Here is a 72,089-nt window from a genome sequence, read left to right as displayed (position 1 = left end):
CGGTGTTGTGACCCGACAACCGGGAAGTGCCATGTATCGAGACATGTGGTGTTCGATGAGAATTCTTCTTGGTGGTCGAATGAAAAGGAAAGTTTACCCGACTCAAAACAACTCCTTGAAGATATCGAGACTACAAAAGTGCAGTTGGGTTTTGATGAGGAAAAGGAACCAGAAACTGAGGTTGAACCACAAACGAACACAAATCAAACGCCGTGGCAGACCGGAATTCACCAACCGGAACCGAATAATAATGTTGAACAAAGAAGATCTACACGAGATAGAAGGCCGAATCCAAAGTATGCTGCAAACGTTGCAATTGTTGAAGACAATAACTTAGAACCAGACACGTATGAGGAAGCAAAGGTCGGTTGTTTTAGTTCCTTTAAAACAGAGAATTTGATCGAAGGTATGTCCAAGTTCCGATCGCGGTAAGTTTCCGATCAAAGGTGTGTCCATGTTCAGAACGCAGTAGGTGTGTCCGGGTTTTCGAATCGATCGCGGTGAGTTTTGAAACCAATTGAAGGAAGGAGTGTCCAGGTTTCAATCGCCTTAAGTTTTGAAGATCGAACGAAGGTGTGTTCGGTTCTGGTCGCCGTACGATCAAACAAAGGCGTGTCCAGGCTTCGAGTGCAGTACGTTTCTGATCGAAAGTGTTTGTGTTCCGTCAGAGTATGAATTCGATTGAATGCATAAATAAGATGGTGATAAACTAATAATCAAGATTTAATGATTTGGTGAATTGTTTCTAACTAGTGAACATGGGGTTGCATGGTAAATATGGGTTTTAAAGTGGTTAAACCTTTTCAATGACAGGTTGGTAATTGTTGTGAAGAATTATTTTGTTTGGCAAATAATATCCAGTTCCTTTTTGTTATTTCCTGAGTCGAAGTTATCAAAAGGAGACAATGAGTATATGTTTTTATTTTCAAACCAAACTTATGCAAGTGAGATTAGTTCCTTGAAGCCAAAGTTACAATTTAGGAATTCTTGTTCGTACAGAAGAGGCAGATCCAATGAGACTCTTGTTCTTGTTTGTGTTGTCATTATCACTTGTGATAGCGGCTAACCAGTGAAGGTGAGGGTTGTCTACGGGTGTTAATAGTGGTTACAAGCTGGTTCGGGTCTGGCGGTATAACGAAGTGCAACGAGGTTGTGTGTCAACTTTGTTTTGGTGTTCATCGAGTTAAAAGGTATTAGTGATGATGCACCATCACCGTGTGTCGGGATGGATAAGTCTCCGTGTGTCGAGCAATGATGTTATGCCATGATCGTGTGTCGATATGGTTAAGTATCCGTGTGTCGGGATAATAAACTCTCCGTGTGTCGAGGTAGTTTAGTAGGCTGAATTGATGACCCAAAAGTCCCTAGTGGTAGCGTTTATGGGCTGTCTAAAGCGGACAACACCAGATGTTTAAAGTCGGGTTTCGGACCAAACCATGGCGTACGGAGCTGCAATGACTCAAGACATGTTGATATGTTCAGCAGGTTTGCAATTATGTTGGTGGAGATTGCTTGGAGCCAAAGCAATCTATTTGTTCGACCAAGAAGAAGAAGAAACAATCTGGTGTGATTGTGTAGAGTTACTATTTTGGATGTGAGTTAAATATGTCTTAGATCTTGTGTAGATTAAGGAGTAACCAATCGAGACGCAACTTCGTGTGAAGGCTGTAACAAGTCCAAGAATCAAGTCCAAAGAGATACGAGTGTTGCGGGACCGAGAAAGACCTTAAAGAAACAAGTTTGGATCTAGAGGGAGTGTTGGAATTTAACACTTGAGTCGAAGCCGGAAGATGTGACCTGTTGTGCTGGGTCGCGGGATGTTTCGAGTTGAGGCGCTTTGTGTGTGTCACGGTTAGATGAAGTTTGGTGTTGAGAGGGAGTGTTAAATGTGTCTAACACCAAACCAGATTGAAGGCTCCTAAAATCTTGGAGAATAATTAATTATTAAATTAGTTTATTATTATAAGATAAGTTAGTCTTATTTTATGTAATCCTATTTGTTTTGGATTTAAATTATGTATTTGAGTTAGTATAGGATTAGGAACCTTGGGTTTATATATACCATAGGTTCAATGTGTTAGTAAATTATTAAGTTTTTCTCGTTTGTTGTTTTCTTAATAAAAGAGTCGATCGTGTGTTGATCAAATCTCGTGTTCGTGTTCTTGATTCGCCTGCCTAAAGTTTAACACAAAATTGGTCCGACGAATCAGCCATCTACTTATGTTAGCACGTTGGTGAAAGGTACGTTTGGGTATCTGGATCCAGATTACTTTCAAACAAGTAGGCTGACTCGAAAGTCTGACGTGTATGCCTTTGGCGTGGTACTGTTTGAAGTCTTATGTGGGAAACAAGCAGTCGATAGAAGTATTGATGAAGAGCAATGGGGTTTGGCAGCATGGGCTCAGGACTCCATTAAAGAAGGAAGGCTAGAGCAAATTGTTGATTCTAATATTAGGGAGAGAATATTCACTAAATGTTTAAAGGAGTTTGCACTACTTGCTGATAGGTGTTTGCACAGCCGTCCCAAGCAACGTCCTACAATGGCCGAGGTTGTGGCGGGTCTAGAGTCTATCCTAGCCTTACAGGAAAAAACCGACAATGCGTTGCTAATCAAACTTTATGGTAGAAAAGTACCAACATCTATCTCTCCACCCCGTCCAGAAAACTTCGGTATCATGTTCTCTTTAGATTTATGTGTTCATCGATCTTATCATTTGTTATTTTAATACAAAAGAAATTCATATACGTAGATGGAAGGAAGATTGTACTTTTACATACATGAACAGTACATTGGGATTTTCATGTCATGCATTTAATTGTTATGAAAAAACTAGGATATTGACGGTTGGGTGACTTGGGTTTGGTTGGGTAATAGTTCAACATCGAGTTGGGTTGTGTTGACCCAAGATTTTGTTCATATTTAACATATAGTTTTGCTACCAACAGTTATATATCTACATTGGTAGATTAAAACGTTAGGGATTGTCATTTCCTGCATCTTTTAAATGATCTCTTTTCTTTCATCCATCATATTCATTTCTAGCTTAACAATTATTTATTTTTGCAACTTGCAGCTGGAGGTACAAGTTCAAAATCCTTGGATCTATACCTCTACATTGTTGGAGGTGAAGACCGAATAGTACATCGATTTGATTTTAATACTATTCTTTATGCAACTGAAAACTTCTCTGAAGCTAATAGGATTCCGTGTGGTGGATATAGGTCTATGTATAAGGTATCGATTTTCATGGTTTAAAAGTTTTAACTGTTATTTGCTAGAAAGACCTACTTAATTCGTTTATGTATTAATTAGGCTATGCAAGTAAATTGCCATTTGTTGATCCTTATTATTCTATATCTTTTATAGTTTTTACCAGTTAGCCTAAAGCTCCAATTCTTGATTTCTATTATACTTTTCAGGGAAGGCTACAAAATGGACAAGATATAACAATCTCTCAATATTCCCATGCGAAAGTATACAAATATTGCATAAATGAAGCATCAATACTTTCAAAGCTTGAACATGAAAATGTAATTCAATTGCTTGGATATTGCATTGGTGGAACCACGGTATACCTCCTCTATGACTTTGCACCTTATGCAACTCTCGGTAGCTTGATTTTTGGTACTTTTTTCCATTTGACATACATTCCTTTTAATTTAGGTTATTATTTGCTTGGTTCAACAGAAAGCACATTGGTGTTGGTAACCCGATTTTATCTATATATTTTACCTACAAACGTCTTATCTGATTTTATCTATATATTTTACCTACAAACGTCTTATCTGTAATCTGCATTTATAGATCCTACATGTAACCTTTTGGACTGGAATAAACGGTGCAAAATAATCCTTGGTGTAGCTAGGGCACTTGAATACCTTCACCATCATGCTCCCATTAGAATCATTTATCGTTATGTGAAACCTTTAAATATTCTTTTAGATGAAAATTTTCACCCCAAGCTGTTAGATTTTGGGTTGGCAGTGGCAGTCGACCACAAGACTGACGGCATTGAAGATTGTTCTGTTAGTGGCTTTCAGTAAGTAATTAATATTCACTTTAAGTACTGTCATTATTCTTGTTAAAATTTTATGCATTTGCAATGCATCCGTTGTAACCGATGAAAGAGTCTCTTACGGGAAATTTACAAGTGCATTTGATACCACATTTAATTAGTGAATCAAAGTTGTATCCCGGATTAGAGTTTACCATCTACATGCATTTTCTGCTCCTATATTTCCTTTTGAGACTGATAATTTGTATTGTTGACCCATGGCTGACACCTGCAAATGTGACAGCGGTATCATAGCACCTGAATATTTGTCAAGATGTTGGCTTTCAGCCAAGGCAGATGTCTATAATTTTGGTATAATCGTTCTGGAAACCATAACTGGACAACGAGCAATGGGTTTTTTGCTCCTAGAAAATGGTGAGGAGACCGGGTTTATTGATTATGTAAGTATTGTCAAGCTCTATGATGGTACAGTTGTGCTTGTATAATCTGTATAATATTCTAAAAAGTAAATGTGTTCCTACTTCTTTAATCAAACGCGTCACTTCCTAAGCATATGAATTTTAATATCTACATATAAACTAACTTCTTTTCAACTTACAATATACATTTGACTTGTCGGCTTCAGAAAAAAAATGTTAAGTTGATGAACATGCATTTTATTATTCTAGCTATATAATTTTGTTTTGTATGTCAAATAGTTATATACATGTTAAATTTTCACATGTATAATTGTTGCAGGTCATGAAAAATTGGTTGGAAGGAACATTGTCAGATATAATTGATCCTAGACTTGATGTCGATTCAGTTTTGATGACAAACTTTATTGAGATCGGGTTGTTGTGTGTTCAAACGGATAATGTTGTCAGGCCAACAGTGGAGGAAGTTGTCGACATTTTGCTTGACACTTCGGCTCTAGCCCTCCCTGTGTTGGAAATGCGAGCAAGGATGAATAAGCCTCCAAAGTTGGGTTGGCCTGTCAATGATGACTACGATACTAGTGCTGTTGAAGCGTTTGTATCAGAGCTATGCCCCCGATAGTTATACTGGTGAAGAATTTATATTAGAGTTATGCCCAAGATAATGACTGCAACAGTGAAAGGTTATGTGAAATAGTTTTTTCGTCCTTACACTGGGCGAAAAATCAACAATGCACGTGATGCTAAATCAACACGATCCCAGTCAACATTAGAATAGCCGAATACGCACTAAGGTTGGTAGTCGATGAAGCATGGAGTTGAACACCATGATCAAGCATGAGGTGAATAACAAGCTAGGATACCTTACAAGTTGAAAATGTAACTTGGATTACAATTGAAAAGAACATCTTGTGTATTTGATTGTTGCCTAAAGGTTTTTTTTACCTAGTGGTAACTCAAGCCCATTTATAATAAAATAAATCACAATTACTATTGTATTATATTTACTTTATTATTTTTTGTATGACTTATCTAAGTCAAACTTATTTTTTACTTAAAGCTCAAATTCTTTTTACGATTTTCAGGAACGATCATGTATTTGATATAATGATTGTTTGCTACTATATTACTGAGACGCATTAACTTTTATGAAATTAACATTAACACATAAATCAATAAAACGGAGAAAAACAAGTTAACTTGTTGAGTCACGACCGAACTAGAGTCGGAGGCAAACAGAGTCCAAGTACCAACAAAGACTGGATGCATTCATTGGCAAAAGGTCACCCACGTTTGTGATCGTTGACAAAGCTTCTATGATGGTACACTTGTGCTACTATACATTTTAAAAAGTAGATGTATTCCTACTTCTTAAATCTAGCTCATCACTTCCAAAGCATATGGCTTTTAATATCAACATATAAGTGACCTCCTTTTAACTTCAACATACTTTTTGATGTGATTTGTCAGCTTTTGAAAAGTGTTTGATTAATGGAAATCTATCATTTTTAGTTATGTAAGTCATCATCAATTATTAACATGTTTACCTGTTACATGCATAATTGTTGTAGGTTGGGAATTGGTTGGAATGAAACTTTGTCAGATATAATTGATCCAAGAGTTGATGCTGATCAAATGTTGATGACAAGACTCGTGGAGATTGGGTTGTTGTGTGTGCAAAGAGATGCTGGGGATAGGCCAACAATGGAAGAAGCTGTGCACGCGTTGCTTGACACCTCGGCTCTAACTCTTCATGTGTCAAAAATGCGAGTAAGGATGAATCTTGAAGAGCTTCATTTATGGACTAAGGATTGGGATAAAGTAAGCTGCGTGGCTAGTTACGGTAGTGAAGATGATAAGTATTTATCAGAAGAGTCAATGACGGAACTTGAACATGTCGAAAATATTAAAACTTAAAATTACAATATATACTTAAAGATACAACAATTATTCAAAGTTCTAACTGGTGGCGGAACTAGATTTTTGTTTTCTTATACAATAGAACGTCGATTACCTTATGTTAAAAATTATAAACGTGCTTTAAATGTCTTGAATTTAATTCTTTATGATTTGTGGGGAACGTCTCTTCCACTGATGGCTACTTATACTATGTCGTACTTATTGATGACTTCTCTTGCTTCACGTAAGCTAAATCAGATTTTTATGATGTTTTAGCTACATTTTAACCTTCGTTCACACACAACTTTCATGCAAAGTTAAAATATTTCAAAGCAATGGGGTATCAAATTTACAAACAATCGGGTCCAATAATTATTTCAACAACACAGTATTCATAACCATATTTTGTGCCCTTACACGTCTCCATAAACGGACATGCTTAATGTAAGCATAGACATATCAACGAAACGTGTCTTGAAATGTTGTTTAATTTGTGTGCTCCGATGTCATTATCGGTCGATGCATTTAGTTCTGCCACATACATTATCAACCGTTTACCGACACCCGTCCTCAACAAGAAATCTCCTTTCGAGCTTCTTTATGACCAAGTTCCATCATATGAAAATCTTCAGGTATTTGGATATCGATTTTTTCTTATCATAGAGACTACCACCCGACTCGATTCAAGTTAAGAATTGTTTTAAGTGGTGTTTGGAAACAAACTGGTGGAGTTAATAGAGATGAAGACAATGAAAGAAGCAATGTTTTGGTGAGATTAAAACCTCAGATCGGAAAAGGAGACAAAACACTTTTTTGGATTGATTGTTGCGCAGGAGAACTTCCTTTAAAAAATCTTTTTCTTCACCTTTTGCTTGAGAAAAACAAAAGGATGTGCTAGTTATTGATTGTTATGATCGAAGTGATAACGGTTTTACTTGGAAATGGAGTTGGAGAAGAAGGCCCAATTCTGCTTAACTACAGTTGGAATATCATATTTTTTATAATCTTATCTCGTCCGGTGTTGTGTCTTTAAATCCAGATTATTAGTTATGGCAAGGGCCGGATGGCTAGTATTCGAACTTTTTGGTGAGTTCGCTTCGTTGGGAACTTGACAATGTGGATTATTAGGTCAAAAACTTTACTTTTTGGCTCAAGTGGATTCCCATTAAGATAAACTGTTTTGTATGGAGATTGTTGTTAGACGTATTGCGACTAGAGATGCGTTATCTTTGATCAGAGACATAGTTTTTGGTGATTTGAATTGTGTATTTTGTGGTAACAGTATTGAAACGTCCAAGCATTTGGTTGTGAATTGCAAGGTTATTAAGGTGATATGGTCAATATTACATGATTGGGTAAAATTACCTATTCGGGTTCATTTCGATTCGGTGGAAGAAATCCTTGAATATCCAAGTCAGAACATAAAGAACAAAGAGTTGTGTCTTGCGGTGCAATCTATATCAGCGATAACTTGTTGGATGATATGGCTATCTAGAAACGATTGTTTTTTTTAATAATATTCCATTTTGTATTATCAAAGTTGATGAACGACATCAAATCGGCATTCTTCATATGGGTGAAGCAAAGAAGCTAATAAACGTGCTTAGAGTGGAAAAAATGGAACCGGCTCAACTTCGTGAATTTTCCAGTTTAATAAGATATATGTTTTGATTTTGTTTCTTGTTTTTGCTTTACTTTTGTATGTTTTTAGGTTACTTTTATCTTGTAAGTGGTCATTTTTTGGTTTAAATAAAATTGGTCTTTCAAAAGAAAAAAGTTAAACAAACGAACATGAACAAAGCCCCCGTTTGTTCATTAGTTAGTTTGTGTTCTTGAGTGTTCGGGATTGTGTTCATGAACATCCGTTCATGTTCGTTTGTATATTTTGTTCATAAAAGTTTTTCGTGCATTTATATAGATATTGTCTAATCATTTTATATTATTTACTGCTAACATAAAATAGGAAACCACATTCTCACATTGTTTTTCTGTTGTTCCCATTTGTTTTCTCATTACTCACATTTATGAATACACCAATCTCAATCTCTAGGCTCCATAGATTTTACTAATGTTCTTTTGTGTTCATGAACACGATCATTTCCTTAATGAACGAACACGAAAATAAAATCTCGTTCCGTAATTAATGTTCGTGAACCGTTCATAAACACAATATTTTAGTAATAAAAGAACATCAACAAACCTTCACTCATGTTCATTCAGTTCGTTTGCAGTCGTACCGGAAACAATAAATAATAAACTCACTTAAAATGCATATATATTTTACTATTTTTCAAACAAATAACTAAACCATAACGAATTGTTGTACTTCCATGCATGTTTAGATAACTTTTGACTGCATTGAAGGCGGTGAAATATTATCCAATAGCCGACAAGAAAGGAACAAAACAAAATATGTTTATGATGATTGATAAATCTAGGAGATAAGTTGTGTCCAGAAACCAAACCACCGTCTAAATTAATGCTGATTCATGCCTCCCTTTACCTCGTATCACTCCACGTCATGATCTTGTAAGATATTCGGTGTCACTCTCACTGATTTTATTTTTTTAACAAGCAGCAGCTTAAAACTAGTTCGCATATAAAGATATGCATTACCTACCGACCAATAGCTAGCTGACTCAGTACTCGTGTCCTCTCCCACGTCCCTCCACGTCACCTCATTAAAACCGACATCTGCCTTATTTAAATCCTCACTCACATTTACACATAAAATCAGTCATCCAAACAAAAGTATTTGAATCTACAAGCACACTATCAAAATATTCCACACACGTATATATTATTATTATTACTATCACCAAACCAAGCATGTCTTCAGAGCAGCTAATGAGAAGAGAGAACAAGAGTAATCAAGAAGAGAGGAATATTAATATTCATGTCGCTCCACAAGTGGGCTCATTACGAATCACTAACCGTCATGGATTCCGGTGCCCAACCCGCTCCGGGTACTGCGGCTGTAGTGCACCGTGTTGTTGAAACCATTCATGGCACAGCAGCTGGTGGAATACATGATGATCAAAGTAGAATAATACATGGACAGCAGCAGCAAAATATGAATTACGGAGTCACTCAAAAAGATAACGTAGTTCAAGATAGAAGACAGTATGCTCAAGAGTATCGTCCTGGTCAAACAACGGTCAAAGGCACGGGTCCCGGATTCATCGATGCGGCAGTGGATGTGGGGGAAAAAGGAGCAGTTGCTGGAAAAAATGTTGCGGTGGAAACCGGAAAGACCGCGGGTGAGTTCGCTAGCAAGGCGGCAGGTGTCGCCAAGGATGCCGCCTTGGTAGCTGGATATGGCGCGACCGAGTTAGCTGGTGAGGCGACAACGGGCGTGGCGGAGTCGATGGAGAATTTAAACTATGGAGTTTCGGGGATTATTGAGGGTACCGCCAACGCAGTGGAAGCGATGGTGGGCGCGGGTAAAAGAGGGGTCGGAACGGGTAAAGATATTGCTGTGGGAACTGGAAAGACTACGGCTAAGACGGCTGTCGAGTTGGGTGGCAAGGCGGCAGGGGTGGCAAAAGATGCCGCGGGGTGGGGTGCGGCCGAGTTGGCAATCGAGACACAAGAAGGTTTGAAAGAGACGATGGAAGGTGTTAATACCGGAGTTGGCAGAGTTATTGAGAGTGCTGCCATGGGGGCAGAAATAGTGGTAGAAAAGGCACTTGGAGCAACAGGTACAGTGATGGATGTGGGCAAGAAGGGGGCAAGTTACATTGGCGGAACCGGAAAAACGACAGCGGGTATTGTGAAAGAAGCTACAATGGCAGCTGGGCGAGGGGCAGCCGAGTTGGCTAGTGAGACACAAGAAGGTGTAAAGGTGTCCGTTGAAGGCGGGCGTTGGTGGACTTATCGAAACTGCGGCTGTTGGGGCCGAAATAGTTGGAGGAAAGGTACTCGGAGCAGCTGAGGCAGTGGTTGGTCTTGGAAAGAAAGGGGTAGGTTATATTGGGAAGGCAGCGGCGGGTAAGGATGTTACTGGTGAGTTTGTCGGTAAGACTGCGGGTGTGGCAAAAGATGCGACTTTGGCCGCGGGGTGGGGTGCGGCTGAGTTAGCTAGTGATACAGCTGCGGGTGTGACGGAGTCAATGGAAACTCTTAATGAGGGAGTTGGAATGTTAGTAGAGGGTACGGCTTTGGCATCCGAAAATGTTGGAAAGAAGACGTTTGATACCGTGGTGGATGTTGGCAAGAAAGGGGTAGTTGCTAGTGGAAAAGCTACCACCAAGGGGGTGGGAGTGGTGAAAGATGCCGCTTTAGCAGCTGGGCGGGGTGCGGCCGGATTAGCTAGGGGGACAACAGAGGGCTTCACCGAGTCAATGGAAACCTTGAACGAAGGTGTTGGGGTAGTGATCGAGGGTACGGCTCGCGCAACGGAAGCTGTTGCGCACAAAACATATGGTACAGCGGTGGATGTGGCTGTTACAGGTAAAGACATAGCATTGGAAACCGGAAAAGCGGCCATGGGTGCAGCATTGGCTGCTGGAAGTGGTGCGGCGGACCTTGCTGTAGGCCCAACAAAAGCAACTGCAGGAGCTGTTGGCATGGCAGCAGAAGCTGCTTTTGCAGCTGGGCGTGGGGCAGCTGAACTTGCTGTCAACACGACAAAAGCAACTGCTGGGGCTGCTGGTATGGTGGCGGGTGCAGCTACAGACGCTGCTTTGGCTGCCGGGCGTGGGGCCGCTGAGTTTGCTGTGGACACGACAAAAGCTACAGCTGGGGCTGCCGGCATGGTGGCGGGTGCAGCTACAGACGCGGCTTTGGCTGCTGGACGTGGTGCGGCTGACCTTGCTGTAGGCACAACAAAAGCAACTGCAGGGGCTGTTGGCATGGCAGCAGAAGCTGCTTTTGCAGCCGGGCGTGGGGCGGCTGAGCTTGCTGTGGACACGACAAAAGCTACAGCTGGGGCTGCCGGCATGGTGGCGGGTGCAGCTGCAGACGCGGCTTTGGCTACTGGGCGCGGCGCAGCTGAACTTGCTGCCGGCACAGCAAAAACAGCTGGTGTGGCAGGACGTGGTGCGGCTGAGTTTGCTAGTGAAGAGGGACGTGGCGCGGCCCACTTTGCTAGTGATGGAGCAGGAGCAGGATATGGTGTTCGGACCAATGTTGTTGGAGGTAATGTCGGGCCGGACATTGTGGTAGAACGAGAGACGGTTACAGTGGATTTCAAGAATCAAGGTGCCAAGGAAACCAAGAAAGCATACAAAGAACAGACCGGTTATTATCGAGTATGAAGCTAAGGAAAGATGCAAGGGAAACAGCAAAGCAAAGATATTAAGCTAAGCTATGAATAAATAATATGGACCTAGTTAGGTGGTTAAATAAGTTGTTAGTATACTGCGTTACGTTGTATTGTTAATGTTGTGATGTGAGTGAGATATTGTGTTTTGATGTTCTGTTTTTGTAATGTATGTAAAATGTTGCTTCCTTTTTTCTTTCAAATAAGGGATGTTTGTTTGTTTATAAATGGTTCCTCATCTGCCACACTTTAGGCTTTAGCTTTGGTCACCTTTTGCATCGTAGTTCATTACGGGATGTGTTATAGGGTGTATATAGGGTTTAAATGTGTGTTAAAAGGGAATAATTATTGCCTTATTACTGATATGGCCTCAAATTTTTTTATTTTTATTTTTTAAATTGTTGATGCGTTAAATATGATTACGAAAACGTTAAATATGATTACGAAAACGATGTAATGATTTGTCTGGTTTGTTTTTTAAACACTGGAAAAAGAAGAGTTGGTACAAGCTTTGTCAACTGAGTCATCACTAAGTTCCAAGTTGAAGGTAATTTATGATCCATACATCATCAAAATGATATCATAATTACCATCCATAAAATATTAATTTATGTGTATTTTATTCATAACGAAGGATTTGAACAAGGACACAGAAACTAGAAGTTCAAACACAAAGATTAGAGCTGTTGACTTCACAAAGTATGGTGAGTGATAGCATTCCGTCAAGAAAACAGGGTCCCGTTACCATGGTTGATAATACTCCTTGCGCCGATGAAGGTGACGAGGTACAAATACGTATATAATTGTTACATCTTACATTAAACCACTTTTGTTTTTTTTTAATTATTTATATACTTTTTTTATTAAATTTGGGTAGGTTGTGGAAACAGTATTAGGATGGACAATGAAGCTATTTCCTGTTGGGCCATCGAGGCGGCAAACTAAGCATCTGTGAGTTTTAACAAGTCGATAGTTGTTTAACATGTTGTCAAATGTCAAGATCTTAATTCACTTACCATTAGATCATCTCGGGAAATTTTGTGCAAACGGTGTTTCCATGTTTATTTATGGATGTGTGAATGCAAATAGAATATAGAGTTGAAGAACAGTTCAAGTATATAGTTTACTTTTAAGAAACTGTGTGAAGTCTTAAAAAAATTGGTATTTATCACTAACATGCAATAAAAATCTGTTAAATACATGTGATCTAGCGCTGCAGCTTCCAACTACAGGTCCTAAAAATTGGTATTTATCACTAACAGGCATTCAAAATCTGTTTTAAGAACATTTGATCTAGCGCTGCAGCTTCCAACTACATGTCTAGGGGCCAATGAGACGGTAAGCGTACATTTGAGCGCTGAATTGAGGGAGAATGTTCATGATGTATTCCTTTCCCAGCTGCTTATCTTGGAGCTACAACAAGAATCTTAGGTCCCCTTCTTCGGTCTACATTGCTTTCACCTAATAAAATACAGTCATCAAATTTCATGTGTAAGTTTAAGAAAGATTAACAAAAAAAATGTTAAATACTCAAATGGCCGAATGTGTAAGTCGAAATTCGTCCAAAGTGACAGATAAAGGGATTAGGACCTTGGGGATGTCGCTTCAAGTATGAGCGGGTGTGCTCCCCAAAAGCCATCTTCAATTATATTCGGGTGTTCAACAACAACCTTCTTGTGAGACTTTGCTACAACCCCGTTATCCGTCACCATCATCTCCTGCGCATACAAAACTCTTAAAACCACCTTTTATTAATAATAACTATCTTAAAATACATTTGTTTGTGTGTCGGTGAGAGATATATATATATATATATGTAACCTTGTCCCAGAATACAAAAGAGCCATTACGAAATATTAAGGGCAACGTGTTGTAATCAATACCGAATAACTGAGAGAGCATCTGATTCTTTTCCTGTGTTTGAATACCCTGTATGCCAAACATTCTGAAAAGATTCACAAGACTTTGAAAGCATTAATTTAGATACAAATATTACTTGATTTGATAATTTTATGATTCCAAATCATATGAAATTACAAGAGAAGTACAAACCTTTAATAAACTTTGAGCTTCCCTTGTGGTTTTACCAGACTTGACTAGCATCCAAAAGCAAGTGTTATATTGATTGTTTATATGACCTAACATGTGAGCATTCTTTAATTATAATGATCAAATAATAATAATAATAATAATTTATAATTTAAGGATAAAAGAAGACATAATTCACTCACAGTCAACTTGTCTCCAAGTTAAATAATCTCTAATAATCTCATATGACGGATAACAGACCGCCCTTCCATCAAAATTCGGCGGGTACTTTAACTCTTTTTTTGGGAAAAACTCTTTCCACTTTATAACATATGTAGACGAGAAAAACGAGACGACTGCAGATACTATTTCACTGCAAATATTAAAACAATAGGTTCAATAATGAATCATAACTATTAAAATAAGCAAAAACTTAATTCCAACAATTCCCAAATTAAAGTTACAAACCGAACCTGGAGTGTCTTTGATAGAGCTGAGTATTTCTTTTCAATACAAAGCTGAAAGTCAGAAAAATCAGACCGTAAGTACACATAGCATTAATATAACAAATTTAATTAATAAACAATTTGATGTAATAACTTTACCTGTATTCATCACTAACTCCGTATGCAAATACAATGTCGTTAAACTCCTCTAATACAGCAACTGCACATGCGTTCATAAGTTTCAACGCCTGCTCGTCATTAGGCTTCTCAAATTCTTGAACCTCAGAAAATCTGGTATAAAGTCCACTATATTAATACACAATTGTTAAATCAAAATATAACCTTTCTGACATAATAAGGTTATATTTATACCTGTGAAAATGAGAGCCATCTATTCTTATCACAATCCAAGTAAATGGAAGCAACTTATTCTCAGACTGAAACAATTTCAGAAACTCGTGTTTTATATTATTCACATTCTGATCGAAACATCCTAGCTCTTTGCAAAGATAGGAATAATCATTCCAGAAGCTTCTAGAAGCTATATTTTCTGAATGGACAATATTAACGGTCTTCTTCAATCTTTTCACAGGGGTATCATTGTCAGGGATCTTTACGGTTTCATCAACCTCTGTTTTGAGAATGCAAGAACCCTGGCGGTACATGCTTGGAAGATTCTTGTAGTTGATACCAAATTGTTGGAATAAAATCTCGTTTTTTTCTTGCTTTTGAGTGCCCTGTATATAAACCATATGCAATATTAGAAGCCACATTGGATATGCAACATATTAAATAAATCATGTATAATACGCTTACACACCTTCAAGATGTCATGTGCTTCTGTTTCAGATTTGCCACTTTTAATCAACATCCAGAAGCAAGTATTATATTGATTATTACTGTGACCTGAAAGAAGTATGCAAGAAAATAAGAAGTTTAAACTCAGATGCTTGAATTAAAAACTGGAAAATGTTTAATAATTAAATACTCGCATTCTCTCTGTCTCCATGCAAGATACGCCTGAAGAACCTCAATTGATGGACAACATATGATTCTTGATTTAAACGAAGGAGTAAATCTCATTTCCTCATTGGGAAAAAACTCCTTCCATTTTACCACATACAAAGATGTAAAGTACGAGACAATAAGCGAGAGGATCTTGCTGCAATTTCAATGTTAAACACTTAAACCAACACAAGAAATAACATTTCTTCAATATTATAACAAAGTTTCTAATAAAAAGCAATACCCTGCACGCCTTTGATGGAATTTTGTTTACTTTTTGAAAATGAAACTGCATGGGAAATCAGTAAATGGTAAATAAAAACTATATACAGTTTTTAAATTTTAAATCTTTTTAAGTAATTTTTGGATAAAACATGGTCTCATCACCTGTACTCGTCACTGAAGCCATAAGCCAAGATTATATCCGGGTACTTCTCCAGCACCGATTTTGCACAAGAGTTCATCAAATTTAAAGCTCTTTCGTCATTCGGTTTTACAAACTCGTTAACTTCAGAAAATCTGTCAAATTTAGAATACTGAAAGTTCTATAATATATTATCTAATACACACCAATCAATGTATATAAGTGTATAAATGTGCCATTCTGCATTTCTAATACAATGCAAAACTTAACAAGAAATCAAAAGTGAATTATGATTACATATGCAGGTTTACCTTGCAAAACTGCGACCGTCAATTCGAACTACAACCAAGTTCGGATACATCACTTCGTCTTCGCTTTCAAACGATTTTACATACTCATACTTGCTATTCGCCATGTCAGCCTATATGCAACTGCACCTATAAACTAAATCAGAAAAAAAAATGGAAAAACTTTAAATTCTGATCACCGGTGTGACGGAAGACATAATTTGACATCCTTGTTACTTCCCGAGTAAAGACCGGTACCAAACGAATACAATCGACACCGGTACTTTTATTCCTTTTTTCATGCTTCCCGTATCGGTACCATTCGATTTCGGTATTTACAATGGTACCAGTACCGAATCGAAAAAATCGGTACAGCATTCAGTATAAAGGTTTTCCTCATTTTGGTATCAGTATTTTTGGGTACGTTACCTATCTCATCCCTAAGCAATAGGGGCAACTAACAAGCACTAGCAATGCATAAAGCAGTTGTAACAAGCAGCCATTTTTAAGCATTATTGAATTGATTCTAATTGACCATTACTTTTGTCATAAACTGATAAAGCATCAATCTTTAATAGAAGGTTAACTTACTTAATTCAAATAAGATCAGTTTTAAGTATACTAAAGAAAGATTTCATTGGGGACTTTTATCAAACACTTGGTGTGCATAAGTCATAACAATACAATTCTAGTTGTTCAGAGACAATAAAACAAGTGACAGTAATAAGAAGATGTGGGGTTTATAAAGAAGCTTACGATTGCGTTTGCAATTTCTTGAATTTGAATTCGAATTTGAATCTTCTTGTTCTTCGGTTTCAGTCCAGTGGAGGGAAGTTTTAACCTAGCATACAATAATAATATTTATTGAGTAATAAAATAATTATATATATTATAATTTATTAAAAAGAGGTTATTTAGGCTCGCAGACTAGCTAAGTTCGTGTATAAAGTTCGAGACTGAACTCGTTTATTACATGAGCTTCTATTTAGACAGTTCGGGTCAGTTGAAGCTTTGATCGAGTTAATCTTGGCTAGCTTATGATCGGCTAAGTTTTTCTACACCCTAAATTTTTCAGCTTTAGGACGGATACTATTAATTTGAGTCCATACATGCTTATGAAATCGTATCTCATACTCCCAACAAACAATTTGTCTCTCATCACTCTCAACTTGTAACCTATTTTTTTCTGTCACATTTAACAGACAATAACTCTGTTAGTGTTGCTGCTGATGTGGCAGTTTTTAGTAAGATGGCAAGCTTACGTGGCGTTTTTTAAAAACATGGGGCTCCCAACTTCCAGTTCATTTTTATAAATTAAAAAACTTAAAACTAAAAACTTAGTTATTGTTTATTGGAATTCATAATCTCTTAAAAGACATGATTATATATAGAATTTCTGAAAACGTCAGGTAAATATCATGATTTTTTCTATAAAAAAAGATCAGATAAATATTATGAATTTTTAGAGGAGTGTGTACTAGACCATCTCTAACGGTGCCTATGTGACACCGTGTCCGCTACTCAAAACCACACCAAAATCCAAACTCACCATTGTAGATAAAGTCTACTGATTGGTGATAATTTTTACCATTTTACCAGGTATGTTTTATTTGTTTGAAACTCTTAGACCTCCAAGCTAAAAACAAGGTTAAAAATCTTAAAAAGATTATACGTGATTGATGTCTTCAATGAAGTCTTTTAAACTAGTTATACTTGTACCAACATCAAGTTCTACCATTAATAACAAAGCAAACATACCAAAAAGGTTAGATTATGCATGTTCTAGTGCCAGCCAACTCAAAGATGAAAGTTAAGAAAAGATAAAGAGGGTACGTGTCATTCTGATCACTCCTTAATGGCTTCAAAGCTGTTATTAGTACGATTGATTCCATGTGTTCAGTGACCAGTGTTCATCATTTCCCTTTAATATTTGTCCAATATTGTATTATCAAGTAACACAATTTTTCTTAAAAAAAATATCAAAAGGCAGTAATATCCTATAAACAATCATATAATTGTTTTATTTATGAGATTTTGAATCTTAAACCAGGTGGAACTAGAATTATTTAAGAGTATGACTGTGTGAGCATGTTCACTAATATAAAAGGGAAGAAAAAAATATAAAAAACACACTACTAAATTATGCATCATACCACGTATAGTGTATACATGATGATTCTAAACAAGGTGCATACAAATTTACATGTTTGATTCATTGTTGTAATGAATTTTGATAAACTGATATATATGTAAAGTAACTATGAAATTTTTGTTTTCAATCAAATAGTAAGTGGAAATTAAATTACATTAAGTAATAATTAATGTATTTTTGTAAATCTAATTACATTTTAATATTTATATATATTTTATTTTTTAAATAGTTGGTATATGTAATACATATTTCCATTCAACTTATAAGGTATTAGGTATACATAAAATTTTCATATATTGATATTCCATCCATACACAGGTTCTAAGTTAGTACTATAGTAAATCAAAGGGATATTAGATTTTATTAATTTAAATTTGGGCTTATTAGCCAATATTAATCCCAACTTAAAATATTCCCTAAATTAATCATAACTTTCATTTTGTTGGTCTTCACTAGTATTTTCTTAACGGGAACTAACCCAGTTAGTTTTAGGATAAAATATGTCATTTCTTCAAGTTGAGAAAAACAAATGAAAAATGTAATTAAACTTAGAAATAGAGATAGAAGCGAGACGAGCTCAAGCACTTCCCACACATATTTGATTACTATGATTATAATTATATAACCGACTGAAAAAACCTAAATTACCATAGCACGCTTATGCTTCCTTAAATAAAGTTATTTTCACCCTAAACCAAAAGTTTTCTTGGAAGAATGTAGTCACTAAAAATCTAATCTAATTTTCATATCATGATCTAGAAAAATATCTTACAAGTTATATTATTGGCATGCCAATAATGAAAATACATGACATATTGGAAACTAATTTTGATGAAGTGAACATATATAAAAAAACAAGAGTAGAGTAGTCACTAGATTATTAGTTATGAATCCCATTAATTCGTTATGTTTATATGAATCTATCCGATCGACCTTGATCACGTGACGCGGACTGTGACCCACATTGCACATGCACTTGTTTGGATTGTTCCATTCCCATCATATATCCAACCTTTCTTTTATTCTTTTTTATTTTTTTATTTAATAACTTTTATTTTTTTTAATTTTTTATTTAATTGTTTATTTAATTATCTTATTTTTCTGCATATATATATAAGTATAATTATATATATATAACAAAAAAACATATTATTTACTTTTAATGTAATTATATTTATAATAATATGTGTTATTATGTAATCGGTTAATATTATATTATGTTCATAACGTTATGAGTTCATTTAGACATAAAAATCAAGCTCTAAGTTTATAAGCTTATGTGTGAATTAGTTTATTAAATGAGATTCGGCTAAACTAAACTTGAGCTTAATTTACTTGATTTGAATGTTAACGAGCCAAATTTGATCGAATAGCTTAGGAACGGTGTGACGTTTTTCCACTAGTAAGTTAAAGTTTGGAATGAATACATAAATTGCCACTCATTATCTCTAGGACAAGAAGAATGTATACGCTAGATAACAAATAATTAAGCTTGAGTAAGAAACGTGCACTTGAAACTTATATAAGTCAAAAGTTAATCAAATAATAAAGTGACATTATATATATATAAATTACGGCGTTGAGATGATTGCTTAGAATTTAAAAAAGCTCTCTTTAGAGTCTCATAGTCCTCGATGTTGTCGTGGTACATCACGATCTGTGTGGTCGCTATTAAGGATGAGCTCGCTATTCATCACTCACAAAAAAAAATTCACTCATCTTTCCACAAAAAAAAAAATAGATGCAACAAATTAAATACACACTTACACATTAGATGACTTGAGCTTATGCATCTAATTGTATAGAACTTATTGTACTAGCTAATTAATTGATATTAGTAGCATCTTTTGTGATTCAAAGAATTGTAAGAATTGATGGTAGTATGATGATTATGGTAGGTTTCATGAGGAAAGTGTCCATTTGAAGTATGATCAACATGCCTTTGAGTTTGAACCCTCGTGTTCGAAGACTTGGATTTCGGCTGCTTACTTCTTCTTGGATTATTCGAAGATCGTGGGATAAATACTCCGGTTCCTTTGATTTCTCTTCTACCACTCTGATCATGGAAACTTGGTATTTGGTTATGATTTGGATGAATTGATTGAGAGATAACCTAGAAGATAAAACAATAACATGTTACCAAAAGAAAATAAACAAGGGCTACCCTTTGTAGAGTAACACTCACCTAAATTAGAAAGGTTTCCTTTTTCCTTATATTTAAAATTTGATAATTAAATATATTTGTTTCTTGAAAATTATCACCTTTCACAAATAGAAAGTTTTTTTTTAAACGACAAATGTTACTCTTACTATACTTCACATAGAAAGATATAAACCTGGAAAGAAACAGGAGGGCAGTGAAGAGTAGGGTCTTCGTCATCATCCATGATCAAAAGGGAGATCCTCTTACTCAAGTCCGCAAAGAAGACATCATCTTCAACAATCTCCATCTTACTTTCAATAAGCTTTACTTTTCAAGTGTCACAACTCCAAACAACTTAACTAACTAACTACTTGCCACTTCATTCAAGTATTTCTTTCTCTTTCTCTTAACTTCTTAATGGTTGCTTGAGTGGAATAAATATATAGGGGAAGAAGAAGGTATGATACTGAGTAAAGAATGAAGGAATATGTGTACGGTTAAGTGGGGGTGGGGTGGGGTGGGGTGTGGGTAGGGGGTGGGGGTATTCAATACTCACAAGAGGATGGACATGTGAAGTAGTGGGATCCATGTAGCCAATCAGTCTATTTATGACCCAAAAGAGGATCATGAAGTGTGTTCATGATTCTATCCAGTTGTAGGAAAAGAAGATAGATTATAACAACAGAAGCCAAGGCACAACCCACACAAAGATTTCTCTCATCCACAACATCAATCTTTAATCCTTAGAATATACTTGGTAGTCATTCAATTCCACTCTACTCTCTCACTTGCATACACTTGCACATATAACACTGACAACTAGGACATGATAATATGATATGACAATTAAGTATGGTTCAATTCACATTAACAACAAGCTACAAAATAACCATAGGTGTCATAAACATGCATGCATGGGTTGGAGAATATCAGAATATATACACATATTGTATATTTATCTGATTTTTTTGTGGTGGATTTAAGCTTTTGTGAGTTGGTTACTGTCAAATATGGTGCTCTTTCTACATCTATGTCTTGCACTTTTGTTCTTTTCATTTATATGTTATGTTATACTAGGATCTTGAACAACAGCCACACAATAAGCTTACACAAAACACTTACCATGAAGTTAAATTATCCCCTAAAATGAAAAAACAAACCACACGCATACTTAGTTCAATCATGCAACATGGTACATGATAGTGATGCGAGGATAGCATTAATTAGCAAGTGGACTATTAAAAGTACTAACTTTAAACGGACATAACTTAGTTGTTTGGAGTTACACACATAATAAATATGAAAAGGAAAATTTGCGGGATACACATTTCGACAAATGATCATAGGTGGTTCGCCTAGCCAACTCGGATCCAATCCCTAATCGATAAACCAATTTCAACTTTTACAATTTATTTTTCAAATTTCATGATTTATGTAATTGATTCTTTTTCTTTATTATCAAGTGGTTACACGGTAATCTAATTCGAATTCTCAAATTCCAAACTCTCAATTTTTAATTCATTTCTCTTTAAGTTTTGTAACATGAATTTATAAAAAATAAAATGTTCTAGCGACTACTACTACAACACATTCATGTTTATTGGGTGTTGATTCCTTCCAAGTTAGGATTCATAGTACATAGCCATGATCAATGTTCCTTGGTTGATTCTCTCTCCATGTTCTTGAATCAAAACAAAATTTAAATAAACATTGGAACATAGATCTAACTATAAAGCTTCCAAATCCCAAAGCATATAATATTCCTATCCATCATCTCTAACACATAGGTGACTATATATAAATATAATATACAATTTTTTGTATGTAAATTCGGAATTAATGTCTTGATTTCATTGTGTTTAATGCCTGAATTTCAATATTCCATAAAAGGAGAAGGGACACTCATGAGCAATATTTTAAAAACCGGTATTTTACTTATACCGGATCGAGCTGAAAAATGGTACAACCGGTTGAACCGGTTTATACCGGAAGGTTCAACTGGTTGAATAGATTACCTTATAATTTTCTATAAATGTAACTTCAATCAAAAAATAACCCCAAAGTAAATAATTCCATAACAAAAAAATAATCTAAAAGTTTATCCATATTAAAAACATAATGCAAAAGCACTCACGTTTTTAAAAAATAGGCATAAGTTTACACGTTTGAATGTTAATTGTTGGGTTAAAAGTAATTTTCAAAAAATATGAGCCGCAAATATACAAAAATTTCTCGGACATAGAACCGGTTTGCGGTAAAAACCGGTATTTTTGACAAAAACCGCCGGTACGATGTTATAGCAAACCGGCCAAAAATACCAGACTCAAAATACCGGTCTGCTGCCCGAAATCCGGTTTAACCGGTTCAACCCGCCGGTTTGAACCGATTTTTAAAACACTGCTCATGAGTACTACTCATTTAGTGGTCAATCATACATCATTATTTCATTTATAACCTCAAGTACCCACAAACCAGAAAATAACTGAAATTACCTACCCATAAGTACATTAAAACATTTTTTGTAATATATGTAATAAATTAATTATTAATGGGTGTTTTAATTTTTTCAAAAGCCTCCAACAATTATATAACCACGTAAACCTTTGTCATAAAATTTAATTTAACAAACTACCTATATAGTTAGGAAAGTTTGTCATATGATAAATTATCCATGAGACTAGTGTCCCGGCCCCTCTAATAACTCTATAATTTCATATGTTTGACAAACCTGTCAAATATATAAGTCCTTTTTATGAAGGGTTCCACTATAATGGTTTAAAGCTTTAAACAAGATAAAGTTTGATTTAAAAAAATAAAAGATAGAATGGAATGAGCCTATGTGATAGTGGAATTAGTTATTTCACAATGAATGAAATTTTTTTTAAATATAGAATTTTCATTCTATTAAAAATAAATATGTGGGTTTTTTCATTCCTTCAAAGATTGAAATAAAAAATTATCATAATAATAATATATATTATAATTAATATTACATTATCAAGGTTATGATGTTATTGTTATTACTTTTTTTATCTTATCATTATTATTTTGTATATTATAATATTACTATTATTATATTAGAGTTATTATTTTATTATAAATATTATATGACAAGTTAACGTTTCACGACATGCAATCATGATTCAACATTTTTATAATTGTTTTTATTCGGTTTAATGATCTCGTTAAATATGGTGTCCTAAAAATGAGTTAATGAATATTCACATTATTAATAATATTTATTATTATTACTAATAACAGTAGTGGTGGTGGTAATAATAATAATAATAAAGGAATCATCATTTCATTTCTACACGGTAACCAAACACGACAATAAAATGGTAATAATCCATTTCATTCATTTTTACGTCTATTTCATACTCTCATCCATTTCATTACGTCATACCAAATAGACCCGACTTCAATATATTTTCTTCTTTATGGTGAAATATTTCTTTGTTATTATTTTATCGCTTCCACTTTGTATCACTAAGTTAATGAATATGGTAGTGTTTAGTACGCATGAATGACATGAGGAATGAAATGGACTATTGTTAATGAATGAAAAAATATAGTATTTGGTTGGTCGATGGAATTTAAATCACCGATTACACAATGAATTAGTGCATTCCCTCTAAACACATCCAAATCATTTCTTCATATCCATGTTTTTTCCGTGTTATTCTCTTTTTCACCCTACTTTCTATACACCACCATCGTCGCCATCACCACCCCACCCCGCCACCTGACTACCACCGCCATTACCATTTTATGCTTTGGTTAAAAATATAGATATTCTAAAGTGATGGCATTATATGTTAATTAAAACAAGGCAATGAAATAATACATAATGATTCATTTCACTTCATGATCCATTTCAATCAAGTCCCATTCATTCTATTATTATATCTCAAAAAGACTCTAGATATAGAATTATCTAAATATGTAAAAGGTATCTACTCATGTACTCAAAATAGGCCTAAAGCAATTTAAAAGTGAATAAAATAATATTAAACATATATTATTCTAACTAACTATGTACGAAAGAAGGCTTCACATAATATTTTGTAATTAAAAAACATTCACCCTGGAATCCTTATATTATTCCCAACTATATATATTTTAAGGAAAATTTTATGGTTTTTCTCACATTTTGCACTCCAACCATTTTTCTAAAATACAAATACAGACATATGGATAGAATAGTAATCACTCATGTATATAGATTTATGTTCACCCTGTGCACTATTCACTCTATATATTCACTACATATATTTTTGTGAGTGGAAGAAAGTGAAAGTGTAACAAAAATAAATAAATAAGTATTATTTAATTGAATAAGGGTAGATATGATGAATCATATATATTTTACTTGGTTAGTTACCCGTGTAGCACACGGGTTGGAATAAATAAATTTATTAAAATAATAACATAATGTCAAATACAAAAAATATGCTCAACAGATATAAAGAGATATTATACGGTAAATTAAATTACACATTACACAATATGAAAATAAATGGTTGTTGGAAAATTCATAAATCTCTAAATATTTCTTTGTACATAATGTTTGTAGTTTTATTTGTAACTTTACTTTATATATCAAAACTTAGTAGTTTCACATTGTTTGTGTTTTTAACTCTAGATAATGCAACGAATAACTGGTCACGAGTTAAAATAAATTGTCAAAAAACAACCCAACCATCTGTAGTGATTGACCTTTGTTTTTATTAATCTTTATTGCAAAACAAAAATAAAGTGACATTTTCGTTCTTTGAAATTAATCATTTTATCTAAAGGTGTAGGATTTTTCTTTTTAAGAATAAAAGTGTGAGTTCCAGTATTACTTCCGAATATGCTTTTCGCTTCTATAGCACGATTATCATATTGTACTTTCACATGTATTCTAGTTTCATTGCATAGATCATTTAAGCATCATCACTTCAACATCGTTTTTTAGGGCTAACCTATGACTTGACAACCTTATACTATGAGGCCATTTAAAACATTAAGAAACATAATTTCTTGTAATGTATCATTTTATGTCTGATACATACCATCTGAATAATGGGAATATTTTTCAACTCCCGGAAACATGGATAACAAACATTTGCTAATTTCTTGAACGAACTCATCTTTTAGTGCAAGTATAACTTGTTCACTAAAGAAATCTATATTTTTGAAATCTTTAATAATAGAAGGATATACAAAATCAATTTATCATCTGATTAACAGTGCGTTAACGTTTAACATTTGTATTCCTAAGTTAAGAAGTTGTTTTATCCTCCTGAAAACTAAAACATGCATGTAGTCTAATGTTTATATATTTTTGTAGATTTTTAAGATGATGAACTTAACATAAATGATGGGTTTACTAAATTGTCAATTAAAAAAGGAAGTTGTAAATGTCCCTATTTTTAAACCAACCCGTGGACGTGGACCGAAACTCATTCTAATCATAAACTGTTTTAACCTGAACCATGCTTGATACTTTAACCGGTTAAAGAAACCCGCTCGTTTAAATTAACATAAACACCAAGAATACATCAATAGTGAATTTGTCTTTTAAGGGGTTTGAAAGAAAAAAACTTGTAATTTAGTAAATATCATATATATTTAATATGTTAAAATTTATTGAAATTTAAATTTTATATTAATCTTGTCTCTTAATTTAATAATATCATATAAAACAAAATAATATATTTACGGTGGTATTAAATTTTTAAATCAGTAAAGAATTCATCAAGCTCGGTATGGTCGAGAAGGAAGCGTTTCATGGTATAATGATAGTTGCTTGTTGGAGGATTTGGAATGCGAGAAACGAAAAAGTGTTCGAAGGTAAAGACGTCAAGATTGAAGAAGTTATAGGAGATATAAAGTCTCTCGGTTTTATGTGGTTCAAATACAGGTAAAAAAATAGAAATTTAGATTGGCAAAGATGGTGTAATTTTGATTTATTGTAGCTTTGCATAGGTTTTGGTGGCCTCTCCTAGTCTTGGAGTTGGTCGGTTTGTTGGTGGTGGTTTTGTTATTAATATAAAAAAAAGAAAAAAAAATGAAATAAAAAGTTATTAATAAGAAAGAGAAATATATTTAATATTGAATTTGTCTTAACCTGAACCATGCTTGATACTTTAACCGGTTAAAGAAACCCGCTCGTTTAAATTAACATAAACACCAAGAATATATCAATAGTGAATTTGTGTCTTTTAAGAGGTTTGAAAGAAAAAAACTTGTAATTTAGTAAATATCATATATATTTAATATGTTAAAATTTATTGAAATTTAAATTTTATATTAATCTTGTCTCTTAATTTAATAATATCATATAAAACAAAATAATATATTTACGGTGGTATTAAATTTTTAAATCAGTAAAGAATTCATCAAGCTCGGTATGGTCGAGAAGGAAGCGTTTCATGGTATAATGATAGTTGCTTGTTGGAGGATTTGGAATGCGAGAAACGAAAAAGTGTTCGAAGGTAAAGACGTCAAGATTGAAGAAGTTATTGGAGATATAAAGTCTCTCGGTTTTATGTGGTTCAAATACAGGTAAAAAAATAGAAATTTAGATTGGCCAAGATGGTGTAATTTTGATTTATTGTAGCTTTGCATAGGTTTTGGTGGCCTCTCCTAGTCTTGGAGTTGGTCGGTTTGTTGGTGGTGGTTTTGTTATTAATATAAAAAAAAGAAAAAAAAATGAAATAAAAAGTTATTAATAAGAAAGAGAAATATATTTAATATTGAATTTGTCTTAACCTGAACCATGCTTGATACTTTAACCGGTTAAAGAAACCCGCTCGTTTAAATTAACATAAACACCAAGAATATATCAATAGTGAATTTGTGTCTTTTAAGAGGTTTGAAAGAAAAAAACTTGTAATTTAGTAAATATCATATATATTTAATATGTTAAAATTTATTGAAATTTAAATTTTATATTAATCTTGTCTCTTAATTTAATAATATCATATAAAACAAAATAATATATTTACGGTGGTATTAAATTTTTAAATCAGTAAAGAATTCATCAAGCTCGGTATGGTCGAGAAGGAAGCGTTTCATGGTATAATGATAGTTGCTTGTTGGAGGATTTGGAATGCGAGAAACGAAAAAGTGTTAGAAGGTAAAGACGTCAAGATTGAAGAAGTTATTGGAGATATAAAGTCTCTCGGTTTTATGTGGTTCAAATATAAGTCAAAAAATAAAAATTTAGATTGGCCAAGATGGTGTAATTTTGATTTATTGTAGCTTTGCATAGGTTTTGGTGGCCTCTCCTAGTCTTGGAGTTGGTCGGTTTGTTGGTGGTGGTTTTGTTATTAATATAAAAAAAAAGGAAAAAATAGAAATAAAAAGTTATTAATAAGAAAGAGAAATATATTTAATATGAGAGAGAGTAGGGAAAAATTTTGTAAGAATCACCATGATAATGACATGTGGCACTTAGAAAACTTTGTTTATTATATAGTATAGATTTTTAAAAGATTAACAAATTTTGTAAATAAAGGTGTTCTTAGTTAAATTATATGAAAATAAGGATTTCAATGTAATTGTTAATATTTGAAAAAAAAAATCCGTCAATAAAAAATGAAATCATCATGTATTCATCTCTTACCTTCTCTGACAGGAACTTGTATAATTGTACCTACTTTTTCTTCTGAAAATATCACTTTTAATTCTGTTAATAATCTATACTATATATAATAAATCAAATAAGGGCAAATTAAGACACTCAATTTTAAGTAATTTACAATACTTAAAGCATGATGTACAAGTGTTAATAAGGGTAAACTTGTCTTTTAAACACAATCTATTTAACTTACAAGTTTGGTCCCTCGTCTTTAACCATATTATATTTTTAATTTAAGTTGTAAAATAACTTTCCACCCATGCTTTTTAAACGACTATAGCCTTTTCAAACGTTAATATTTTTATAAAAAATTACACCACAAAAACGAGCATTTTATTCTCTTTAATTTGGATATGATATTGTTATAATTTTATTTATTTTAAATAAATTAATATGTTACGTAGGGGTGTTCAGTGTCGGTATTGATGGTTTTTAAGTTAAATTTGTGAGTCCAACCGTTAATACTGATTTTTTTGTCGTCCAAAACCAAACTCAACCATTGAAAGTTGAAACCGAATCGTTACTAACGACCTGGTTCCAGTTTGGTTTCACAGTTTAAACTTTAATAATAAATTTAGTTTAAAATAATTATTAATTTAAATGTACCATCAATTTTAACTAAACACCAATAAAATATGATACTTGAGAGGATCATAAATAATGATAATTTTAGCCACATAAATGGTAAATATTAATGGAAGATCTAGGACATGAAATAATAACAACAAAGATCACAAAATGAATCATACTGCAATTAGGTTAATTTGAAGTTGTATAGCCAAGTTATTTGTAATAAAAAGATTATGTTCAATTAAATTTTAACTATATTTAATATATATTACAAAACATATCTAATAATTAATAATAAAAACATTAAAATGATTCAACATTTACAGTCTGGTCTGGTTTCATATGACCGGTTGCCAGTATAAACCGCGAACCAACCGCTCACTATGTTTTGAAAATTTTGAAACCGACCAACAAACCGAAAGTAAAAAAAGAAAAAGAAAAAAGAAGTCAACCCCGGTTTAAACGATTTCAAGGTTTTAACCGATTATATTTGTTATGTGATTAACATGTTCAAACACCCGCTGCATCGCGCGGGCACCCGTCTAGTTTTCTATATGCAGCAGGGCTATTCAAATTTGAAGAGTGTGGTGGTTTAAACACGAGAAAGTCGTTATTCTAAAAAAAATCACGTTAGGAAAGCAACCTAATTATTTTCACTTATAATAACTTTGTATAATTATACATGCTTAATATGTATATCATCATTATTTGTGGGTTTAAGCTAAAAAGATATCCAAAATGAAAGTAAGTATATTCAAAATAAATTGAAAATAAAATTGTGGTAAATTTGGGTTGAAACCAATCTTATTGTCTGAACAAATTTTGAAGTGGATTCCTCACATTTGGGCTGAACAAATTGTTGTTGCTTGATCTAGTTAGTCCACTTAGGTAGCGTTTGTTATAGGTGATCAAATCGGGTTGGTCAAAGGAACCGGAACCGGTTCAGAACCGGTTCCATTAGTCAACATCACTGTTTAAACCGGTTCCATGGTCGAACCGGTTAGGGAACCGAACCGGTTCCCCAACCCTCGGACCCGGAACCGGTGGAACCGGTTCTGACCGGTTCCTAAACCGGTTCTTACACTGTAACCGGTTCCAACCGGTTACAGTGTAAAATATTATTTTTTTTTTCGTTTTTCGTTTCCGCTGCTTGTGTAGGTGATGATTTGTGTTCTTCTGATTTCTGAAGAGGCTCATGCTACTTTTGTTGTTCACCCACAGAGCAATGGTAAACAACATATTGAACTTAATGCTATGAGTGTCAGCGTGTTTGAATTGATTAGTCTGTATCGTGTATCGTGTAATGGTGAACTTAAATCTGTATCGTGTTACATTTGTTGAGTTTGCTATGTATTATAGTCTTTTGGCTTACGCAAGTCAAATGCTGAATTATAATCAAGAGCGGTGTTATACGATTCGTATTTGTATAACATGTTAAATAAAAAAAACAATTAACATAAAATTCATTTTATTTACTTTAAGAAGTTCAAAAAAAAATGTTACATGTTTTAAAATATTCAAAAACAAACTAACAAAACATTAAACTTATAAATATAAAGTTGTGACATATTATTTCTAGAAAAGCCTTCTTGTTCGTCGTAATTATTGAGTGGCGACTTATTCATCAGAATTACTTGTAGAAACGCCTTCTTGTTCGTCGTGCACTCGAACATCAAGTGGTGTTTCGTCTTCCAGAGTGGTTACGTGTTGAACACGATCGATTGAGTCCAAGTGATCCTTCAAGCAAATGCACATCTCCACCGACTCCGAATTCAGTCTTGTTCTTCTCACCGATATTACCCTGCCACTAAGAGAAAAAGCAGATTCCAAAGCTACCGTAGAAGCTTGGGCAGTTAGTAAATCACGGGCCATGGTGGCAAGAATCGGAAACTCGGTTTCCTTTACCTTCCACCAAGCCAAAACATCAAAAGTGCCATATTCCTCTTCGGATAAACCGGTAGAGAAATCATATGCACTATACCTTCCTAGTTCGCTTGAAGGGGTGTTACCCCTTTGTTTTTTAGCCGTTACGTTGCGAACGGTGTTCATAAGGCTAATCATGGGGTCTCGTACTCTAGGAGCACTTGAACTTGATGAAGACCCCCCCGGCGTAGGCATGTGTATGTTTGACCCATATTTATTTATATAAAAGTCATACATAAATTTAAAATTCAAGTTAAAATCATTTTGTGCCTCTGTTGAAAAGTTTGGGTCAACTTCATGCATATCTAAGGCTGAAAAAATTTCGTCTATCACACATTCAACCCCCGTAACATTTAACATTGGGTTTAAAGCGGCGGCGCAAGTAAAAATCGGTGGCAATTCAAGAAAGTATTTTTTTAATTTAAACTTCATTGGTAATATGATGTTTGAAAACATTGGACTTTTATTTTCAAATTTTTTAAGATTGTTAACGATTAAAAATAACTCCGAAAGAACCAAGGGACTTGTCGGATAATACGTTCCCGATAGTTTCGTAGTTGATGTTTTAAAAACTTCAAGAAAAGTCGATAAGTCATTGATAATTTCCCATTTCTCATTTGAAAAGGGGATTGCCAAATCATTCTCGGCAAGACTAGAATGAAACATTTGTAAAGTGTCTCTTTGTTTCAAAGCACTTTGAAACATTATGCAAGTGGAATTCCATCGATGAGGTACATCCCAATTAGCTCCCAAAGCTTTTCTTCCCGTATCTTTACAAAATTTTCTATAATCCATTTGTCTTTTTTTACTTTTCTTAAAAACTTCATGTAGCATTACTCTAAAATCGTTTATAACCGATGTAACCTCATCCGAAGCAAGTCCGTCTTGCACGATTAAATTAATGATATGTGCAACACACCTTGAGTGAAAAAATACACCATTGCAAATCGGCGTATATTTTAATTTTAATTTATCAACCGCCGATGTATTATTCGACGCGTTATCAAATGCAATTGAAAATATTTTATTTTCTAGTTTATAAGTTTTTATAACATAATCTAAAATTTCAAACAAATTATCTCCCGTATGTGGATACTCAAAGAGTTCGAAAGCAATGGTGCGTTTCATCATTTCCCACGATGACGGGTCTACCCAATGAGCGGTGACACAAAGATAAGATTCGGGTAGACCATGTGGAGCCGACCAAACATCAGTAGTTAAGTTTATTCCCGTATTTATATTTTCAAAATATGCAATTAGTACCTCTTTGGCCTTCTTCCACAATTTTAAACAATAACGTTTAAGAGTATGACGACTTACGTGAGTGTATTGTGGTTGAAGCGTATCTCGAATCATGGCGGTTAAGCGAGGGTTGTCGAAGTGGCTAAACGGCAAAGCTTCTTGAATCACAAACTTCGCCATACGATCTTGAACTCGATCAATTTGGTATGTAAATATTCCGCCTTCACTATCCATTTGCGTTTGTTGCGACTCGACGTTCTGTTTCAACGCCCTGCAATACGGTCTTTCGATGTGTTTCTTCAAATTTGAATTCGAAAGTGGGTTTAAATAAATCCCACAAAACTTGCACCGAGCCTTCAATGAATGGTCACTCAATTCAACCAAATCCCAATTGCACCAAATCTCTTGATTACGATTATGAGGTACAATACGAACGAAACTTGGTCCGGCGGTGGAACCTTGACCAACCGATGATTGTGAGGCAGCCATAACAACAAATATGAATATAGAAGAAGAGAAAACAAGAGATTAGAGAACTCAGAACGTTGTAATAGCGTTTTTTTGTATTTTTTTGCGTTCGGGTTTGCGTTTTGAGTGTTGTGATGAACCCATTACACCAAATACCTATTTATACTAGTAGTGGGGTGTTTGGGGAGCCAAAAAACGGCCATTTTTGACCCCAACGGTCAAAAAACGGCCATAAAACCGTTTCCCAACGGCTAGAACCACTCCAACGGCTATAACCGGTTCCGAACCGGTTCCGGTCGAACCTGTTCCAGAACCGGTTCCGGTTCGGTTCCGGTTCCTACCCGGTCCACCTCCAAACATGTCAAACCGGTCCCGGATCGTTGGGTTGAAACGGAACCGAACCGGTTCCTACGAAAAACGGGTAGGAACCGGTTCGGTTCCGGTTCGGTTCCACCGAACCGGTTCCAGGAACCGGTTTTGTTGTCCACCTCTAGCGTTTGTTATGCAGTAATGACAGACGGAATGAAATGATTCATTGCGTGTGAATGAAATAAGAGGTGTTTGGTTGCACAATGGAATGGAATCATCCATTACACATGGAATCCCATTTCATCAAAACCATTCCTTCTCACCCCCTTCTTTTTTTTCATTCCATTCCTCCTTCAACCTACTTTCTCAACAACACCATCATCTAACAACCAACGCCACCACCATCACTACCATAGCCACCACCATCATCTGACCACCACCGCCACCGTCACCACCACCACCTCCGTTGCCACCACCACCGCCACCGTCATTTCATTCTCATATGTTAACCAAACAAGACAAAGGAATTAATGATCAATTTCATTCCTTTGTCCATTCTATTCCTTCTCCCATTCCATTCCCCCTTCATTCCATTCCTTTCAACCAAACATACCCTTAGTTTTCATATGCGGTACGCTCATGAGAGTCACCTTACCACCACATCATGTTTCAGGTTTTCAGACACCTTGAGCCAATCAGTTCTCGAATCTTGATAATCAAATTCAACTTCTACTCGAGTTGCTCAAGCTCGACCCCGCTGACTAGAACCGATTCATATTATATATTTTTCTACAACTCTAGATCGAGTAGCTAGTAAGTCGACTCAAATGTGTTTCTAAAACTAGTTTATGTTCATTACTTGTAGAAATGACAATAGAATCAGTACTAATACTAAAAATCTCAGTCTCATATCCAATTGTAAAATGCATCCCATAGCCGGCCTAATACCCATCTGAGTAATTAGTAGTTACTTGCGTATCAGATTTACCCATGTGTTTGTTAAATTACCCGTCAACATTTTAAAATAAATTTTACCACTACCCGAAGACAGAAAAAGTAAAAGCAAACATAAAAGGTTCATATATGATTCGACTAAACAGGTATGCATGTTTCAGGTTTTCGGACCGCAAAGTTTTTTAAAACTAATCACATACCGATTCCCAGTCCATTATATTTCAGATTTCAGATCAACCCATCAGGTTCGGGTTCGTTTGTCATAAATACTTGCTTGTAAATTATATGGCTTTGTCATTCAAGTATAAACGAGTTTCTTGCCTTCTATTCTATGCCAAAAACATTGGCGAATCAAATCAAATGCAACTTAATATACAGTTGCCTATTGAATCATCTCCTCCGATGTTATAGCAACGCAAAAATCTGCAGAATGTGTCGGTATAATCGTCAAAAAGCATCATATATACACTCTGCCTTCACATAGCACATGTCAATGAACGGTAGATGAATTCGACGCAGAAACAGCCGCCTGTTTCATAATTAGAGCATAAAGTATCTCATTCCATGCATCGGGAACACCAGGAAGACACCAATGGCTGCAGTCCTGCCGACGCACAGCCGCAGGGCTGAGTTTCGGGCCGAGATAATATAGAGAAGGAAGCTCGTCTTTTCGCATTGACGACATAAACGTTGTGTTGAGTATGTTCATCGATTTGGTGGAGTTGGTTGATTGGTTTGAGATTACGTCTTTGAATATTTGATATTGTGGCCAGTTTAAAGATGATTGTTGTGGATTAGAACCTAGAATTGGGAGTGTTTCCAGGTGGCAGCTTCCGCCGGCTCTCCAATTCCCGCCTCTGTGAAAATGATTATCGTTAAGCAAAATAAGTGAATTGTAAACGGAATAACAGACGTAACGAAATCCAAAAAAAACCACCAAGGGTTTGGCTTATCTTTTTACAAAGATTGATTTTTTTGGTTCGGTCTCAATCTTAAAACAAAAACCGAAAAAACGATCGAACCAATCAGAACTGAATCCAACCTGTTAAACAGATGTTAATCTATACTATATATAATGCATGAAACATGGGCAAATTAAGACACCTTCATTTTAAGTAATTCACAACTTATATAGTACAGATTTTAATCTATACTATATACACCTTCTATAACATGTAAGATAGGGACAAACTTGTCCATTAGAAAATATACATGAAAAAAGTTACAACATTGCCCCTCATCTTTACTCAACTTTTGTAAATTTTAAAAATTATTACAACTTTGAACCTTCATCTTTACCTATGTATTCTTTTTTATTTTAATTGTAACCAACTTCCCACCAACGATTTTCCAACGGCCGTAACTTTTTCATACGTTAATACATTTTTTTAAAAATTACACCATAAAAACGAGCATTTTATTGTCTTTAATTTGGGTATGGTATTGCTATAGATTTTTTCAATTAAAAAAATTAACATGTTATGCGTTCACAATTCAGTTTTAACGGTTTCTAAGTTAAATAGTGAGCTAAACCGTTGGTTATTTTTTTTCATTGAAAACGAAAACTAAAGCGTCGAAAATTTAAACTGAATCGTTACTAATGGTTTGGTTTCACACATTGAGTTTCAATAATAAGTTTACAGTCCGGTCCGGTTTTATATGGCCTATTTTTGGTATAAACCGTAAACCGAACTGTTTTCTATGGTTTGAACATTCAGAAACCAGCTAATCAAAAGTGGTGATTGGTTTAAACGTTTTCAAGATTTTAAACGAACTTTGAACATCCTTAATTGTTACATGATTACTAGGATTTTGGTTTCCCGCAGCATCGCGCGGGCACCCATCTAGTATAATTATAAGAAATCAATGAACGGTGTAGCCCAAAACTATTAGGTACAAATGTTTAATATTATATAATCGTTAATAAACAAAAAAAAATCGGTTTTTGTGTTTAGAAAAACGTTAATTTTGGGTTTTCTACAACGGGTTCAGTTTGATTTTTTCAGCTTTATCGAGCCCATATAATAAAACCAAAAAAACCAAAACCAAACCGAACGCATTGTAGAAACCGAAAATGAATGGCTTTCAAAACCTAAAAGCAGAATTTTTGTTTTTTGGTCGACTTGAGCAGAAAGCTGATCCATGCACATTCTAAATTAGGGATGAAAAAAAAACCTGAAATGAACAGGGGCGTATGTACGGAAGAAAACTTGTGTTCTTGATTTATTTACTTCTCTATTGATCCAAGATAATACAGTTTCTAATGCCTTTTTGTATGCGGTCTCGACTTCCATTTCCCTAAATACTTGAGCTCCTTCTTGGAAGTAACAGCCTCTGACCAGTAACAAAATCGAATCATAAACTCATTAGCTTGTTTAGATTGGTCGTGACTGCCAACACAAGAACCATTTGACTTACAAGGTCAAAGACTAAATTCTTGCAAGAACAAACCTAAATCATTTAAATACACCTACACCTGAAATGTAAAATAAGATTAATAAACGTTGCATTTTAACCATTTTCTTGTATTTTAATTTTTTAAAACTGAACAAATGAATGATTTATTTTGTTCTTTCTGTTCTCGTAAAAAACTGTCGTTTGCGCGTAGAACCCTCTGGAGGTATTTAAAACCATAATCCAAACATACCATTTTAAAAAAATTCCCAGCTTTATCAAAACATAAAAAAACAGAAACACAATTTTTTAAGAATTTTTGCTAGCTTTGCAAACAGACCATATTTCGACACAAATGATAATAAAAACAAAGAGGCGGGTAATATTACATACCCCTTTATAGTCTTTTCATTGTTCCACCAATGCCCCGTGTTAAAAACAAGAACATCAGCATCTCTCCATTTCAATGAAGTCCAATCCATTTGGTCCAACTTAAGGGTAGTCTTTATTTGTGGTAAAGAATTAGGAGGCGGTCGACTTTGCAACACAAGAAAAGGCGCCCTGTAATACTCGAGAGTGCAATTGTAGTCCCGAAACTTGAACACCAAGAAACCTTTATGCTTGGTGATTGGATTACCATTCACTTCGTATATTGAATCATTACTTGCATTAGAAGGAACTGAAGAAGATAACATGCAGAGAAGCGATTCCCATTGATTTCTTCCGATTGAATCCCCGACAAAAACTATCCGCTTGTCCCTCAAGTTTTCCAACATCCGTTTTGCGTTAAATCTATTTTCAACACAAAACAAGTAACCGATATAAGACGAGTGTTTAGACAGATATAAAGCAATAAAAAACAAGGAAAAAATTATACACTCATAATATTAACCGACGATGTTACACAAGATGTGCGATTCATCCAAGGTGTTTCATTTTTTTATAATTGAATAAAACAATAAAACTAAAAAAAAGGAAAAAAGGACAAGTTTATAAAGGATGGTTCCAAGTAAAAGTTTCTTTATTTGATGTTACATTCACTTGACTATAAATAGTAAAATAGACAAGTAATTAACAAACCACAATCTAAAATTGATGCAACACATTACTCACCTCTTTGTGGAAAAAACAATAGTAAATAATCAAGGAGTTCTAACTTGGTTATGACTTATGCATTACCATAAATGTCATTTTTAGTATGGCTAAAAAAGAATAGGTAACTTTCATGTACAAAAGACCAAACCTTTGCTTCGATTCCAAGAATTTTCATATACGCATTTTTTTTTAAATTATCGAATTATCACAACAGCCCGTTCAGTTTCAATAGAAAACCAATTTTACACGTAAATTCATAAAACTAATTTTCCTTAAAAGAATCGGTTAACGACTCTATCATTGCATCGGTACCTAAATATACGATTATCTAAGGCAACAAATATACAATTTAAATACATATTCGGTAGGTATTAACGCGATCAACGTTACCGAATTATACAATTATCTAAGACAACAAAACTAATCATCAAAATCATATTTACTTATATACCCCTCTTGCATATATTCATATAAAACTAAACAATATCAAAAGCTAACAAATTTCAATACAATCAAGATTACAAGTTAAGTAAACTAAACAAATATACTGCAAAAAAAAAATAACCAAAATATAAAACTGCATAAAATTTATAAAAACCTGGGCAAGTTACAATCTTTAGGCTGCCATCTCCATTTAGTATAAAGAAGATCTCGCCGTCCATTTTCGGAACACCTAAACCCTTCATCCAAAAACCTGCAATCTCTAGACTCATACAACGGATACCCTTCATCCCACAACCAATCACCATCAAACACGTCACACCCATCTCCATCTTCACTCAAAAAATCAAATCTTTTTCTGACCCGACCCGAATACCCACCAAATTTCAACCATCTAAACTTGTTTGACTCATTTGGGTATCTAAAAACACCCCCAGTAGCAACATTTTTGTAATCCAAGTAACAAAACCCAATTATTATACCCACTGTGATGAACAAAAACCCAAGAATCGGTAACGAGGGCTCGAAGAGTTTAAAGGTTTGAAATTTGTTGAATTTGGTCATGTAGGTTGATGTATTGGAGTGATTGTGAGATGGGTTTTTAACCATTTGTGATAATATTGATGGGTTTTGAAGAATTTGTAAAAACGGTGTGTGTGTGGTGAAGCAAGAACAAATTAATGGATAAAGGTTTGGAATTTGTTGAAGGTGGTGATGTAATTAGATGAAGTGGAGTGTTTCTGAGATGGGTTTTTAACCATTTGTGATAATATTAATGGGTTTTGAAGAATTTGATGGATTTGTAACAGGGTGTGTGTGCGACTGTGTGTCGTGAAGCAAGAGCAAATTAATGGATAAAGGTTTTGAATTTGATGAAGGTGGTGATGTAATTAGATGAATTGGAGTGTTTGTGAGATGGGTTTTTAACCATTTGTGATAATATTGATGGGTTTTGAAGAACTTGTAAAAATGGTGAAGCAAGAACAAATTAATTGATAAAGGAGTAATTAGATGAAGTGGAGTGTTTGTGAGATGGGTTTTAAACCATTTGTGATATGAATGATGGGTTATGAAGAATTTGATGGATTTGTGATGTGGTGTGGAAGCAAGAACAAATTAATTGTAATGGATGGGTTATTGGTTTGCTTGATGGATGAGTAAAGTAGCATTGATGAGGATTAAAAAAGAAGATCGATTTGGGTGTATGCTTTTGATGAATGAATGAAAACGGTTTTGGGATTGAGGTAGTGGAAGTGGATAAAATGTGAAACGACATTGAAATCTTTTACCAACGGCATCATGTGAAAAAGTTTGGACCATGGATATGTTGTGTGTGCAACTTAAGTCCTCATAGTTTGAGTTTTTTAAGGATTTTACAAACAGTTGTTATCATTGACTTCAGACGGGTGTGATATTATGTGATATCTGTTAGATTTCCCTAATTACATCTCATACTTGGTTGTCTACGTTGAAAACTTGAAACCGGATAGGCAAGTATATCAGTATATAATCTTAAAACGCTGAGAAATATTATCTAAAAGTTGTGAAAATAAGGAAATGTTAGAAATGTAGTACTATACTTTGTATTTGAAGTCATTGTTTTTAATTTAAGATCAAGTTTGGTAATTACTAATAAGAATCTTACTGAATTATAACCATATAAGCTCGTAACACATTTACATTGATAATGTATATAGTATTTTTAATGCGTGTGAGAATGCTTAAAAAGTTTGAATCTAACAATAAGTCACAAAACATTCGTATAGGCATTTGAGTGTGCGTTTAATTATAGTGTAATTTGGGTACTTTAAAACGGGTAAGTTACAAACTAAAAATTAATAAGAATGTAGAAGTGTTAGAAGTGTAATTTAGTATTTAATATATGGAGTAAGTTTTTAATGATTTTAAGATCGGATTTCAAATATTGAGATTTTTAATATGTTGTCTTTAACCATGTTTGTCGAACAACATCATCCTGGCATCTACTCGTAAAGATCTCTATCGAAATGCATAGAGTAAGTGATGCATGTTTTTTTCCCACTACTTGATATAAAATAAAAAAAAACACATCATTAGTATCTTTTATCAATTAAAACATATCACATAAAAACAAATCATTAATGTTAACCTTTAAGTCATAATGAAACTTAAGTGTTTTGAAAATTTATTAATGAAATTACACTAAGTTTATGACTTATTCTCTAAAAATATTTATACAAACAAATTAAATGATGGCATCCTCTACTTGGCCTTTTACAGTTTTATGGACCACCTTGATTGCATTTCTTTAAATATTATTATCAAAAAATATAACATAACATGTTATAAGGTTATAAAAACCATGCATAAAATATTGTAACAAAAAGAAAACTTGGCAAAGTGTTAAAAAATATAAGGGTGTAACAGGAACTAAAGCCAAAATAAAAACAAAAAATAATAAAATTTGAGGTGGACCAAGTGGGGTCGGCCGGTAAAACTTGGTCGTTGGTAAAACCCTAACGTTGTCAATCTCGGGCGTTGAGACGGTGAGTCTACGCAAATTCGGTTGGGTTCTGTCACGTTCGTTACAGTATCGGAACTAAAACAAAATCGGCATTTGGTTGGTTTTAGCTACGTTTGTTACGGTACTGGAACTAAAAAAACAAAATTGGCATTCGGTTGGTTTTCGTTAAGTTTGTTACGGACCGAAACTAAAAAAAAAAACTAAAAATGTCCAATAAGTGTTCCGTCGGTTTACATTACATTTGTTACGAATCGAAACTAAAACAAACTTAAAAGGATCAATAAGGTGCCGCAAAGTTTCCCAGTCGGGACTTTGCGGCACCAAACTTTGTAATTATATAATATAATAATTTTAAGTTTGATTTGTGTTCTAGTTGATCTTCTAGTGATCCATTAAGTACATCTAGAGCTCGTAAAACATGTTCTATTTTGTTAAACAGGGATTGTTTGACACGATATGTATAACACGACTATTGGACTCGAACACGGCATATTTAACAAATCTTGCCATTTTCTTGAACACTGATAAGAACATGTTGATTAGTTCAATAACATGAAACATGTAACCACGATTGAATAATGAATATAAGTATTGAGCCTATTTTGACATGTTAATCAAATCATTTTACCTTAAGGGACATGTTTATAATCCATACCTTTTACCTTAAAACACAAATTAGTTTAATTTCACGTCATAAAATGGCAACTTTATTGTATTCGTTACTGACTTTTGACGAATTATTTTACTCACTAAACATATATACAATGTGCTATAAAGGGAAAATAACATTCATTATAAACTATAGTACTATACTGATGATGATGATGATAGAAAATCATTAGAGAACTATATATTAATGAACAAACTTTTGACACAACCCGAATACAACAATAAACATAAAATATTAATTAAAAATAATTATGTTAAAATCTTATGACTCGTTTGGCAACTTTGCTTGCCACTAATAGTGCTGAATAAAGCAAATTGTACAACTGTAAGGGCATGCTTCTTTATTAAAAGTTGGAGTGATTTACAATATTCATTATTAAACCATCTATCAACACACACATATACACATGTTTCAATCTGTATGGATATGGGAATGTTTTGTACTTCAGTTTATTTTGGTTGGCTTCAGTAGCATCATTAGTCAAACACCAAATCATTTGACTTTTTAGGTCAAATGATTCTTGTGATCAATTCTAATATAATTGCTGTTGACCTTAAAAGTCAACTTTAGCCAATAACTGTCTATAGCCTAAACCGGAATAGTAGACCAACCGATCAACCTGCACCATTTTAATCACTCAGTTTGACATACCAAAAGATATGAGTTTGACTTTTCAAGAAACAGGCCCGGATATTGCACACGTTAGCGGCCAACATAATAAAAAAGCAGTTATGTTAAGGACAAGTAGAGACACACAGACATAATTAAGTATGACTACAAACATTCCTAATAATCCACATAAAAACTTTAACCTTAATACAAATGGCCAAAAGCAAGGGTTCGTTTCTTGTAAGCCAGCCCGCCTGTAACAACAAAAGGCTAGCAGTCAATTCTTTAAATCATGTCATAAAGATCAAACTTTTAAGCAACAATTGAAACTTAGGTTTAGTACGTACCTGGTTAAGCATCTTCCTGAGGTTCTTGTTGCTGCTGTTGTGGCCACATAGGCTGAGCCATGTACGGGCGAGGTTGCTGCCCGTAAAGTGCTTGAGGATCCATGGGCTTACCCATATACATCCCCGAACCACCAACCTGTGGTGGCGGCATATAGTAATACGGTACACCCTCGGTTGGGGCTCCAACTGGAACAGGCCCGGTTCTTGGGATTGTAGAAGCAATCACTTCATCTTTCAAATCTTCACGCGGTACTATATCAACCAAAAAGTCAAATATATCGGTCCTCATGATTGCAGCAGCAATGTCGTTTTTCTGAAGGGTACGCCTTTTGTTTTCTTCAGTGTGGTTCCATGACCTTAAACTCAACTCAAGTATAAACATTTCACACGCACGTGCAAATATGACGGGTGCTTCAGCTGATATCATCCTCACATCTTCATCTGCCTTCATGATTTTCTTGATTCTAGCCAATGGAAGGCTATGGTTTTTGAAGTCAGTGGTTTGTTCAATTTCTTGGTACTGATTTGCCCAGAAAGTTTGGAGCTGTTGTTGCAGTTGCTGTTGTTGTTGCTGGTGGATGTGCTGGTAAGCAAGGTGTTGTTGGGCCAGTTGGGCTGGGGGAGAAGAGAGACCGGATGTTTGAGATGGTGGGACCGTCCCACCTGGGCCCATCATTTGATTTGGCGGGTAAGGCACCATGCTGTAAGGCATTTGAGCCGAGCTACCCACAGCCCCCATGCTTGGGGGCTGCCCGTGACCTTGTTGATCCATCTTCACAGCAAAACGATTAAATGAATCTAACGATCAGCTCAATAGAATAATTCTATGAAATCAATGCATATAGAAACACGTTATCATGATCATTTATTGCAATGCAGTTTTGTATGCCACGCAACTTTGGCAAGTACTCTATAAATGCACCCTATGTTAGTATGTTACTACAAACATAATTTACGAACTAACACTCCACAGGCTAAGTAACATTTCAAACACGCAATCGTATTTCATTTCCAAATAACACTCTTAGATCTTTCTTTGCAGGAGGGTTGACTTGTTAGGCTGCTAATCTACGAGATTCCATCTCAATAATGCATACAATCAACAGTCAAATAGTTACAGAAAACTCATCATAGAGTGAAGAAGAATGACTGGCCAAACAAATATAGGGCCTTCCATAACGATCAACATACGCTAACTATAAAACAGGAAAGTAGAATAGCAAGCTATCAATGTCGCATTGCATACAAAAACAGTATCAATTAAAACTTAAAAAAGTTAAGTTACTTTTACATCTATAAACAGACATTCTCCAATATTATCATATGATGTAATTAGAAGCAAGCAAGTCCTTTAATTATTAATAACAAAATATCAAGAATATTTATCAACTAATAAAATACTTTTAAAAATAAACCTAATACAGTCTAATAAATAAAATCACCATCAGCACTCTTTAACCAATACATTTATGCATAAAAAACACAAATTTCATCAAATATCATCAAATTAAAGCTCAGACAATACAAAAACCCTAACAAAACACTAAAATTAGGGCATATATACAAGCAAAACTAAACATATACCTCTGTATACACCTTTATATGACTTCGATCGAGCTTACAGCGAATCCAACGAAATTGAGCAAAATATCTGAAATTGCAAGCAGATCGAGTTGAATTATAGAAAGATCATGTGATGAATTGAATAGTTATAAGAGAATTAGAGATCAAACCTGTTGTTTATTGTTGGATTGAGTAGCCAAGTGTGAGCTAGGGTTCGAGAGTGTTGTTGATCGGAAAAAGTAGTAGTAATAATAATAATAATAATAATAATAATAATAATAAAATAATAATAATAATAATAATAATAATAATAACGACGCGGATTGATACCTAATATTTGGGGGTATTGTATATGGTGTATACAAATAAATAGATTTATTAGTATACCTTTTTTATAATATTAAGTAGAGGTGCACAAACCAGTTTGGATTGAAACTGGTTCGGTTTGATTAACAAAAGTAAAAAAAGATTTATGATTGGTTTTGGTTCGGGTTGAAACCAGTTTTTTGACCAAGTTTGATTGGTTTAGGTTCGGGTTTTGGTCGGTTTAGGTTCGGGTTTTAGCCAGTTTCGGTCAAGAAAATTACAATCTGGTTCCGAACCTATGGTTTCAGTCAGTTTCAAACAAGTTCGGTTTCAGTTTGATTTTTGGGTCGATTTAGTTAACTGGTTTCGGTCGATAAAATTATAGACCGGTTTCGAACCTACGGTTTCAATCGGTCCAAACCGGTTTCTACATAATCGGTTTCAAACCATTTCAGTTTCAGTTTGATTTTCGGGTCGGGTCGGGTCGGTTTGCCGGTTTTGGTCGAGAAAACTTCAAATTGGTTCTGAATCTACATTTTCAATCGGTTCCAATCTGGTTTCTAAATAATCAGTTTCAAACATCTCTACTGCAATTGGACCATTTTGTTTAGTATTTGAAAATAATAAGTATTCAAGTTTCAAACTAGTTTGGTTTCAATTTGATTTTCGGGTCAGCTTGGTTAACCGGTTCTTCTAACCACTTCTATTATCAAGTTTCAAAATTATAGATGGTAAGTAATTGAAATAACATCTCAAAATCAATTTGTCTTGATCCATTTCAACAAAAATATAAGATGTTATGCAAGTTATATAAAGTTGACGGTATCATATAGCCATGACCACCCTCTGTAAAGAGCAAGCTAGTCGTGAAACTGGCTTTCAGTGTGATATACTTGTGTTGTCACGCGAGAGAAAAATCACAACTATAGTCATGATATACGTGGCACAAATGTTGCGTTACCTTTTTTACTTATGTATCAATAGCTTGTCCACATTGCTTGTGAATGCATATTCTAAATGACCATTAGTCGTGAGGAGAGCTAACTTATACGATATCTCATGAAGAGACAACTGAAGTAATACTCGAGGCCTTTCGGTTCACTAAATTAACTGCTACTCTAGGGTGGTTCGTATTTTTTGGATAAAATGATGCCTTTCGGATCACTAAATTAATTGCTACTCTAGGATGGTCCGTATTTTTTTGGATAAAATACTCGTTATGAATGGTATAGGTATGGTTTTATGACTTATTACCTCATTTATAGACAATTTGCAGTTGAATTTTTTAGCTATTAGGGTTGATGTGGGAGAAATATAACTATTGTTCAACAACTCAGATTATGCATTTATAACACATTAATATAAACTAATTGATGATATACAAGCAAACATGGTTTACTTCAGTTAATGCATTTGTGTGATTTTCAACTTACCTGAGCCAAAATTAACTCATTAATCGTGAATAAATAAAAATCGCAAATATATTCTTATTCATAGGTTACATAATGAAGGAACTTACATTAAGCTACCAGTTCACGATTTTTTTTTTATGAAAAGAATTCAAGAAATAATAGTGTTTTGAGTTAACAAAGTCATCATTAATTCATTACTAGATTGTTAAATAAGAAGAAATATCATGTTATGAACCAAACAATTAAAAGAATTAGAGGTCAAACCTGTTGTACGTTGCTCGATTGAGTAGCAAAGTGTGAGAGAAGGATGAGCTTGTGTTCGACAGTGTTTATCGAAAAAGTAAGTGACAATAACGATGCAAATTGTACCTAACATCTGGGGGTATAGTTATATATATACCACGGAAAATAATAGGCTACGAAAGGGGAAAAGGACCAATAAACATTTATTACGGATGTCCTCTTGTTAACTAATTAAGTTTATTAATCCATCTTCCATTTCTTCGTTTGTGCTACCATTTCTTTGTTTTGGAATCCATTTCTTCATCTGGGCTACCATTTCTTCATTAAATGAAAGCCCAAACGAAGAAATGGAAGCCTAAACGAACAAATGGATTCCCAAAACGAATAAATGAAAGCCTAAACGAAGAATTGGATTCCCAAACGAAGAATATCCTCTTTATTTGCTACAGCCCTCAATAGAATGTCTGGCTTGCGCTACCCGCAAGCTGGCCATTAACCTGTTAATGTCTGTTCATTAAAGGTTTTAGATATGACTTATATATATATATATGAGTATTATGTGATTAAATTATGTATAACTAACATATGAATATGAATGTTAAGAAAAAAAACAACAATATAAACTTATCAAACCGAAGCGTTGATACTAACCAGTTTTAATAAGTTAATAAGTAATAAAGGTAATTAGTTAGGGGTCTGCAAAGTGAGTAACCCGACCCGAAGACCGATCCAACTGAGAATAAAAGACCGACGCCTGAACCGATGGGAATTATCGGGTATCGGTCTTCAACTAATCGGTTTATCGGTGCTTCGCATATACGACCGAACCCGACAAATAATCTTCAATATTTGAATCAGTTATGTATGAATCAAGGCAATGATGGATTCAACTGCAAGTATTAGTCCATAAACATAGTCTTCATCAGATACATTAACCTTCAATCCTTCATACAAGATTACAATTTTTTTTTAATTTAAAGTATATGTTGAATGTTCTTCAAGATTCATCGTCTATAACTGATTAGAACAATTTGATTTCTCAATTTTGGTGTTTAATTGATCAATACAAGCTTAACTTATTGTTAGATTCACTACACCCTCCAACTAATCTATATAGGGATGAGACAGGACCGTACGTGTACCTATACCCGTACCTGTACCCGAAAGTACCCGTACCTAAAATCAGTAAATCTTGGTACCCATAACCGTACCCAAATTATATGGTACGGGTACGAGTACAGGTACTTTTGGTACGGTACTCGCTTTGGTACCTCTTTGTTCTTTTTTTTTTTAAATCTCCACTAAACTAGGTATCGGTAACAGTACGATACGACAATCAATTATCTATAATACCAAAACCGTAATACCGCAACCAAAACTAAACATGAAACAAATCAGCCATCATATAAAATCCATTCCTTTTCATTTTCTTAATTTATTGCTTCCTCAATTTCTATAGAAAAACATGAAAGAAAGTTAATACATGTTATTTAATTATATACACAATTACACATATACGTTCTAATGAAATAAAAATATACGAATACACAATATATGAATATACACATATAAATTGAGAATGAACTTATTCAAGTTTTGAAAATCCCGTTTGAAAGCTAAGTCATAAGTGTTGGAAACCTAATAAAAAACCTTACATATTCTAAACGGGTACTAGTACCCGTTATACCCGTACTTGTACCCGAAAGTACCCGTACCTATAATCAGTAAATTTGCGTAAACATACCTGTACTCAAAAGACATGTACAGGTACAGGTACGGGTACGGGTACTAAACAGGTACGGGTACAAGTATTTAGGAAAAAAAGCTCATCTCTAGATCTATATATAGAGGACCGATTTTATTAGTCTTAAATTAGGGTCGGGTCGGGATCGGGTTTTTTCGGGTCGGACCTAATTATGCACACCCCTGTAATTAGGTTGTATAAATAAAACGGCTCTTATCAATCATAAACAACCCTCAAAAAAAAATATGTCGGGTCAATCCCGAACCACCCACATATCCTCCGATGGCAACTCCACCACCAGCCACCAATCCGAAACCAAACCCAAACCCAAGCACAAACCGCCGCCTGTCCGAGACGACTGCTGGTCGGAGGCCGCCACGTTCACCTTAATCGAGTCTTGGGGAGATAAGATCCTCAAACTCAACACCGGCAGTCTCCGTCAACAACACTGGCAGGAAGTCGCTGACGCCGTCAACGCCCGTCACGGCCACGTCAAAAAATCTCGCCGGAGTGACGTTCAGTGCAAGAACCGAATCGATACTTTGAAGAAGAAGTATAAAGTCGAAAAGGGTTTAGTTTCGCAACTGGGTTCTGATAATTACACCTCGCCGTGGCCGTTCTTCTCGCCGCTTGATTCCGTCATCGGATCCACCTTCAAACCCTCGCCGGCGCCGGCGAAACGGAAAACCCCGCTTCTGCTTCCGCCGTGTTCGGTGCCGGTGGGGCGGCGGTCGAAACGGCGGCGGCGGAATTTGTCCGGAGATCGGAACAACGGGAAGGATGATGACGTGTACGGTGAGCTGGCGGAGGCGATATGGAGGTTTGCTGACGTGTACGCTCGGGTTGAGGAGTCGAAGCAACGGCAGATGGTGGAGTTGGAGAAGCAGAGGATGCAGTTTACTAAGGATTTAGAGCTTGAGAGGATGAAGCTGTTGATGGAGTCCCAGGTGCAGTTGAGGAAGTTGAAGGCTGGTTCGGATGAGTCGGCTAGCACGAGCTGAGGCGATGGGGTACGTTTAGTGGTTGATGCACATAACTTATGTAACAAGATGGTGGTTAATGCGGTTTAGGTTAGTGTTTATGTTTTCAAGAAACAATATCGGTTGGAGCGTGTCTTAGTTATATGAATCTTGTAGGGGGGATTTTGAATGGTTTTAGTTGTTTACATAAAAATGATGTTAACATGTTTATATTTTTATTATTATGATTATACTATATATTAAAGCCACATGTACTGGGCGAAATTGAGGGGCGACACCGCCCCCTGGGCGAAATGAGCGGGGGCTTGGGGTATTTGTCGCCGGGTGGAGATGATTTTATTATTATTATATTACTAGTGTGTGTGTGTTATATATATACATACATGTATATATATATTATTAATATATATATATATATATTATAATTATTATTAGCTTTTATATAGCTGTTAAACTGTGATCTTATTATTAATATTATTATAATTAGTAGTAGTTTTTATATAACTGTTAAACTTTGATTTCCTTTATTTTGCTTCATACACATGTGCTTAGAGCCGAGGGTCTCTCTGGAAGCCACCTCTTTATTCCTTTGGATAGAGGTACGGTGTGCCTACATCCCACCCTCCCCAGACCCTACTTATAGCTTTGCTGTCGGTGGGATTTTACTGGGCATGATTGATTGATTGATATATATATATATATATTATATTACTATTTGTAGCCCCAACACTATTACACCCCAAAAACAAATTCCCACCCCGTGCTGACTGGGTGCCACACAGCGCAAAACGTCCCAATTTGTAGCCCCTCCACTACGCATAGCCTAAAGGAAACCTAAGTGGTACCGTAAATGGGTATTCTTGTAAATTCACTACTGGTAACAAACCACACATGTACTGGTGGAATCGAACTTACCTGGGAACGGTTGTAATCGACGGGTGACATCTCCGGCAATGGATAGAGAGAGGGAAAAGGATGACCTACGGTTTCGTTACCCTTCACTGGCGCAACCGGTTAGTTTTTCTCCAGTTAATTGTTTCACCATTGTTACACATGTAATTGATAGTAACTTGGTCATGTCAAACAGTGATTTTGTACTTGATGGTATGGAGGAATTACTTTGATTGAAAAATTACAAGTTGTTGTAATATTTTTTCGGTTTTGTTGATTCGTTCATGTAATCTCCAGTTGAATAGCTGGAAGGGTAGCATAATTGTTTAGACATTGTCGATTATTTTTTTATGGTTAAACTCTGAATATCCTCCATTATTGCGATCGTTGATGTGGGTTTCAAAGAAACTTGCAATATTTAATTTAGCTTGGTGCACGTTTGATTGTTAATTTATAATTCTATTCTTAGATTGCTGTTTGATTAGGTGAAATCTTTGATTTTTTTTCTCCTTTTGTTCTATTGGGTGGCGTTTGTGTTTCTACACGTAATTTGGGTGTAATTTCATTTACGTTGGATTTTCATGATTTTCTATCATAGTCTGTCTTCCTACGATTTTTGCTTAAAGCTTATCTTTATTTGGTGTAGTTTAAGAAATATTTTTACAACATATAGGTTGCCTGCAACATGTATAAATGTTTTATTTTTGTTTTAGATATAAAAAGTGAAGGTGACACTTATGTTTCCTGCACATTTTTGTTTTCTTTTGTTTGGTGTAGTATTCAGTCACTCCTGCACTGTATTTATTTGTTTTGTTTTGTTTACAATGCTGTTTTATTAGCTAGATTAGTGTTTCAACGCAAGTTTTTTGTTGCCTTTAATAACATAGGTCTGTCAAATATGCGTTTGTTGACCGGAGAGGCGGAGACAGTTATTCGCCTCGCAAAAGCAAGCCCAAACAACATAACTAAACTTTAAAAATAAAGGTATACAAACCAAATACATGGTTAGTGCAACTGTAGCAACCTGCGGTAGCCAGGGGTATTTTGGGCATTTCATAGCATCGCTGTGTTAGCAACTTAACACTTTCTCCCACATCCATTAACCGTCGTCGCGATCATCTTGCCAGATCCAGTAGACCGCGCCGCTAAGACGACAAAGAAAGCTAGGATGATGCCGATGAACGTCGAGAGACGGTGCTGTTTTCGGAGGGACAAAATTTGGTGATTTGTATTGTTAAGGTGGAAATCACACACACACGCATATAGGGTCAATTTTGTTTGTTCTATATGACAATATGAATGTTTGTTCAAGATGTCTTATGTGATCCATGTTGATGCTATTATGGTGGTGAAATGCAAACGTTATATGGCTACCGATCGCCCCGAGACATCCACTAGCCCGAAGAACACCCCTACTATGGACATTTAACATAATTTATAGTGTTATAAAATAAGACAAATACCATAAAAGTCAACATTATTTTTGTTGTTTCTTGTAAAAATTAAAAAAGTTTGGACATTAACGAGTACATGTTAAGTTGAACACAATTGTAAAGACTCTATTTTTAAAATAACTTAGCACTAGGGCTGTGTAACGGTTCAGAACCACGAGAACTGAACCGGAACCGATAATGAGTGAAAAATAGAACCGAAACCGGAACCTATTATAGTAAACCGGATCGGTTCTAGAACCATTAAAACCTTAAAACCGGTTCTCACTAATCGGTTCTGACTAGAACCGGTTCGAACATTTATTTATCAAATGCGTTATGCAAACTTTGCAAATTGCAAAAAAAGTCTATACAATTTTATGTCTTCTTTGACGGTAAACCTAATTTAGATTACAACATGAACATTCGTCATATTTTTTATTAAAACCTATGTGTTGAAGTTAAGTAAATCATTAGCAACGATAGATTAACGGCAGATCATATCATTTTATATTAAATTACCTTGATAGCTTAAATCAAAGTTGATCATGGTTGTCAGTTATTGAACGTAAAGAAAGAAGATTTGAATTAAAAAATGATTGAATGGATGCCAGTTAATAAGTTACTCTATAATAATGGGGATTGATAAATTTATTTAAAACGTTTTGAATATTCCGGTTCTTCGGTTCCAAGTCTAGAACCGCCGGTTTTACCCGGAACCGAACCGTGAACCGTTTGATGCAAATTTTGAGAACCGAGAACCGAACCGGTACACACATTAGCGGTTCTGAGGCATCGGTTCGGTTCCGGTTCCTCGGTTCTAACGGTTCCGAACCGTTATTTGCTCACCCCTACTTAGCACCAGCACATTATTATTATTATAACAAAGTCATGTAAGATTTTTTCCCCCACCAGTTAAGGTAAATGAAATTAGTTTTTTGTTAATATTGCAGTATTTATTATGTAGCTTAGACGAGCTGTTAAGTGTTGAAACGAACTGAAAAGATCGTTTAAACGAGCTGTTAAGTGATGAAACGAACTGAAAAATCGCTTAGATGAGGTGCTAAGTGCTTAAACGAACTGAAAAATTCGCTTAAACGAGCTTTTGATGTTAGAACGAGCTGTAACGTGTTGAAAACGCGCTGATTCGTTGGTCCAAAAAAAACCTGACCTTTTCTGACCTGAACCTGTTGACCCTAACCCGTTCCGACCCGAACCAAAACAACCTTTTTTTTAAGTGACCCGTTTCGACCCTAACCCGTTCTGACTCAACCCAACCCATTTGCCACCTCTACTCCTCATTGATCGTTTTGTTCGGATTTTTTCCGAGCTTTTTCGGGTGTAGATTGGATATTTTTATGGAGTTGCACTTTTTAGGGTATTTTTTGGGCATCTTTTGGGTAATTTCAGGTATTTGAAAAACTCGTTCCGAGGATTGGAAAAACCCGGTTCCAGGTATGGAACCGGTTCTGGTTTTAGGTATTACGGCCTACGGGGTACAAATTGGGTCCGATTTGGGTACGAGTTCTGGTACTAAAATGCATATCCTATTCATACCCTATAGATAGGGTCGGGTACAGATTCGGGTACGGGTTCTGTTACTAAAACGTTCGTAAAAGTTGGTCTTAATGAGTTGAAAATCACCAAGCACTATTTCAATACATATAAGTATATAACGTCAAAAATCATTTAATTTGTTTATTTAATAAGTTATTATTGTAACAGTTGTAACATCACGTAAATTTCGGGTCAAAAATGTCAAGTTTTCAAAATAAAAGGACCAATTCTGTCAATTTCCAAACTCTAGGGGCTAAAATGTAAAATCTGTTTTATTAACCCATCGCGCTACGCGACAGGGTCAAGAAAGACACCCATCGCGTACCGCGATGGGGTGTCTGACACACACTGACACGTGGCAACACGTCCGCCACGTGTGGCGGCGCCTGCCACGTGTCGACACGTGGCAGGTCTACTAGCTGACTCACCAACCCTATATCGCGGTACGCGATGGGGGAGCCAGGCAGCCCATCGCGTACCGCGATGGGATCCAAAAATCACTATAAATAGGGCAGCCACGGGTTCATTCCAAACACACCTCAAATACATTTCATTCCTTTGTCCATTCCATTCCTTCTCTCATTCCATTCCCCCTTCATTCCATTCCTTTCAACCAAACATACCCTTAGTTTTCGTATGCGGTACGCTCATGAGAGTCACCTTACCACCACATCATGTTTCAGGTTTTCAGACACCTTGAGCCAATCAGTTCTCGAATCTTGATAATCAAATTCAACTTCTACTCGAGTTGCTCAAGCTCGACCCCGCTGACTAGAACCGATTCATATTATATATTTTTCTACAACTCTAGATCGAGTAGCTAGTAAGTCGACTCAAATGTGTTTCTAAAACTAGTTTATGTTCATTACTTGTAGAAATGACAATAGAATCAGTACTAATACTAAAAATCTCAGTCTCATATCCAATTGTAAAATGCATCCCATAGCCGGCCTAATACCCATCTGAGTAATTAGTAGTTACTTGCGTATCAGATTTACCCATGTGTTTGTTAAATTACCCGTCAACATTTTAAAATAAATTTTACCACTACCCGAAGACAGAAAAAGTAAAAGCAAACATAAAAGGTTCATATATGATTCGACTAAACAGGTATGCATGTTTCAGGTTTTCGGACCGCAAAGTTTTTTAAAACTAATCACATACCGATTCCCAGTCCATTATATTTCAGATTTCAGATCAACCCATCAGGTTCGGGTTCGTTTGTCATAAATACTTGCTTGTAAATTATATGGCTTTGTCATTCAAGTATAAACGAGTTTCTTGCCTTCTATTCTATGCCAAAAACATTGGCGAATCAAATCAAATGCAACTTAATATACAGTTGCCTATTGAATCATCTCCTCCGATGTTATAGCAACGCAAAAATCTGCAGAATGTGTCGGTATAATCGTCAAAAAGCATCATATATACACTCTGCCTTCACATAGCACATGTCAATGAACGGTAGATGAATTCGACGCAGAAACAGCCGCCTGTTTCATAATTAGAGCATAAAGTATCTCATTCCATGCATCGGGAACACCAGGAAGACACCAATGGCTGCAGTCCTGCCGACGCACAGCCGCAGGGCTGAGTTTCGGGCCGAGATAATATAGAGAAGGAAGCTCGTCTTTTCGCATTGACGACATAAACGTTGTGTTGAGTATGTTCATCGATTTGGTGGAGTTGGTTGATTGGTTTGAGATTACGTCTTTGAATATTTGATATTGTGGCCAGTTTAAAGATGATTGTTGTGGATTAGAACCTAGAATTGGGAGTGTTTCCAGGTGGCAGCTTCCGCCGGCTCTCCAATTCCCGCCTCTGTGAAAATGATTATCGTTAAGCAAAATAAGTGAATTGTAAACGGAATAACAGACGTAACGAAATCCAAAAAAAACCACCAAGGGTTTGGCTTATCTTTTTACAAAGATTGATTTTTTTGGTTCGGTCTCAATCTTAAAACAAAAACCGAAAAAACGATCGAACCAATCAGAACTGAATCCAACCTGTTAAACAGATGTTAATCTATACTATATATAATGCATGAAACATGGGCAAATTAAGACACCTTCATTTTAAGTAATTCACAACTTATATAGTACAGATTTTAATCTATACTATATACACCTTCTATAACATGTAAGATAGGGACAAACTTGTCCATTAGAAAATATACATGAAAAAAGTTACAACATTGCCCCTCATCTTTACTCAACTTTTGTAAATTTTAAAAATTATTACAACTTTGAACCTTCATCTTTACCTATGTATTCTTTTTTATTTTAATTGTAACCAACTTCCCACCAACGATTTTCCAACGGCCGTAACTTTTTCATACGTTAATACATTTTTTTAAAAATTACACCATAAAAACGAGCATTTTATTGTCTTTAATTTGGGTATGGTATTGCTATAGATTTTTTCAATTAAAAAAATTAACATGTTATGCGTTCACAATTCAGTTTTAACGGTTTCTAAGTTAAATAGTGAGCTAAACCGTTGGTTATTTTTTTTCATTGAAAACGAAAACTAAAGCGTCGAAAATTTAAACTGAATCGTTACTAATGGTTTGGTTTCACACATTGAGTTTCAATAATAAGTTTACAGTCCGGTCCGGTTTTATATGGCCTATTTTTGGTATAAACCGTAAACCGAACTGTTTTCTATGGTTTGAACATTCAGAAACCAGCTAATCAAAAGTGGTGATTGGTTTAAACGTTTTCAAGATTTTAAACGAACTTTGAACATCCTTAATTGTTACATGATTACTAGGATTTTGGTTTCCCGCAGCATCGCGCGGGCACCCATCTAGTATAATTATAAGAAATCAATGAACGGTGTAGCCCAAAACTATTAGGTACAAATGTTTAATATTATATAATCGTTAATAAACAAAAAAAAATCGGTTTTTGTGTTTAGAAAAACGTTAATTTTGGGTTTTCTACAACGGGTTCAGTTTGATTTTTTCAGCTTTATCGAGCCCATATAATAAAACCAAAAAAACCAAAACCAAACCGAACGCATTGTAGAAACCGAAAATGAATGGCTTTCAAAACCTAAAAGCAGAATTTTTGTTTTTTGGTCGACTTGAGCAGAAAGCTGATCCATGCACATTCTAAATTAGGGATGAAAAAAAAACCTGAAATGAACAGGGGCGTATGTACGGAAGAAAACTTGTGTTCTTGATTTATTTACTTCTCTATTGATCCAAGATAATACAGTTTCTAATGCCTTTTTGTATGCGGTCTCGACTTCCATTTCCCTAAATACTTGAGCTCCTTCTTGGAAGTAACAGCCTCTGACCAGTAACAAAATCGAATCATAAACTCATTAGCTTGTTTAGATTGGTCGTGACTGCCAACACAAGAACCATTTGACTTACAAGGTCAAAGACTAAATTCTTGCAAGAACAAACCTAAATCATTTAAATACACCTACACCTGAAATGTAAAATAAGATTAATAAACGTTGCATTTTAACCATTTTCTTGTATTTTAATTTTTTAAAACTGAACAAATGAATGATTTATTTTGTTCTTTCTGTTCTCGTAAAAAACTGTCGTTTGCGCGTAGAACCCTCTGGAGGTATTTAAAACCATAATCCAAACATACCATTTTAAAAAAATTCCCAGCTTTATCAAAACAAAAAAAAAACAGAAACACAATTTTTTAAGAATTTTTGCTAGCTTTGCAAACAGACCATATTTCGACACAAATGATAATAAAAACAAAGAGGCGGGTAATATTACATACCCCTTTATAGTCTTTTCATTGTTCCACCAATGCCCCGTGTTAAAAACAAGAACATCAGCATCTCTCCATTTCAATGAAGTCCAATCCATTTGGTCCAACTTAAGGGTAGTCTTTATTTGTGGTAAAGAATTAGGAGGCGGTCGACTTTGCAACACAAGAAAAGGCGCCCTGTAATACTCGAGAGTGCAATTGTAGTCCCGAAACTTGAACACCAAGAAACCTTTATGCTTGGTGATTGGATTACCATTCACTTCGTATATTGAATCATTACTTGCATTAGAAGGAACTGAAGAAGATAACATGCAGAGAAGCGATTCCCATTGATTTCTTCCGATTGAATCCCCGACAAAAACTATCCGCTTGTCCCTCAAGTTTTCCAACATCCGTTTTGCGTTAAATCTATTTTCAACACAAAACAAGTAACCGATATAAGACGAGTGTTTAGACAGATATAAAGCAATAAAAAACAAGGAAAAAAATTATACACTCATAATATTAACCGACGATGTTACACAAGATGTGCGATTCATCCAAGGTGTTTCATTTTTTTATAATTGAATAAAACAATAAAACTAAAAAAAAGGAAAAAAGGACAAGTTTATAAAGGATGGTTCCAAGTAAAAGTTTCTTTATTTGATGTTACATTCACTTGACTATAAATAGTAAAATAGACAAGTAATTAACAAACCACAATCTAAAATTGATGCAACACATTACTCACCTCTTTGTGGAAAAAAACAATAGTAAATAATCAAGGAGTTCTAACTTGGTTATGACTTATGCATTACCATAAATGTCATTTTTAGTATGGCTAAAAAAGAATAGGTAACTTTCATGTACAAAAGACCAAACCTTTGCTTCGATTCCAAGAATTTTCATATACGCATTTTTTTTTAAATTATCGAATTATCACAACAGCCCGTTCAGTTTCAATAGAAAACCAATTTTACACGTAAATTCATAAAACTAATTTTCCTTAAAAGAATCGGTTAACGACTCTATCATTGCATCGGTACCTAAATATACGATTATCTAAGGCAACAAATATACAATTTAAATACATATTCGGTAGGTATTAACGCGATCAACGTTACCGAATTATACAATTATCTAAGACAAAAAAACTAATCATCAAAATCATATTTACTTATATACCCCTCTTGCATATATTCATATAAAACTAAACAATATCAAAAGCTAACAAATTTCAATACAATCAAGATTACAAGTTAAGTAAACTAAACAAATATACTGCAAAAAAAAATAACCAAAATATAAAACTGCATAAAATTTATAAAAACCTGGGCAAGTTACAATCTTTAGGCTGCCATCTCCATTTAGTATAAAGAAGATCTCGCCGTCCATTTTCGGAACACCTAAACTCTTCATCCAAAAACCTGCAATCTCTAGACTCATACAACGGATACCCTTCATCCCACAACCAATCACCATCAAACACGTCACACCCATCTCCATCTTCACTCAAAAAATCAAATCTTTTTCTGACCCGACCCGAATACCACCAAATTTCAACCATCTAAACTTGTTTGACTCATTTGGGTATCTAAAAACACCCCCAGTAGCAACATTTTTGTAATCCAAGTAACAAAACCCAATTATTATACCCACTGTGATGAACAAAAACCCAAGAATCGGTAACGAGGGCTCGAAGAGTTTAAAGGTTTGAAATTTGTTGAATTTGGTCATGTAGGTTGATGTATTGGAGTGATTGTGAGATGGGTTTTTAACCATTTGTGATAATATTGATGGATTTTGAAGAATTTGTAAAAACGGTGTGTGTGTGGTGAAGCAAGAACAAATTAATGGATAAAGGTTTGGAATTTGTTGAAGGTGGTGATGTAATTAGATGAAGTGGAGTGTTTCTGAGATGGGTTTTTAACCATTTGTGATAATATTAATGGGTTTTGAAGAATTTGATGGATTTGTAACAGGGTGTGTGTGCGACTGTGTGTGGTGAAGCAAGAGCAAATTAATGGATAAAGGTTTTGAATTTGATGAAGGTGGTGATGTAATTAGATGAATTGGAGTGTTTGTGAGATGGGTTTTTAACCATTTGTGATAATATTGATGGGTTTTGAAGAACTTGTAAAAATGGTGAAGCAAGAACAAATTAATTGATAAAGGAGTAATTAGATGAAGTGGAGTGTTTGTGAGATGGGTTTTGAAGAATTTGATGGATTTGTGATGTGGTGTGGAAGCAAGAACAAATTAATTGTAATGGATGGGTTATTGGTTTGCTTGATGGATGAGTAAAGTAGCATTGATGAGGATTAAAAAAGAAGATCGATTTGGGTGTATGCTTTTGATGAATGAATGAAAACGATTTTGGGATTGAGGTAGTGGAAGTGGATAAAATGTGAAACGACATTGAAATCTTTTACCAACGGCATCATGTGAAAAAGTTTGGACCATGGATATGTCGTGTGTGCAACTTAAGTCCTCATAGTTTGAGTTTTTTAAGGATTTTACAAACAGTTGTTATCATTGACTTCAGACGGGTGTGATATTATGTGATATCTGTTAGATTTCCCTAATTACATCTCATACTTGGTTGTCTACGTTGAAAACTTGAAACCGGATAGGCAAGTATATCAGTATATAATCTTAAAACGCTGAGAAATATTATCTAAAAGTTGTGAAAATAAGGAAATGTTAGAAATGTAGTACTATACTTTGTATTTGAAGTCATTGTTTTTAATTTAAGATCAAGTTTGGTAATTACTAATAAGAATCTTACTGAATTATAACCATATAAGCTCGTAACACATTTACATTGATAATGTATATAGTATTTTTAATGCGTGTGAGAATGCTTAAAAAGTTTGAATCTAACAATAAGTCACAAAACATTCGTATAGGCATTTGAGTGTGCGTTTAATTATAGTGTAATTTGGGTACTTTAAAACGGGTAAGTTACAAACTAAAAATTAATAAGAATGTAGAAGTGTTAGAAGTGTAATTTAGTATTTAATATATGGAGTAAGTTTTTAATGATTTTAAGATCGGATTTCAAATATTGAGATTTTTAATATGTTGTCTTTAACCATGTTTGTCGAACAACATCATCCTGGCATCTACTCGTAAAGATCTCTATCGAAATGCATAAAGTAAGTGATGCATGTTTTTTTCCCACTACTTGATATAAAATAAAAAAAAACACATCATTAGTATCTTTTATCAATTAAAACATATCACATAAAAACAAATCATTAATGTTAACCTTTAAGTCATAATGAAACTTAAATGTTTTGAAAATTTATTAATGAAATTACACTAAGTTTATGACTTATTCTCTAAAAATATTTATACAAACAAATTAAATGATGGCATCCTCTACTTGGCCTTTTACAGTTTTATGGACCACCTTGATTGCATTTCTTTAAATATTATTATCAAAAAATATAGCATAACATGTTATAAGGTTATAAAAACCATGCATAAAATATTGTAACAAAAAGAAAACTTGGCAAAGTGTTAAAAAATATAAGGGTGTAACATGAACATAATACACGTTTTTCTTTCCACCTTAAAATGTGGGTCGGGGCATTATGGGCAGATGGCAAATTGGTAATGGGAAAGTGGGTATGATGGACGGTTGTGATTAACTGCTTGTGTGATAATCGTGGAGGAACACACGCCGTTGATGAAAGTACTTTGTAATTGATTTTTTTCCTTAAATTGCAGTTAGGAAAAGTATTTGTTTTCCTTAATCATTCTCTAATTGTGGGGTCTAGCAGCAGGAGGTTTGAGTTTTTCAATAAAGACTCAATTTCGATTCACATTTGTGTTATTTTAGGTGGATATTGTTAATGAAGAATTTGAGTTAGGTCTTGCGAGGTTGTCAGTTTTGATCCCCATCCTGCCCGGGTTTTCATCCCACTGTGTGTTACGCCAGAGAGTTCTGTTCTTGTGGCGGCACAACGACTGTCAAGTGGCAACCGTCAGTATGGTTTTCTGGGAGAATGTTCAAACCAAATCAGGTACGCACGGTTAAGACAACATAGTATGACCATAGTTGGGCAACGGGACTCTCCAAATAGGAGACTACGGTGTCCTAAACACAAAAAGAAAGTTGTCGTTCTAAAAAAATTACTAATTTAATATGGTTGAAAAGGTATTTGTCAAAATCAGCGTGGATTTTTGGATGGCGGATTTCTCTAAAACATGAGGTAGTGGGCTAGGAATACCTAGCATTGTATACGATCATAGACGTATGAGGTCACATTTTATCATTAGGTAATTCAGGTAGTCTGACTTTACTAGTTAGTCGTTCAAAAAAAAATGTTTTTTTTTTTAAATATGTTTCTCTCGCATATTTAATTGGCTAAAACCTAATTAGTTAATAATAAGGGGAAAGGGCATTTTCAGGTACCCCTGGCAAGTAGGATTACCTTGTGGCTCCACTATGCCTAATAATTCATGTAGAGAGAAGAGGGAGTAAAATATGAAAATAATTTAGGAAGAAATGACACCACTAATTATGAGATTCTACTTTAAATATGAGATTCTACTTTTGGAGGGAGGCGAAAGCCCCAAAACATCTGGGTGCGTTGCCTCCGAGCTGTTTTGGAAGCGTTTTAAGAGCAAAATTTTTTCAAAACGTTTTGTACAAAATGCTTGAAATTAGAAGAAGATGAAGACATAAAATTGTGGACCAATGGAGAATAAGGAGGGGGCGCGTTCCCTCTCCATGGCCTCCACCACTACGTTTAGTCTAACATAGTTTAGAATAGTTGATATTAAATATAAGATGACGGTACCAGATTGATGAAATTTTATCGTAATCTGGGTGCTTTAAAGAAACATATTAGTGCCTAAAATAAATCGTTGTTTATATAAAAGTATTGTTTTTATGATAGTTTAATCTTTGTTTTTAACATTTATATTTTTTTAAAAGAATTTCTTCTACGTTATTGATGTTTATTTTATAATGTGTGGTAAGATTTATAATTAATATTTTAGCATAGTATTTGGAATTGCGTTTCTTTGGACCACACCCCCATATAAGCCTTTTTAAGTTTAAAGAAATCTACACTTTTTAATTTCTACGTTACGCTAGTTTTGTACTTTAATTAATAAATTAAAACCCCCTCTATAAACTCAATTAATCTTTTAAAATTATAAATAAGATGAACATCATACTTTTGTGTGTGTTTTATAAGATGCAATCTATTTTTATCGTATCAAGTTATTGTTGTTACTTAGTAATCTTTTCTTTTATGTATAACTAGCATTTTATCCGGCGCAACCTGGTAGAACCCGGATAATGGTAAAAACCAAGCTTTAGCGAACGCCAGGGTTGAGGCGGTAAGTCGACGCGAAATCGGTCGGTTTCAGTCACGTGTGTTATTGTACTGGAACTAAAGCCAAAATAAAAACAAAAAATAATAAAATTTGAGGTGGACCAAGTGGGGTCGGCCGGTAAAACTTGGTCGTTGGTAAAACCCTACCGTTGTCAATCTCGGGCGTTGAGACGGTGAGTCTACGCAAATTCGGTTGGGTTCTGTCACGTTCGTTACAGTATCGGAACTAAAACAAAATCGGCATTTGGTTGGTTTTAGCTACGTTTGTTACGGTACTGGAACTAAAAAAACAAAATTGGCATTCGGTTGGTTTTCGTTAAGTTTGTTACGGACCGAAACTAAAAAAAAAAACTAAAAATGTCCAATAAGTGTTCCGTCGGTTTACATTACATTTGTTACGAATCGAAACTAAAACAAACTTAAAAGGATCAATAAGGTGCCGCAAAGTTTCCCAGTCGGGACTTTGCGGCACCAAACTTTGTAATTATATAATATAATAATTTTAAGTTTGATTTGTGTTCTAGTTGATCTTCTAGTGATCCATTAAGTACATCTAGAGCTCGTAAAACATGTTCTATTTTGTTAAACAGGGATTGTTTGACACGATATGTATAACACGACTATTGGACTCGAACACGGCATATTTAACAAATCTTGCCATTTTCTTGAACACTGATAAGAACATGTTGATTAGTTCAATAACATGAAACATGTAACCACGATTGAATAATGAATATAAGTATTGAGCCTATTTTGACATGTTAATCAAATCATTTTACCTTAAGGGACATGTTTATAATCCATACCTTTTACCTTAAAACACAAATTAGTTTAATTTCACGTCATAAAATGGCAACTTTATTGTATTCGTTACTGACTTTTGACGAATTATTTTACTCACTAAACATATATACAATGTGCTATAAAGGGAAAATAACATTCATTATAAACTATAGTACTATACTGATGATGATGATGATAGAAAATCATTAGAGAACTATATATTAATGAACAAACTTTTGACACAACCCGAATACAACAATAAACATAAAATATTAATTAAAAATAATTATGTTAAAATCTTATGACTCGTTTGGCAACTTTGCTTGCCACTAATAGTGCTGAATAAAGCAAATTGTACAACTGTAAGGGCATGCTTCTTTATTAAAAGTTGGAGTGATTTACAATATTCATTATTAAACCATCTATCAACACACACATATACACATGTTTCAATCTGTATGGATATGGGAATGTTTTGTACTTCAGTTTATTTTGGTTGGCTTCAGTAGCATCATTAGTCAAACACCAAATCATTTGACTTTTTAGGTCAAATGATTCTTGTGATCAATTCTAATATAATTGCTGTTGACCTTAAAAGTCAACTTTAGCCAATAACTGTCTATAGCCTAAACCGGAATAGTAGACCAACCGATCAACCTGCACCATTTTAATCACTCAGTTTGACATACCAAAAGATATGAGTTTGACTTTTCAAGAAACAGGCCCGGATATTGCACACGTTAGCGGCCAACATAATAGAAAAGCAGTTATGTTAAGGACAAGTAGAGACACACAGACATAATTAAGTATGACTACAAACATTCCTAATAATCCACATAAAAACTTTAACCTTAATACAAATGGCCAAAAGCAAGGGTTCGTTTCTTGTAAGCCAGCCCGCCTGTAACAACAAAAGGCTAGCAGTCAATTCTTTAAATCATGTCATAAAGATCAAACTTTTAAGCAACAATTGAAACTTAGGTTTAGTACGTACCTGGTTAAGCATCTTCCTGAGGTTCTTGTTGCTGCTGTTGTGGCCACATAGGCTGAGCCATGTACGGGCGAGGTTGCTGCCCGTAAAGTGCTTGAGGATCCATGGGCTTACCCATATACATCCCCGAACCACCAACCTGTGGTGGCGGCATATAGTAATACGGTACACCCTCGGTTGGGGCTCCAACTGGAACAGGCCCGGTTCTTGGGATTGTAGAAGCAATCACTTCATCTTTCAAATCTTCACGCGGTACTATATCAACCAAAAAGTCAAATATATCGGTCCTCATGATTGCAGCAGCAATGTCGTTTTTCTGAAGGGTACGCCTTTTGTTTTCTTCAGTGTGGTTCCATGACCTTAAACTCAACTCAAGTATAAACATTTCACACGCACGTGCAAATATGACGGGTGCTTCAGCTGATATCATCCTCACATCTTCATCTGCCTTCATGATTTTCTTGATTCTAGCCAATGGAAGGCTATGGTTTTTGAAGTCAGTGGTTTGTTCAATTTCTTGGTACTGATTTGCCCAGAAAGTTTGGAGCTGTTGTTGCAGTTGCTGTTGTTGTTGCTGGTGGATGTGCTGGTAAGCAAGGTGTTGTTGGGCCAGTTGGGCTGGGGGAGAAGAGAGACCGGATGTTTGAGATGGTGGGACCGTCCCACCTGGGCCCATCATTTGATTTGGCGGGTAAGGCACCATGCTGTAAGGCATTTGAGCCGAGCTACCCACAGCCCCCATGCTTGGGGGCTGCCCGTGACCTTGTTGATCCATCTTCACAGCAAAACGATTAAATGAATCTAACGATCAGCTCAATAGAATAATTCTATGAAATCAATGCATATAGAAACACGTTATCATGATCATTTATTGCAATGCAGTTTTGTATGCCACGCAACTTTGGCAAGTACTCTATAAATGCACCCTATGTTAGTATGTTACTACAAACATAATTTACGAACTAACACTCCACAGGCTAAGTAACATTTCAAACACGCAATCGTATTTCATTTCCAAATAACACTCTTAGATCTTTCTTTGCAGGAGGGTTGACTTGTTAGGCTGCTAATCTACGAGATTCCATCTCAATAATGCATACAATCAACAGTCAAATAGTTACAGAAAACTCATCATAGAGTGAAGAAGAATGACTGGCCAAACAAATATAGGGCCTTCCATAACGATCAACATACGCTAACTATAAAACAGGAAAGTAGAATAGCAAGCTATCAATGTCGCATTGCATACAAAAACAGTATCAATTAAAACTTAAAAAAGTTAAGTTACTTTTACATCTATAAACAGACATTCTCCAATATTATCATATGATGTAATTAGAAGCAAGCAAGTCCTTTAATTATTAATAACAAAATATCAAGAATATTTATCAACTAATAAAATACTTTTAAAAATAAACCTAATACAGTCTAATAAATAAAATCACCATCAGCACTCTTTAACCAATACATTTATGCATAAAAAACACAAATTTCATCAAATATCATCAAATTAAAGCTCAGACAATACAAAAACCCTAACAAAACACTAAAATTAGGGCATATATACAAGCAAAACTAAACATATACCTCTGTATACACCTTTATATGACTTCGATCGAGCTTACAGCGAATCCAACGAAATTGAGCAAAATATCTGAAATTGCAAGCAGATCGAGTTGAATTATAGAAAGATCATGTGATGAATTGAATAGTTATAAGAGAATTAGAGATCAAACCTGTTGTTTATTGTTGGATTGAGTAGCCAAGTGTGAGCTAGGGTTCGAGAGTGTTGTTGATCGGAAAAAGTAGTAGTAATAATAATAATAATAATAATAATAATAATAATAAAATAATAATAATAATAATAATAATAATAATAATAACGACGCGGATTGATACCTAATATTTGGGGGTATTGTATATGGTGTATACAAATAAATAGATTTATTAGTATACCTTTTTTATAATATTAAGTAGAGGTGCACAAACCAGTTTGGATTGAAACTGGTTCGGTTTGATTAACAAAAGTAAAAAAAGATTTATGATTGGTTTTGGTTCGGGTTGAAACCAGTTTTTTGACCAAGTTTGATTGGTTTAGGTTCGGGTTTTGGTCGGTTTAGGTTCGGGTTTTAGCCAGTTTCGGTCAAGAAAATTACAATCTGGTTCCGAACCTATGGTTTCAGTCAGTTTCAAACAAGTTCGGTTTCAGTTTGATTTTTGGGTCGATTTAGTTAACTGGTTTCGGTCGATAAAATTATAGACCGGTTTCGAACCTACGGTTTCAATCGGTCCAAACCGGTTTCTACATAATCGGTTTCAAACCATTTCAGTTTCAGTTTGATTTTCGGGTCGGGTCGGGTCGGTTTGCCGGTTTTGGTCGAGAAAACTTCAAATTGGTTCTGAATCTACATTTTCAATCGGTTCCAATCTGGTTTCTAAATAATCAGTTTCAAACATCTCTACTGCAATTGGACCATTTTGTTTAGTATTTGAAAATAATAAGTATTCAAGTTTCAAACTAGTTTGGTTTCAATTTGATTTTCGGGTCAGCTTGGTTAACCGGTTCTTCTAACCACTTCTATTATCAAGTTTCAAAATTATAGATGGTAAGTAATTGAAATAACATCTCAAAATCAATTTGTCTTGATCCATTTCAACAAAAATATAAGATGTTATGCAAGTTATATAAAGTTGACGGTATCATATAGCCATGACCACCCTCTGTAAAGAGCAAGCTAGTCGTGAAACTGGCTAACTTTCAGTGTGATATACTTGTGTTGTCACGCGAGAGAAAAATCACAACTATAGTCATGATATACGTGGCACAAATGTTGCGTTACCTTTTTTACTTATGTATCAATAGCTTGTCCACATTGCTTGTGAATGCATATTCTAAATGACCATTAGTCGTGAGGAGAGCTAACTTATACGATATCTCATGAAGAGACAACTGAAGTAATACTCGAGGCCTTTCGGTTCACTAAATTAACTGCTACTCTAGGGTGGTTCGTATTTTTTGGATAAAATGATGCCTTTCGGATCACTAAATTAATTGCTACTCTAGGATGGTCCGTATTTTTTTGGATAAAATACTCGTTATGAATGGTATAGGTATGGTTTTATGACTTATTACCTCATTTATAGACAATTTGCAGTTGAATTTTTTAGCTATTAGGGTTGATGTGGGAGAAATATAACTATTGTTCAACAACTCAGATTATGCATTTATAACACATTAATATAAACTAATTGATGATATACAAGCAAACATGGTTTACTTCAGTTAATGCATTTGTGTGATTTTCAACTTACCTGAGCCAAAATTAACTCATTAATCGTGAATAAATAAAAATCGCAAATATATTCTTATTCATAGGTTACATAATGAAGGAACTTACATTAAGCTACCAGTTCACGATTTTTTTTTTATGAAAAGAATTCAAGAAATAATAGTGTTTTGAGTTAACAAAGTCATCATTAATTCATTACTAGATTGTTAAATAAGAAGAAATATCATGTTATGAACCAAACAATTAAAAGAATTAGAGGTCAAACCTGTTGTACGTTGCTCGATTGAGTAGCAAAGTGTGAGAGAAGGATGAGCTTGTGTTCGACAGTGTTTATCGAAAAAGTAAGTGACAATAACGATGCAAATTGTACCTAACATCTGGGGGTATAGTTATATATATACCACGGAAAATAATAGGCTACGAAAGGGGAAAAGAACCAATAAACATTTATTACGGATGTCCTCTTGTTAACTAATTAAGTTTATTAATCCATCTTCCATTTCTTCGTTTGTGCTACCATTTCTTTGTTTTGGAATCCATTTCTTCATTTGGGCTACCATTTCTTCATTAAATGAAAGCCCAAACGAAGAAATGGAAGCCTAAACGAACAAATGGATTCCCAAAACGAATAAATGAAAGCCTAAACGAAGAATATCCTCTTTATTTGCTACAGCCCTCAATAGAATGTCTGGCTTGCGCTACCCGCAAGCTGGCCATTAACCTGTTAATGTCTGTTCATTAAAGGTTTTAGATATGACTTATATATATATATGAGTATTATGTGATTAAATTATGTATAACTAACATATGAATATGAATGTTAAGAAAAAAAACAACAATATAAACTTATCAAACCGAAGCGTTGATACTAACCAGTTTTAATAAGTTAATAAGTAATAAAGGTAATTAGTTAGGGGTCTGCAAAGTGAGTAACCCGACCCGAAGACCGATCCAACTGAGAATAAAAGACCGACGCCTGAACCGATGGGAATTATCGGGTATCGGTCTTCAACTAATCGGTTTATCGGTGCTTCGCATATACGACCGAACCCGACAAATAATCTTCAATATTTGAATCAGTTATGTATGAATCAAGGCAATGATGGATTCAACTGCAAGTATTAGTCCAAAAACATAGTCTTCATCAGATACATTAACCTTCAATCCTTCATACAAGATTACAATTTTTTTTTAATTTAAAGTATATGTTGAATGTTCTTCAAGATTCATCGTCTATAACTGATTAGAACAATTTGATTTCTCAATTTTGGTGTTTAATTGATCAATACAAGCTTAACTTATTGTTAGATTCACTACACCCTCCAACTAATCTATATAGGGATGAGACAGGACCGTACGTGTACCAATACCCGTACCTGTACCCGAAAGTACCCGTACCTAAAATCAGTAAATCTTGGTACCCATAACCGTACCCAAATTATATGGTACGGGTACGAGTACAGGTACTTTTGGTACAGTACTCGCTTTGGTACCTCTTTGTTCTTTTTTTTTTTAAATCTCCACTAAACTAGGTATCGGTAACAGTACGATACGACAATCAATTATCTATAATACCAAAACCGTAATACCGCAACCAAAACTAAACATGAAACAAATCAGCCATCATATAAAATCCATTCCTTTTCATTTTCTTAATTTATTGCTTCCTCAATTTCTATAGAAAAACATGAAAGAAAGTTAATACATGTTATTTAATTATATACACAATTACACATATACGTTCTAATGAAATAAAAATATACGAATACACAATATATGAATATACACATATAAATTGAGAATGAACTTATTCAAGTTTTGAAAATCCCGTTTGAAAGCTAAGTCATAAGTGTTGGAAACCTAATAAAAAACCTTACATATTCTAAACGGGTACTAGTACCCGTTATACCCGTACTTGTACCCGAAAGTACCCGTACCTATAATCAGTAAATTTGCGTAAACATACCTGTACTCAAAAGACATGTACAGGTACAGGTACGGGTACGGGTACTAAACAGGTACGGGTACAAGTATTTAGGAAAAAAAGCTCATCTCTAGATCTATATATAGAGGACCGATTTTATTAGTCTTAAATTAGGGTCGGGTCGGGATCGGGTTTTTTCGGGTCGGACCTAATTATGCACACCCCTGTAATTAGGTTGTATAAATAAAACGGCTCTTATCAATCATAAACAACCCTCAAAAAAAAATATGTCGGGTCAATCCCGAACCACCCACATATCCTCCGATGGCAACTCCACCACCAGCCACCAATCCGAAACCAAACCCAAACCCAAACCCAAGCACAAACCGCCGCCTGTCCGAGACGACTGCTGGTCGGAGGCCGCCACGTTCACCTTAATCGAGTCTTGGGAGATAAGATCCTCAAACTCAACACCGGCAGTCTCCGTCAACAACACTGGCAGGAAGTCGCTGACGCCGTCAACGCCCGTCACGGCCACGTCAAAAAATCTCGCCGGAGTGACGTTCAGTGCAAGAACCGAATCGATACTTTGAAGAAGAAGTATAAAGTCGAAAAGGTTTAGTTTCGCAACTGGGTTCTGATAATTACACCTCGCCGTGGCCGTTCTTCTCGCCGCTTGATTCCGTCATCGGATCCACCTTCAAACCCTCGCCGGCGCCGGCGAAACGGAAAACCCCGCTTCTGCTTCCGCCGTGTTCGGTGCCGGTGGGGCGGCGGTCGAAACGGCGGCGGCGGAATTTGTCCGGAGATCGGAACAACGGGTAAGGATGATGACGTGTACGGTGAGCTGGCGGAGGCGATAGGGAGGTTTGCTGACGTGTACGCTCGGGTTGAGGAGTCGAAGCAACGGCAGATGGTGGAGTTGGAGAAGCAGAGGATGCAGTTTACTAAGGATTTAGAGCTTGAGAGGATGAAGCTGTTGATGGAGTCCCAGGTGCAGTTGAGGAAGTTGAAGGCTGGTTCGGATGAGTCGGCTAGCACGAGCTGAGGCGATGGGGTACGTTTAGTGGTTGATGCACATAACTTATGTAACAAGATGGTGGTTAATGCGGTTTAGGTTAGTGTTTATGTTTTCAAGAAACAATATCGGTTGGAGCGTGTCTTAGTTATATGAATCTTGTAGGGGGGATTTTGAATGGTTTTAGTTGTTTACATAAAAATGATGTTAACATGTTTATATTTTTATTATTATGATTATACTATATATTAAAGCCACATGTACTGGGCGACATTGGGGTGGAACACCGCCCCCTGGGCGAAATGAGCGGGGGCTTGGGGTATTTGTCGCCGGGTGGAGATGATTTTATTATTATTATATTACTAGTGTGTGTGTGTTATATATATACATACATGTATATATATATTATTAATATATATATAATATATATATTATTATAATTATTATTAGCTTTTATATAGCTGTTAAACTGTGATCTTATTATTAATATTATTATAATTAGTAGTAGTTTTTATATAACTGTTAAACTTTGATTTCCTTATTTTGCTTCATACACATGTGCTTAGAGCCGAGGGTCTCTCTGGAAGCCACCTCTTTATTCCTTTGGATAGAGGTACGGTGTGCCTACATCCCACCCTCCCCAGACCCTACTTATAGCTTTGCTGTCGGTGGGATTTTACTGGGCATGATTGATTGATTGATATATATATATATATATTATATTACTATTTGTAGCCCCAACACTATTACACCCCAAAAACAAATTCCCACCCCGTGCTGACTGGGTGCCACACAGCGCAAAACGTCCCAATTTGTAGCCCCTCCACTACGCATAGCCTAAAGGAAACCTAAGTGGTACCGTAAATGGGTATTCTTGTAAATTCACTACTGGTAACAAACCACACATGTACTGGTGGAATCGAACTTACCTGGGAACGGTTGTAATCGACGGGTGACATCTCCGGCAATGGATAGAGAGAGGGAAAAGGATGACCTACGGTTTCGTTACCCTTCACTGGCGCAACCGGTTGGTTTTTCTCCAGTTAATTGTTTCACCATTGTTACACATGTAATTGATAGTAACTTGGTCATGTCAAACAGTGATTTTGTACTTGATGGTATGGAGGAATTACTTTGATTGAAAAATTACAAGTTGTTGTAATATTTTTTCGGTTTTGTTGATTCGTTCATGTAATCTCCAGTTGAATAGCTGGAAGGGTAGCATAATTGTTTAGACATTGTCGATTATTTTTTTATGGTTAAACTCTGAATATCCTCCATTATTGCGATCGTTGATGTGGGTTTCAAAGAAACTTGCAATATTTAATTTAGCTTGGTGCACGTTTGATTGTTAATTTATAATTCTATTCTTAGATTGCTGTTTGATTAGGTGAAATCTTTGTTTTTTTTTCTCCTTTTGTTCTATTGGGTGGCGTTTGTGTTTCTACACGTAATTTGGGTGTAATTTCATTTACGTTGGATTTTCATGATTTTCTATCATAGTCTGTCTTCCTACGATTTTTGCTTAAAGCTTATCTTTATTTGGTGTAGTTTAAGAAATATTTTTACAACATATAGGTTGCCTGCAACATGTATAAATGTTTTATTTTTGTTTTAGATATAAAAAGTGAAGGTGACACTTATGTTTCCTGCACATTTTTGTTTTCTTTTGTTTGGTGTAGTATTCAGTCACTCCTGCACTGTATTTATTTGTTTTGTTTTGTTTTGTTTACAATGCTGTTTTATTAGCTAGATTAGTGTTTCAACGCAAGTTTTTTGTTGCCTTTAATAACATAGGTCTGTCAAATATGCGTTTGTTGACCGGAGAGGCGGAGACAGTTATTCGCCTCGCAAAAGCAAGCCCAAACAACATAACTAAACTTTAAAAATAAAGGTATACAAACCAAATACATGGTTAGTGCAACTGTAGCAACCTGCGGTAGCCAGGGGTATTTTGGGCATTTCATAGCATCGCTGTGTTAGCAACTTAACACTTTCTCCCACATCCATTAACCGTCGTCGCGATCATCTTGCCAGATCCAGTAGACCGCGCCGCTAAGACGACAAAGAAAGCTAGGATGATGCCGATGAACGTCGAGAGACGGTGCTGTTTTCGGAGGGACAAAATTTGGTGATTTGTATTGTTAAGGTGGAAATCACACACACACGCATATAGGGTCAATTTTGTTTGTTCTATATGACAATATGAATGTTTGTTCAAGATGTCTTATGTGATCCATGTTGATGCTATTATGGTGGTGAAATGCAAACGTTATATGGCTACCGATCGCCCCGAGACATCCACTAGCCCGAAGAACACCCCTACTATGGACATTTAACATAATTTATAGTGTTATAAAATAAGACAAATACCATAAAAGTCAACATTATTTTTGTTGTTTCTTGTAAAAATTAAAAAAGTTTGGACATTAACGAGTACATGTTAAGTTGAACACAATTGTAAAGACTCTATTTTAAAATAACTTAGCACTAGGGCTGTGTAACGGTTCAGAACCACGAGAACTGAACCGGAACCGATAATGAGTGAAAAATAGAACCGAAACCGGAACCTATTATAGTAAACCGGATCGGTTCTAGAACCATTAAAACCTTAAAACCGGTTCTCACTAATCGGTTCTGACTAGAACCGGTTCGAACATTTATTTATCAAATGCGTTATGCAAACTTTGCAAATTGCAAAAAAAGTCTATACAATTTTATGTCTTCTTTGACGGTAAACCTAATTTAGATTACAACATGAACATTCGTCATATTTTTTATTAAAACCTATGTGTTGAAGTTAAGTAAATCATTAGCAACGATAGATTAACGGCAGATCATATCATTTTATATTAAATTACCTTGATAGCTTAAATCAAAGTTGATCATGGTTGTCAGTTATTGAACGTAAAGAAAGAAGATTTGAATTAAAAAATGATTGAATGGATGCCAGTTAATAAGTTACTCTATAATAATGGGGATTGATAAATTTATTTAAAACGTTTTGAATATTCCGGTTCTTCGGTTCCAAGTCTAGAACCGCCGGTTTTACCCGGAACCGAACCGTGAACCGTTTGATGCAAATTTTGAGAACCGAGAACCGAACCGGTACACACATTAGCGGTTCTGAGGCATCGGTTCGGTTCCGGTTCCTCGGTTCTAACGGTTCCGAACCGTTATTTGCTCACCCCTACTTAGCACCAGCACATTATTATTATTATAACAAAGTCATGTAAGATTTTTTCCCCCACCAGTTAAGGTAAATGAAATTAGTTTTTTGTTAATATTGCAGTATTTATTATGTAGCTTAGACGAGCTGTTAAGTGTTGAAACGAACTGAAAAGATCGTTTAAACGAGCTGTTAAGTGATGAAACGAACTGAAAAATCGCTTAGATGAGGTGCTAAGTGCTTAAACGAACTGAAAAAATCGCTTAAACGAGCTTTTGATGTTAGAACGAGCTGTAACGTGTTGAAAACGCGCTGATTCGTTGGTCCAAAAAAAACCTGACCTTTTCTGACCTGAACCTGTTGACCCTAACCCCGTTCCGACCCGAACCAAAACAACCTTTTTTTTAAGTGACCCGTTTCGACCCTAACCCGTTCTGACTCAACCCAACCCATTTGCCACCTCTACTCCTCATTGATCGTTTTGTTCGGATTTTTTCCGAGCATTTTTCGGGTGTAGATTGGATATTTTTATGGAGTT

The 72,089-nt window shown here is 35.0% G+C and overlaps 2 protein-coding genes and 7 pseudogenes across 6 annotated transcripts in view; 4 read left to right on the top strand and 5 right to left on the bottom strand.

Annotated features, from left to right (window-relative positions):
- LOC143580328 (receptor like protein kinase S.2-like) overlaps positions 1–5,054 on the top strand; it is a 9,812-nt pseudogene extending 4,758 nt beyond the window's left edge. The window contains exons 2-7 of the transcript XR_013143621.1: positions 2,189–2,670; positions 3,075–3,235; positions 3,421–3,625; positions 3,806–4,040; positions 4,300–4,456; positions 4,755–5,054. The product of XR_013143621.1 is annotated as a receptor like protein kinase S.2-like (transcript). The remainder of the gene's footprint in view (positions 1–2,188; positions 2,671–3,074; positions 3,236–3,420; positions 3,626–3,805; positions 4,041–4,299; positions 4,457–4,754) is intronic.
- A 4,341-nt stretch (positions 5,055–9,395) lies between these two features.
- LOC143580315 (uncharacterized) lies at positions 9,396–11,822 on the top strand (annotated as a pseudogene).
- A 1,355-nt stretch (positions 11,823–13,177) lies between these two features.
- LOC143580313 (tRNA(His) guanylyltransferase 1-like) lies at positions 13,178–16,568 on the bottom strand (annotated as a pseudogene). The gene is made up of 13 exons (XR_013143619.1): positions 16,481–16,568; positions 15,749–15,874; positions 15,461–15,592; positions 15,318–15,362; positions 15,061–15,230; positions 14,889–14,974; positions 14,441–14,805; positions 14,228–14,359; positions 14,096–14,140; positions 13,826–13,995; positions 13,647–13,732; positions 13,416–13,523; positions 13,178–13,312 (listed from the first exon to the last, which is right to left on the bottom strand). The product of XR_013143619.1 is annotated as a tRNA(His) guanylyltransferase 1-like (transcript).
- Positions 16,569–33,258: 16,690 nt separating this feature from the next.
- On the bottom strand, positions 33,259–57,585 carry LOC143580311 (protein trichome birefringence-like 10). 2 transcript variants are annotated; one of them, XM_077063380.1, is made up of 5 exons: positions 56,845–57,585; positions 37,203–38,005; positions 35,903–36,301; positions 35,291–35,449; positions 33,259–33,972 (listed from the first exon to the last, which is right to left on the bottom strand). In XM_077063380.1, exons 2-5 carry the CDS (start codon positions 37,652–37,654, stop codon positions 33,606–33,608), a joined length of 1,377 nt encoding a protein of 458 aa, XP_076919495.1. In that variant the 5' UTR covers positions 37,655–38,005; positions 56,845–57,585; the 3' UTR covers positions 33,259–33,605. The 2 variants fall into 2 exon arrangements, with proteins under 2 accessions (XP_076919495.1, XP_076919494.1); XM_077063379.1 differs by lacking the exon at positions 56,845–57,585 and having other exon boundaries at positions 37,203–38,512.
- Positions 40,934–43,013, bottom strand: LOC143580310 (nuclear transcription factor Y subunit C-3 pseudogene; annotated as a pseudogene). The gene is made up of 4 exons (XR_013143618.1): positions 42,908–43,013; positions 42,759–42,825; positions 41,175–41,946; positions 40,934–41,081 (listed from the first exon to the last, which is right to left on the bottom strand). The product of XR_013143618.1 is annotated as a nuclear transcription factor Y subunit C-3 pseudogene (transcript).
- LOC143580327 (trihelix transcription factor ENAP2-like) lies at positions 46,667–47,575 on the top strand. The gene has a single exon (XM_077063390.1). It carries the CDS (start codon positions 46,688–46,690, stop codon positions 47,441–47,443), a length of 756 nt encoding a protein of 251 aa, XP_076919505.1. The 5' UTR covers positions 46,667–46,687; the 3' UTR covers positions 47,444–47,575.
- On the bottom strand, positions 52,408–56,836 carry LOC143580312 (protein trichome birefringence-like 10; annotated as a pseudogene).
- A 4,344-nt stretch (positions 57,586–61,929) lies between the features above and the next one.
- LOC143580309 (nuclear transcription factor Y subunit C-3 pseudogene) lies at positions 61,930–63,992 on the bottom strand (annotated as a pseudogene).
- A 3,657-nt stretch (positions 63,993–67,649) lies between these two features.
- On the top strand, positions 67,650–68,544 carry LOC143580326 (trihelix transcription factor ENAP2-like; annotated as a pseudogene).
- The last annotated feature ends 3,545 nt before the right edge of the window (positions 68,545–72,089 follow it).

Source organism: Bidens hawaiensis, unplaced genomic scaffold, assembly GCF_021521415.1.
Source record: "Bidens hawaiensis isolate Kalapana, Puna unplaced genomic scaffold, B.hawaiensis_p1.1 tig00030319_1, whole genome shotgun sequence".
In the NCBI taxonomy this organism is placed as follows: domain Eukaryota; kingdom Viridiplantae; phylum Streptophyta; class Magnoliopsida; order Asterales; family Asteraceae; genus Bidens; species Bidens hawaiensis.
Note: the sequence above shows the minus strand (reverse complement) of the source record. Positions and strands in the feature narration are given on the sequence as shown.

What these genes read in the sequence shown, in the direction of transcription:
- LOC143580311 (XM_077063380.1), bottom strand. Translation starts at nt 37,654, where the DNA reads ATGGTTAAAAACCCATCTCACAATCACTCCAATACATCAACCTACATG. An exon ending in AATGAAAAGACTATAAAGGG is followed by an intron (nt 35,450 to 35,902) that starts GTATGTAATATT and finishes GTTACTGGTCAG; the next exon opens with AGGCTGTTACTTCCAAGAAG. An exon ending in TACGCCCCTGTTCATTTCAG is followed by an intron (nt 33,973 to 35,290) that starts GTTTTTTTTTCA and finishes TCATTTTCACAG; the next exon opens with AGGCGGGAATTGGAGAGCCG.
- LOC143580327 (XM_077063390.1), top strand. Translation starts at nt 46,688, where the DNA reads ATGTCGGGTCAATCCCGAACCACCCACATATCCTCCGATGGCAACTCC.